This window comes from Coregonus clupeaformis, unplaced genomic scaffold, assembly GCF_020615455.1.
Source record: "Coregonus clupeaformis isolate EN_2021a unplaced genomic scaffold, ASM2061545v1 scaf0312, whole genome shotgun sequence".
Lineage (NCBI taxonomy): Eukaryota > Metazoa > Chordata > Actinopteri > Salmoniformes > Salmonidae > Coregonus > Coregonus clupeaformis.
Window position 1 is genome coordinate 91,290 of NW_025533767.1, and position 72,089 is coordinate 163,378.

The window sequence follows — 72,089 nt, forward strand, 5'->3', positions numbered from 1 at the left end:
CTCAGGGGACGCTTATAAGTTGAGTCAGGGTGAGTATATTCTTTGTTGTGCGTTTTCTATGTTGTATTCTAGTATGTGTGGATCTATGTTGGCCGGTGTGGTTCCCAATCAGAGGCAGCTGTCGCTCTTTGTCTCTGATTGGGGGCATACTTTAGCAGCCCATTGGCACTGTCTAGTTGTAGGATCTTGTTCCATGTAAGGTATGTTGTGTGTTCTACCTTGGACTTCACGTTTCCTTTCGTTTATTGTTTTGCCGTGTGTTTATTTAGTTTAATAAACATGTACGTATATCACGCTGCGCCTTGGTCTGACCCGTCATTAAACGAACGTATCACAACCATTCAAAGTTGGCCTTAGTGGGAGTGACCATAGATTTATATGAGTGTGACCTGAAATAGCTTTTTGTTGACACACTGAGTAAAATATTCCTTTGCTAGCAAAAACATTTCCCCTGGTCGTCACTAGTTAACACAGCCACAAAGTCAGAATTATGGCTAATCCTTGCCCATTTCCACAATTGCTCTTCTTAAAATGTGATTTTAAAACAAACACTAACTAATGAAGCCAAGTTTCATGCGTTGGTCCACCAAAACTTTCAAGCATTTGAGCGGAAGTGTCTGGGAACGAGATTAGATGTAATGTGAAAACACATCACCCTTTATAAAGCACATATTTATATCATATTTGACAGTGGGTTGTGTCACATTTGACTTGGGTGATTATGTCACACAGTTATGCCACGTTTATGAACCCTTTATAAAGCATGACGTATGCTTATAGATGCTTTATAACACTTATGTAGTGCTTATGAAGGTATTATGAAGGCTTTATGAAGCCTTTATAAGCTGAACGTCATTGAAAGCAAGGTCAGGCTATATTATGAAGTTATTATTTAAGAGCGTTGAAGATTAATCACAATCAGTGAAAACAATATTGATTTAGCTGACTAGCATATTTACTTCATCAACATTAATGATCAGCTGATATTCCATCCTCTTTTGCCAATGTCAATCATGTATTATGGAGGCACTGTAACCAGTGGTGTAGTGATATTTGTTTAGGCAAGGGAGCACAACATTTTTCTTTAATGGACGTCATCATTTCTCAATCAAAGTTTGTACCGGCAGATGTCGCCTATTGAATATCATTATAGAATATGCACAAAATGCATCCTCCGATTGCAACGTCTGCCTCTATCCATATTGTCTCAAGAAAATGTTCCATTTTTAATACCTTCCTACACCAAGTTAGGCATACCTAATTTAAAAATAGGCAAACATCAATGTCAATCTTGAATGATAATTATTCACGCTTTACTGGTGAAATGTCCAAACATCATGCCAATCATCTCAATCATTTCATGGGAATATGCATTTAGATATTCTTGAATTACTGTTTCGTGAGCGAATTTACCAGTAGCTATATGTATCAATCCTTTCCAGATAACAGAGGCATGGAATATAACACCAATGTGACTGCAGAGAAAGACCAGCTACAGACCAGTTACAACACCCTGACTAAAGAGAGAGACCAGCTACAGACCAGTTACAACACCCTGACTAAAGAGAGAGACCAGTTACAGACCAGTTACATCACCCTGACTAAAGAGAGAGACCAAGTACAGACCAGTTACAACACCCTGACTGAAGAGAGAGACCAGCTACAGACCAGTTACAACACCCTGACTAAAGAGAAAGACCAGCTACAGACCAGTTACAACACCCTGACTAAAGAGAAAGACCAGCTACAGACCCTTTACAACACCCTGACTAAAGAGAAAGACCAGCTACAGACCAGTTACAACACCCTGACTGAAGAGAGAGACCAGCTACAGACCAGTTACAACACCCTGACTAAAGAGAAAGACCAGCTACAGACCAGTTACAACACCCTGACTGAGCATTACAACATGACTAAAAGAGAGACCAGCACAGACCAGTTACAACAAAACTGACTAAAGAGAGAGACCAGCTACCGACCAGTTACAACACCCTGACTAAAGAGAAAGACCAGCTACAGACCAGTTACAACACCCTGACTGAAGAGAGAGACCAGCTACAGACCAGTTATAACACCCTGACTACAGAGAGAGGCCAGCTACAGAAGGAGAGAGATGATCTCAAGAGAAAGTTCTCTAATCTGAGTGAGTTCACCTAATAAATGACATAACATCACATGCCTAATATGCAGTCAACTTGTGTTTGTATTCTTCAATAATAGGTGCAGAATATTAAGATGGAAATTCATGTTTTTGTCTTGTAGAACAAACCTATCCTGAAGGCTGGCAGAAGTTTGGATCCAGTTGGTACTTCATCTCTACTGAGACTAAAACCTGGAGGGAGAGCAGACAGGACTGTCTGGAAAGAGGAGCAGACCTGGTGATCATAAACAACAGAGAGGAATGGGTGAGAGAGAGAGAGAGAGAGAGAGAGAGAGAGAGAGAGAGAGAGAGAGAGAGAGAGAGAGAGAGAGAGAGAGAGAGAGAGAGAGAGAGAGAGAGAGAGAGAGAGAGACTGTATTAATAATGTTGTTTTCTGTCACAACAGCAGACATTCACCAATAGGCTTCAAACAGTCAGTCATACCTGGATTGGTCTGACTGACTCTGTTACTGAGGGGACCTGGAAATGGGTGGATGGCACACCACTGACCACCCCAAGGTAAGCGACTACTGCTCTAATAACACTGACCACAGTGTAAGTAGTAGGACTGATTCTCTGTGTTGTTCATACTCTAGGTTCTGAGAGAGTGCCCAGTCTAACTCTGTTGTTTCTACTGCAGCTATTGGGGGAGTGGAGAGCCTAATGGTGGTGGAGTGGAGAACTGTGTTGTGGTACCTTACAGGTCATCAAGCCAAGGAACATGGCATATCTATCCGTGTTCATCTAACAGTTTCTGGATCTGTGAGATATAGTTATCTCTCGCTCTCTCGTAGATATCATGTTGATGGTCGTGCTGAACGTCATGATGTCACCTACAGTGCCTTCAGATAGTATTCATACCCCTTGACACTTTCCACATTTTGTTGTTTTACAGCATGAATTTAAAATGGATTAAATTGAGACTTTATTGTCACTGGCCTACACACAATAACCCATAATGTCAAAGTGGAAATATGTTAAAAAAATTAAAAATAAAATAATAATAAAAGATTTCAAGCTGAAATGTTTTGAGTCAGTAAGTATTCAACCCCTTTGTTATGGCAAGCCTAAATAAGTTCAGGAGTAAAAATGTGCTTAACCTTGACACATAATAAGTTGCATAGACTCACTCTGTGTGAAATACTGGTGTTTAATTATCATGAACATTTTCGAATGACTACCTCATCTCTGTATCCCACACATACAATTATCTGTAAGGTCCCTCAGTCGAGCAGTGAATTTCAAACACAGATTCAACCACAAAGACCAGGGAGGTTTTCCAATGCCTCGCAAAGAAGGGCATTGATTGGTAGATGCGTAAAAAAATAAAATAAAGCAGGTATTACATATTCCTTTGAGCATGGTGAAGTTATTAATTACACTGTGGAAGGTGTATCAATACACACAGTCACTACAAAGATATAGGCGTCCTTTCTAACTCAGTTGCCAGAGAGGAAGAAAACCATGAGGCCAATGGTGACATTAAAACAGTTACAGAGTTGAATGGCTGTGAAAGGAGAAAACTGAGGATGGATCAACAACATTGTAGTTACTCCACAATACTAACCTGATTGACAGAGTGAAAAGAAGGAAGCCTGTACATAATTAAAAAAAAAATCCAAAACATGCATCCTGTTTGTAACAAGGCACTAAAGTAAAACTGCAAAAAATGTGGCAAAGCAATTAACTTTTGGCTCTGAATACAAAGTGTTATGTTTGTTATGTTTGGGGCAAATCCAATACAACACATTACAGAGTACCACTCTCCATATTTTCAAGCATAGTGGTGGCTGCATCATGTTATGGGTATGCTTGTAATCGTTAAGAAGTGGGGAGTTTTTCAGGATAAAAAATAAACGGAATAGAGCTAAACACAGGAAAAATCCTAGAGGAAAATCTGGTTCAGTCTGCGTTACACCAGACACTGGGAGATGAATTCACCTATCAGCAAGACAATAATCTAAAACACAAGGCCAAATCTACACTGGAGTTGCTTACCAAGAAGACAGAGAATGTCCCTGAGTGACCGAGTTACAGTTTTGACTTAAATCTACTTGAACATCTATGGCAAGACCTGAAAATGGTTGTCTAGCAATGATCAACCACCGATTTGACAGAGCTTGAAGAATTTTGAAAATAATAATGGACAAATGTTGCACAATCCAGGTGTGGAAAGACTAATAATCGCTGGCAAAGGTCCGTCTACAAAGTATTAACTCAGGGGTGTGAATACTTATGTAAATGAGATATAGGTATATTTAATTTTCAATACATTTGCTCATATTCCTAAAAACATGATTTCACATAGTCACTGTGGGGCACTGTATGTAGATGGGTGAGAAAAATAATCAATTTAATCCATTTTGAATTCAGGCTGTAACACAAAAAAATATATATATAAGTAAATGGGTATGAATACTTTCTGAAGGCACTGTAGTGGTTAAAGTGAGCGATGAACTCACCATAGTGGTTAAATAGGGTTATTAAAAACTTGCCAATGGTCTCTTTCTCAATTAATCTTTCCTCGATTCCTCCTCGCCTCCTTCTCAAAACACATTGGAGAATACAAGCCTTGAATACCCCTTTCCATAGTGGGGTCATAATAGTTTGGCGGTCAAACCGTTCGGACGCTACATACGTTTTCGTGAGAAGACCGATTTTCGGGTAGAGGCAGAACCATACATATAGTAGACCAAAGGCATTACACGTTTCCATATTGATGGTGATTACCACAGATATGCAGATTGATAGTGATTACCACAGATATGCAGATTGATAGTGATTACCACAGATATGCAGATTGATAGTGATTACCACATATATGCAGATTGATAGTGATTACCACAGATATGCAGATTGATAGTGATTACCACAGATATGCAGATTGATGGTGATTACAACAGATATGCAGATTGATGGTGATTACAACAGATATGCAGATTGATGGTGATTACATATATGCAGACTGCAGAATCAAACATGAGGTTATCCTCCATCAGAAACATCAACTTCCTGTTAAGAGGTCACATGGCATGACAGCTAAGAAACTGAGCTTGTAGAAAACAGCCAGTAGGGGGAGACAAACACTACTAAAAGTAGGTATTCATACACATGTAACAGGAAAGACTAAAGCCTTGTTCACATTGGCAGTTTGAAATGACTAAAATCCTATTATTTTGCATATCTGATTAAAATCTGTTCCTTTTACTGCAGTCTGAACAGCCAAAAGCCAAATGGAATTGGATATTTCAAGCCACATTTCAAACCACCTTCCTAGTTTGTTTGTTGTCAGATACAAATCTGGTTCCTTGCCATGCGACTTGTGTCTGAACAGTCAAATCTGATTTGTTTGCCCTCAAGTGGTTTTTAGACTGTTATTTGGCATATCTCGTTGCTTGCTAGCTACTCTGTTAACAGTTTGACAAGAACATGTGGTAGCTAACTAGCTTGTTAAAGATGCACTGTGCAGAATTCACTTCGCCATTTCCTGGTAGCCTAATATCAGTTTATGTAACAAAACAAGGATGAATAGTGTAGAGAATCATTGTACCATCTAAACCGCCGTGAAATATATTTTCCATAACCAGAAATATTGTATTTTCAGCTGTTTGAAGCTGATGTAGAAAACCGATAGTAAAAGAAACAAAACTTAACAGGAAGCATAGAAATAGTGCCCATAGAACAGATCTATTGCTTCTTAGACTTGCTTTTAATAAGAATGACAGGTCTATAACTCACATTTCTATGTGAATTTGGTCGGGTCGCCCAACAACTTACATATTGCAGCTTTAATTGTTTAAAACAAATGAGTGAATGTGCTAGAAAGCTAAACAGCTACCTAGCTAGCTACTTGACTGATGTGGCTAGCCAAAATGGACTTGTTTGGAAAGTTGGATCATCTTATACTTTGAGGCTTTAAAAGTATGCTTACACTATGATTTGGAACATTCAATGCAAATGGGAAACATCCATGGAAGGCATTTTTGTCACCTTATCTTGCTAAATAACTTCTGAGTGATAGCAAACCTAAGCACCACCACCAATCAGACTACACCACTGCGCACACACCCGTCATTACTATGACAACTAGCATAGCCTTGTCAGCAAATGACTACCATCTGAACACACAGAAATCTGATTTGGTCAGTGTGAACAAGACTTAACATAAGGGACTTTTCTGACTAGCATCCCATTGACAGCTAAACCTGACCCTTACCTTAACCAAACCCTTAACCCTAACCTTCATCTATTGTTAACATATTCCGAAATGAAACATGAGAAACCTTGCGTTGTAGATGAAATAACATTATTGTGATAACCTTATATCCATGGATGGAAAGTGGCCTGTGTTTTTAATAGAGGTAGAGTGCATAAGGCCGACATAGAATGTAAACTATTGACATTAAGCGTCCGTCTCAAATGGCACCCTATTCCCTACATAGTGTACACTACCTTTGGCCGATCACTATAGGGTGCCATCTGGGACACAGTAAGTTTAAGGAAGTTATTGCTGGAGCACCTATTGAATTGTAATTTCAGTTGATTTCCGCATGTGTTGCTTCCTGTCTGTCTGTTTGTCTGTCAGTGGTTGCTGGTTATTAGCAGAACTGGGCCACATATTCATTAGGGCACACCAGAGCACAATGTTTTACAACAAAATGAAAACACGTTATTCTTATTGGACAGGTATAGTTAGTCCCTCCCTGTTTCAGTTTGGTTTCTTCCGTTTGGTGCCTAATGAATACGACCAAAATACTTTAGCTATGCTTGATTGAACTTGCCTGGCTTAATGAAACCAATAGAATAGTCCCAAATGCTCAAAGCATGACAGATTTCAAATAGTGTTTAAACCCAGGTCTGGTTATTAGTTATTTTTTTCAAGCATCCAGAGACATTATTAAGATGTATACAGTAAGAGTAGGAGACCATGTAGAGCAGAGTTCTTCAATTCCGGTCCTGGAGGGCCGAAACACTTCTGTTTTTTATTTAATAATAATATAATATGCCATTTAGCAGACGCTTTTATCCAAAGCGACTTACAGTCATGCGTGCATAAATTTTTGTGTATGGGTGGTCCCGGGGATCGAACCCACTACCTTGGCGTTACAAGCGCCGTGCTCTACCAGCTGAGCTACAGAGGACCACACCTCTACCTGGTAGTCTTTCTACCTGGTAGTTAATTGCACTCACCTGGTGTCCCAGGTCTGAATTAGCCCCTAGTTAGAAGGAGAGGATGAAAAACAGAGGTGTTTCGGCCCTCCAGGACCGGAATTGAAGAACCCTGATGTAGAGGGTGTGTACCTGGTGTATGTGGGTGGAACTTCCCCCAGTAGACCAGGAAGTTACTCAGGAATCAGATCAAAAGGTGAAAGAAGAAGAAGAAAGTGTCCCAACTATAACCAGCCAGGACATGTTTCTGTTCTACAAATCCATGTAAATGTTGTTGTCTTCCTCTTTCGATATTTGATACTTCCTGTGTGCTGGGGATAACCCCCACCTACAACAGGGTCAAAAGCAGTTCGACACAGACACAGGGCAGAAATGTTCTGCTGAACCAGTGGATTTGTCTTGCGTGCATTAAAGCACCTTAGCTATAGTCAGAAAACATTGTTGAAGATGTCTGAGGCCATCTATGCCAAGCCAGATATGACCAAGAAGGTCAAGTTTGACAGAGGTGAGATGGAGGACAGGATTGTTGATATCTACGTCCGTGCAAACACCCTGAGAGACGGTGAGACCAGCACCAAGACAGAAGAGACAGCAGACACTGCTCCTAATAATGGACCAGGAGACCAGCACTCAGGTAACACACACACACACACACACAAATTATATATGCACATATTTGAGCCTAATAGCAAAGGGAAGAGATCCTTCCTAGTTGCTGCAGTGTGTCTGGGGCTGATGTGTGTTCTACTGGCTGGGATCATAGGCCTGTCTGTCTACTGGGAGTTTACATTATATTATTCCTACAACTCACAGCAGTGATGTGATCATCTAGTTTAAATTAGAAACCTTTTTGTTGTGGCAGATGATGGGGTCTCTAAGAGCTTCTTAGCCTATAAGACCAACTCATCTGAGGAGAGACACCAGCTACAGACCAGTTACAACACCCTGACTAAAGAGAGAGACCAGCTACAGACAGATATATTTTCTTAGTGGGAGTCTTACAAATCTCAGTGAGCAAAGCTACAGGAATAAATGATAATGTCATTAATCACACACACCTGATCATAAGTTTGTACAGACGTGGTCAAAGGTTTTGAGAATGACACAAGTATTGGTCTCCACAAGGTTTGCTGCTTCGTGTTTTAGATATTTTGTCAGAGTATAGTAATGAAGTATAATTAAACATTCCATAAATGTCAAAGGCTTTCATTGACAATAATTCAGTTAAGCAGAGTAATATTTGCAGTGGACTATTTTTCAAGACCTTGCAATCCTGGCATGCTGTCAATTAACTTCGGGCCACTGCTGACTGATGGCAGCCCATTCTTGATAATAATTTTGGAGTTGTAGAAGTTGGGGGGTCCACCGAGGAGACCACAAGCAATGGGATTAAGGTCTGGGGAGTTTCCTGGCCATGGACCCAAAATGTTGATGTTTTGTTCCCCGAGCCACTTAGTTATCACTTTTGCCTTATGGCAAGGTGCTCCATCATGCTGGAAAGGCATTGGTTGTCACCAAACTGTTCTTGGATGGTTGGGAGAAGTTGCTCTTGGAGGATGTGTTGGTACCATTCTTTATTCATGGCTGTGTTCTTAGGCAAAATTGTGAGTGAGCCCACTCCCTTGGCTGAGAAGCAACCCCACACATGAATGGTCTCAGGATGCTTTACTGTTGGCATGACACAGGACTGATAGTAGTGCTCACCTTGTCTTTTCCGGACAAGGTGTTTTCCGGATGGCCCAAACAATCGGAAAGGGGATTCATCAGAGAAAATGACTCAACCCCAGTCCTCAGCAGTCCAATCCCTGTACCTTTTGCAGAATATCAGTCTGTCCCTGGTGTTTTTCCTGGAGAGAAGTGGCTTCTTTGCTGTCCTTCTTGACACCAGGCCATCTTCCAAAAGTCTTCGCCTCACTGTGCGTGCAGATGCACTCACACCTGCCTGCACCCATTCCTGAGCAAGCTCTGCACTGGTGGTGCCTCGATCCCGCAGCTGAATCAACTTTAGGAGACGGTCCTGGAACTTGCTGGACTTTCTTGGGCGCCCTGACGCCTTCTTCATAACAATTGAACCTCTCTCCTTGAAGTTCTTGATGATCCGATAAATGGTTGATTTAGGTGCAATCTTACTAGCAGCAATATCCTTGCCCGTGAAGCCCTTTTTGTGCAAAGCAATGATGACGGCACAGGTTTCCTTGCAGGTAACCATGGTTGACAGAGGAAGAACAATGATTTCCAGCCTTGTCCTCGTCAACACTCTCACCTGTGTTAACGAGACAATCACTGACATGATGGCAGCTGGTCCTTTTGTGGCAGGGCTGAAATGCAGTGGAAATGTTTTTTGGGGATTAAGTTCATTTTCATGGCAAAGAGGGACTTTGAAATTAATTGCAATTCATCTGATCACTCTTCCTGACTTTCTGGAGTATATGCAAATTGCCATCATCAACACTGAGGCAGCAAACTTTGTGGAGACCAATACTTGTGTCATTCTCAAAACTTTTGACCACGACTGTATTCTTTCATTAAGTGTACAGTGTGATAAGTTGAAGGCAATTCATGTGTTCATCTTGCAGAACAACCTTGTCATAACAGCTGGCAGAACTTTACTGCAGCTGTTACTTCCCCTCTACGGAGACTAAAACCTGGGAGGAGAGCAGATAGACTACTAAGCTATATGGAATTTCTTTAAAGAAGGTCATACCAAAAATCATTTGGATATTTGACTTTGAATTTTCAGACCCCTAGAAGTATAAAAAAAATATGTACAAAATATTTCATAAAAAATGTGTTTTGGCCTTACTGCTATTAGCCCATACATTGAATAACATATTCACTACATGGAACAACAGATAGTCCACAAATCTATAGTTTGTTCTGAAGTGTCTGAGAGATATCAGAAAAATCAGGAGACATAGTTTTGATTTATTTTCTGTACAGTCTAAGACCTGTCTAAGCCGGTGGGAGGAGCTATAGGAGGACAGGATCATTGTAATGGCTGGAATGGTATTAAAGGAACGGAGTCAAACATGTGGTTTCCATATGTTTGATGCATTTGATACTATCCCATTCATTCCATTGCAGCCATTACAATGAGCCCAACCTCCTATCACTCTTCCCACCAGCCTCCACTGGTGATGTTGTACTAAAAGACAGGGTGGAAATATGAACTTGTTGTCATAATACATGTGAAGGGTTTTAATTCTTCTTTCTAGTCTGTTAAATCTGTCAAACTGAAACTATGGAGATATTGTCACAACTTCTGCTTTTGGTGAAATTCCCCTCTAAACCAAGTTGACCGCAAGAGTTTCATTCTGAATAACTCTTCAGAGACAGCATAAATACAAAAAAAAACTGTGGTCATCGGTGGCCGGTCACACTGTGTGGTGACGTTTCCCCTAGGTACAGATCTAGGATCAGCTTTCCCTCCCCAATCTTAACCTTAACTATTTGTGGTGGAAATGCAAAACTGACCCAAGACAAAGAAAAAATTGTGTCACTATAATAATTCACATAGACGCAAGACAAAGGTACAGACGTATATTAGAGTTGAGGTAAGAAGTAGAAATTACTGTATTTGACCACAAGTGTGTTAAGATGTCAGAGGGAGTCTATGAAATCCCAGATGGATTTGAAGACAATGAACCTAATGCAATGAAGAACACGGACATTGATGGCCAATTATGTGGCAACGTAAGAGCCTTCAAGCCCAGTCCAAGAGATGGAGTTGTTGCTCAACATTCAGATAAGATTGCACACTCAAGGGTCCGACCCAACTTTGCTGTTTTGTGATTCTTTATTTTCACTAAATGTATCCACTATAGTTTCTTATGATAGACAATAACTTTTGAACATCAGATCGAGAGTTAGTAACCTCAATTTGGGCTCTTCATGTAATTCCGACCCAATTTTCAGGGAATCCAAGAAGAAACGCCTGTGATACAGAGGCAAGAGAGGGGGTATCCTGGCGAGATTAAGGTGAAGGGAAAACCGGCCACCTCTTGCCTCCATTCAGTCACTTGATAATAAGATGGATGACCTCCAATGGCGGATTTGCTACCAACAGGACACTGCCCACAAAATGAGGTGGAAACTGAGCTGCACTTCCTTTCCTCCTGCCAATGTATGACCATATTAGAGACACATATTTCCCTCAGATTACACAGACCCACAAAGAATTAGAAAACGAATCCAATTTTGATAAACTGCTTTGAGTATTATTATGAAAGATTGTAATATTGTGAGAGATTCATATATCACATTATAAACTGGGAGGTTCGAGCCCTGAATGCTGATTGGCTGACAGCCGTGGTATCTCAGACCATATACCACGTGTATGACAAAACATTTATTTATACTGCTCTAATTACATTAGTAACCAGTTTATAATAGCAATAAGGCACCTCGGGCTTTGTGGTATATGGTGAATATACCATGGCCAAGGGTGGAAGTGTGACATTGGTGAATGCATGGATTGAGACGCATCCAATGCAACAAAAACTGATATATTTAGCTTAAACTGGCTGATTTTTAAATTGGCCGGTGTTATGGCCAGGCTTTATGGGGCCTGGCCCACCCTACCCTATCTCCTTACCACTCCAAATAAAATATTGAAATAATGATCATTTATTTGACAGAGAAGTGTGCCAACACAAAGAAGCATCAATCTCAGTTAAAGCATCCAAGCGAGCAAAACTGCGCCCCTCTGTTTCAGTATGTGTAGACCATGTATCTGATGCTGTCTGGACCAAAAGAGTATGGGATGTCATACAATTTTTGGCCAGACATTATCAGGTACATGGGCTACATACAGAGGGGCGCTGTTTCGCTCGCTCGGTTGCTTACTCCGGTTTCAGAGTTTCAGCAGAGAGGAAGAGGCAAAGCGAGAGGACTCACTCTCACCAAAATATGTCCACTAAAAGCCAAATGTGTTTCTATGGGAATAATGTGCAGACCTAAGCCAATTTCTCAGAGATCCAGTTGTATGAAGAGGAACAGCGACTGGCCCACCATTGGCCTGATAACCTGTGAGGTAACAACACACAGTTGTCAATACATGCAGCGGCCAGTCTCTCCAAACCTAGAATATGAACAACACAGAGAATCAGTCCTACTCCTTCCGCTGTAGTCAGTGTTATTAGAGCAGGAGTCTCTTACCTTGGGGTGGTCAGTAGGGTGCCGTCCACCCATTTCCAGGTCCCCTCAGTAACAGAGTCAATCAGATCAATCCAGACATAACTGACTGATTCAATCCCATTGATAAATGTCTGTTGTGACAGAAAACAACATTGTTAATGCAGTCTCCACTTCTATTATCTCTCTCTATCTCTCTCTCTAACCACTAGGTGGCAACATCACTTAACAACTCAGCAGAGAGAGAGAGATAATAGATCATATTTATTGTTTATTTCACTTGTGTTTATTATCTACTTCACTTGCTTTGGCAATGTTAACATACGTTTCCCATGAGAGATGCAATAGCTCCTCCCACCGGCTTAGACTGTACATAATGCTACATAATGAATTATAAATCAAAAAACTGTCTGGTCTAAAATGTTGCATCCCAAATGGTACCCTATTTCCCTATGTAGTGCCATTTGAGACACATCTTAAGAGTCTCCTTCTTATAGGTGGATGGCGCCTTGAAACATCCAGCTGTTGGACACAGACAGAGAACAGAGAAGTACAGGGTTTAGACACATATGACCAACTACTTCTCAGTCAGTTAGAAAGGTAATCATACAGTAAGTTAATACTATAAGTAAAAGTAAGTTAGAGTCATAGATACAGTGGGGAAAAAATGTGATTTAGTCAGCCACCAATTGTGCAAGTTCTCCCACTTAAAAAGATGAGAGAGGCTTGTAATTTTCATCATAGGTACACATCAACTATGACAGACAAAATGAGAAAAGAAAATCCAGAAAATCACATTGTAGGATTTTTAATGAATTTATTTGCAAATTATGGTGGAAAATAAGTATTTGGTCAATAACAAAAAGTTTCTCAATAGTTTGTTATATACCCTTTTTTGGCAATGACACAGGTCAAACGTTTTCTGTAAGTCTTCACAAGGTTTTCACACACTGTTGCTGGTATTTTGGCCCATTCCTCCATGCAGATCTCCTCTAGAGCAGTGATGTTTTGGGGCTGTCGCTGGGCAACACAGACTTTCAACTCCCTCCAAAGATTTTCTATGGGGTTGAGATCTGGAGACTGGCTAGGCCACTCCAGGACCTTGAAATGCTTCTTACGAAGCCACTCCTTCGTTGCCCGGGCGGTGTGTTTGGGATCATTGTCATGCTGAAAGACCAGTCACGTTTCATCTTCAATGCCCTTGCTGATGGAAGGAGGTTTTCACTCAAAATCTCACGATACATGGCCCCATTCATTCTTTCCTTTACAGTCGTCCTGGTCCCTTTGCAGAAAAACACCCCCAAAGCATGATGTTTCCACCCCCATGCTTCACAGTAGGTATGGTGTTCTTTGGATGCAACTCAGCATTCTTTGTCCTCCAAACACGACGAGTTGATTTTTTACCAAAAAGTTATATTTTGGTTTCATCTGACCATATGACATTATCCCAATCCTCTTCTGGATCATCCAAATGCACTCTAGCAAACTTCAGACGGGCCTGGACATATACTGGCTTAAGCAGGGGGACACGTCTGGCACTGCAGGATTTGAGTCCCTGGCAGCGTAGTGTGTTACTGATGGTAGGCTTTGTTACTTTGGTCCCAGCTCTCTGCAGGTCATTCACTAGGTCCCCCCGTGTGGTTCTGGGATTTTTGCTCATCGTTCTTGTGATCATTTTGACCCCACGGGGTGAGATCTTGCGTGGAGCCCCAGATCGAGGGAGATTATCAGTGGTCTTGTATGTCTTCCATTTCCTAATAATTGCTCCCACAGTTGATTTCTTCAAACCAAGCTGCTTACCTATTGCAGATTCAGTCTTCCCAGCCTGGTGCAGGTCTACAATTTTGTTTCTGGTGTCCTTTGACAGCTCTTTGGTCTTGGCCATAGTGGAGTTTGGAGTGTGACTGTTTGAGGTTGTGGACAGGTGTCTTTTATACTGATAACAAGTTCAAACAGGTGCCATTAATACAGGTAACGAGTGGGGACAGAGGAGCCTCTTAAAGAAGAAGTTACAGGTCTGTGAGAGCCAGAAATCTTGCTTGTTTGTAGGTGACCAAATAGTTATTTTCCACCATAATTTGCAAATAAATTCATTAAAAATCCTACAATGTGATTTTCTGGATTTTCTTTCTCTCAATTTGTCTGTCATAGTTGACGTGTACCTATGATGAAAATTACAGGCCTCTCTCATCTTTTTAAGTAGGAGAACTTGCACAATTGGTGGCTGACTACATACTTTTCCCCCCACTGTATTTCTACAATTTGTCTTCTTAAAAGGTCATTTTAAATCTAACCTTAACCACACTACTAACCTCATACCTAACCTTAAATTAAGAACAAAAAGCTAATTTTTTGTTTTCATGAATTTTTACAACCTCATGAAACACGAAAGCAAAACGTTGTACTGTTTTAAAATGTTTGTAATTTGCATAAGTACAATGTACGTCTTAGAATAGTAAAATAACATTGTTAACGAATTGTTTCATGAGTTTGAGATCAGATTTGGAAAACGTGTTGAAAACAATGAGGTAGGGGCTTAGCTATCTAGCTAGTGGACAATGAAGGGATGCCAGCTAGCTAGATTACCCACCCTTGTTTAGTAGCAACGTTTCACTCACTAAAATAGTTATTGCTATGAGTCTAAAATGGGGAGTTCAATTTGAATCTCTGTTAGCTGTCAATAAAGTAAGGAAAACTGATTTTTTTTTAAATAATAGGATTCTTCAGGATTTTCTTGTTTTCTAGAAAATGGAAATTCAATTTCCATATTTCCTTAAATGTGCTGTGTCTGTATTATTTTACTTTAAGTTAGGAATGTTCATAAATGATTTATGCATGGGAAATAAGAAATGACAGTACATTGACTGCATAGGATTTATCCTTCATGTTTTTGTTATAGAGCGGTATTACCCATTTTATTGTGTGGAGGAGGGCTGTTAATGAGTTACGAAAGAGTTATGATACAACCCACAACTACACCACTGGATCTGTACACTTTACCCTGGGGATACAACCGTGGGGATCTTCATGCACCATTGACCAGTGAGAAGAAGAAGGTAAGTAACAGGCCTATACCTGGGATCGACAGTGGCAGACTTACCATTCGGCAGACGAGGCCTCAGGCCTCACGTCATCAAGGGGCCTCATGAGCTGGGCATATTAACAAAAAATTAAAAATAATACAACAAAATCTCTGCTCGCCCACTGTGCCCAGGTTAATGAGGCCACTTTGTCAACAAAAAAGGCCTACAAAAAAAGTAAATGAATCCATACAGCCGAACAATAATTAATAACAGATAAATAATGTATTTACCTACATATACATTCATTTCATATCAATATTAATAAATCCAAGTTTTTCTCATAATAGTAGAAACAAGTGTCATGAATCACCCACGGACTGGTTCATATAATGGACTACTCCACCCTGACTAGAGTTCCCGTGCTGCTGGGTCATGGCTAGAAGGGATCCAGCTTTTGTTCAATTACCGTCAGATTTGACTTTGCGTAGCAGGTTAGGAGAATCTATGCAGCAGGTTAGGAAAGAAACAGGAGCTCAAGCAGTAGAACATTTGAAGTGCCGGTACTCAGCTCCGGTGAGCTCCTGCCCAAGTCAAGCAGCGGTTACCGGAAGAATATCGGGACCAATTTGAAAGCACATGAGCGTTGTACTGAGCATCTCCTGGTTCGAATCCAGGCTCTGTCGTAGCCGGCCATGACCGGGAGACCCATGGGGCGGCGCACAATTGGCCCAGCGTCGTCCAGGGTACGGGAGGGAATGGCCGGCAGGGATGTAACTCAGTTTGTAGAGCATGGCGTTTGCAATGCCAGGGTTGTGGGTTCGATTCCCACGGGGGGCAGTATATAAAAAAAAATGAATGCACTCACTTACTGTAAGTCGCTCTGGATAAGAGAGTCTGCTAAATGACGTAAATGTAAATGTAAATTTACAAAAAAATGGAGCGTTGGAGCCACCTAGCGGAAAGATTGAAAACAGGCATAACCATTTATACAATCAACCAGACTGACGGCGAGGTGGATCGCATCCTGACAGCCCCTGGGAAGAAGTGCTGGCTTGGTTGCTCTGGGTGTTGCCAACTTCAAAGGTACTAGAGGTCTGGGGTTCAAGTCCTTATTTCATCTCCTGAAGTTGTTTTCACCTTTCACCTATCGCCTCATATTTACGTGTGTGTCTGGATAGATGGATAACTCGGTTCAGTCAAAGTAGAGGGATAGAGGATGTCCAGCTAGATGGGGAGGCGCTCACCCGCATTGCCATGATGACCTAGGAACATTACCCAGTGAAATTGGGCATCAACTCAGACCTGGGCTGTACAGTAAGTACAGTTCATTTGTTCTCACAGCCTGGTATAAAACATTTAAAAGACTTCTTATTGTTCATAAACATGTTTTCCAATTGATCTGATCTCTCCCCTTCTCCATTTTATTTCTCCCTGTTTATTTCTCCTTTCCTCCCTCTCTCTCTGCAGATTGTTCAGATGCAGGAAGAAGTCAGTATGTTTGTGTTCCTCTCTGATGAGATCATTGCAATGAGCATGTGTTTGGTTTCTCTGTCCTCTTAATGTTGACGGAGCGCACGAGCAAGAGCACGCATAGAAGTAGGCTAATTGGCCTGCTGCGCAAATGTAGGAAAGTAACCATTACGGGATGTCTGATTTCTGATCCTCTTAACTCAACACCACTAATAAGCTAAGCTTCTCAGTCATTTTTTCTTCACCTCACACAGTTTGAACATCCATTGTGAATGTTAGTTCCTTACAGTATATGAACAATCTTTCCAACACTCTCCCCCTTGATAATCACCAGTCCTCCTGTGAAAGAGCTAAATGTCATAGATTCCATATATCCAGTGGAAATTTTACAAAATACCTGAACACATCTCCCTTTCTGCAAAAACAGCTCTGTCTGTCCCAAGATGAATGCGATTGAAAGGACCTGCATTTTCATCAGGATATTTTCTGATTGTAATTGGCAGCTTCGGAAAGTATTCAGACCCCTTGACTTTTTCCACATTTTGCTAGGTTACAGCCTTATTCTAAAATTGATTAAATTTTTTCCCCCTCCCCTCATCAATCTATACACAATACCCCATAATGACAAAGGAAAAACAGTTTTTTTGAAATTTTTGCAAATGTATAAACAAAATAAGTATTCAGACCCTTTACTCAGTACTTTGTTGAAGCACCTTTGGCAGCAATTACAGCCTCGAGAATTCTTGTGTATGACACTACAAGCTTGGCACACATGTATTTGGGGAGTTTCTCCCATTCTTCTCTACAGATCCTCTCAAGCTCTGTCAGGTTGGATGGGGAGCGTTGCTGCCAGCTATCAGGTCTCTCCAGAGATGTTCGATCCGGTTCAAGTCCGGGCTCTGGCTGGGCCACTCAAGGACATTGAGACTTGTCCTGAAGCCACTCCTGCTATGTATTGGCTGTGTGCTTAGGGTCGTTGTCCTGTTGGAACGGGAACCTTCGCCCCCAGTCTGATGTCTTGAGCACTCTGGAGCAGGTTTTCATCAAGGATCTCTCTGTACTTGGCTCCGTTCATCTTTCCCTCGATCCTGACTAGTCTCCCAGTCCCTGCCGCTGAAAAACATCCCCACAGCATGATGCTGCCACTACCATGCTTCACCGTAGGGATGGTGCCAAGTTTCCTCCAGACGTGACGCTTGGCATTCAGGCCAAAGAGTTCAATCTTGGTTTCATCAGACCAGAGAATCTTGTTTCTCATGGTCTCAGAGTCTTTAGGTGCCTTTTAGCAAACTCCAAGTGGGCTATCATGTGCCTTTTACTGAGGAGTGTCTTCCGTCTGGCCACTCTGCAGAGATGGTTGTCCTTCTGGAAGGTTCTCCCATCTCCACAGAGGAACTCTAGAGCTCTGTCAGAGCGTCCATCAGGTTCTTTGTCACCTCCCAGTTCAAGGCCCTTTTCCCCCCATTGCTCAGTTTGGCTGGTTGGGCAGCTCTATGAAGAGTCTGGTGGTTCCTAACTTCTTCCATTTAAGAATGATGGAGGCCACCGGGTTCTTGGGGACCTTCAATGCTGCAGAAATGTTTTGGTACCCTTCTCCAGATCTGTGCCTCAACACAATCCTGTCTCTGAGCTCTATGGACAATTCCTTCGACCTCATGTCTTGGTTTTTGCTCTGACATGCACTGTCAACTGTGAGACCTTATATAGACAGGTGTGTGCCTTTCCAAATTATGTCCAATCAATTGCATTTACCACAGGTGGGCTCCAATCAAGTTGTAGAAACATCTTAAAGATGATCAATTGAAACATCAGAGCTCAATTTCAAGTCTCATAGTAAAGGGACTGAATACTTATGTAAATAAGGTATTTCTGTTCTTTATGTGTAATAAATGTGCAAACATAAAAATTAAAAAACTGTTTTGCTTTGTCATTATGGGGTATTGTGTGTAGATTGCTAAGGATTACATTTTATTTAATCAATTTTAGAATAAGGCTGAAATATGGAAATAAATATGGAAAAAGTCAAGGGGTCTGAATACTTTCCGAAGGCAATCTATTTTTACTTACTTGACAATAGTAGTTTTAGGCTTACTGCTACATTGTCTTATAGGCTATCTCTTAGTGCATGCACTCATTTCTTTAGGCGCCAATGTATTACGGTGTATAAATGTGTCCATATGGCAGAGGCTGGTGCTCTTGCATTAGTTGAATTTTAACTTTGAGATGTTTATCATTTTAATTCCGGTTTGAAGCGGCAGGTAGCTTAGCGGTGAAGAGCGTTGGGCCAGTATACGAAAGGTCGCTGGTTTGAATCCCCGAGTCGACTAGGTGAAGAATCTGTCGATGTGCCCTTGAGCAAGGCACTTACTCCTAATTGCTCCTGTAAATCGCTCTGGATAAGGAGCGTCTCCTAAATCATGTAAATGTAATTCCGGTTTGTATTATTAACCACGTGACAATTATTTTGAAAAACTAAAACGTCATTATTGAACTGAAACTGTTCCACTAAAACATGCATATGAAAATCATAACTGGCACGCAGATCGGTAGAAATTGGATAAATTGTAAACTTTCCCAAACTTGAAACTCATGCACAGTCTAGGAATAGACCATTGTAAACAGAGCGCACATTTCTTTGTACTGTATAATTAATAACTTTTTGTGTGTCAACAGTATTGACAAACTACAGGAATTACGATCCTTGCTTTGTGAGAACAGAACTATAGTGTGATAATATAATACATATCTGCCCTATGGGCCCTGGTCAAAAGTAGTGCACTAAACATGGAATAGGGTCCCAAATGGAATAGGGTCCCAAATGGACTAGGGTCCCAAATGGACTAGGGTCCCAAATGGAATAGGGTCCCAAATGGAATAGGGTCCCAACTGGAATAGGGTCCCAAATGGAATAAGGTCCCAAATGGCATAGGGTCCCAAATGGACTAGGGTCTCAAATGGATTAGCTTCCCAAATGGAATAGCGTCCCAAATGGAATAGGGTCCCAAATGGAATAGGATCCCAAATGGACTAGGGTCCCAAATGGCACCCTATTCCCTATATAGTGCACTGTCAAAAGTACTGCACTAATATCAATTTTATTTTATATAGCCCTTCATACATCAGCTGATATCTCGAAGTGCTGTACAGAAACCCAGCCTAAAACCCCAAACAGCTAGTGATGCAGGTGTAGAAGCACGGTGGCTAGGAAAAACTCCTAGAAAGGCCAAAACCTAGGAAGAAACCTAGAGAGGAACCAGGCTATGAGGGGTGGCCAGTCCTCTTCTGGCTGTGCCGGGTGGAGATTATAACAGAACCATGCCAAGATGTTCAAAAATATTCATAAGTGACAAGCATGGTCAAATAATAATCAGGAATAAATCTCAGTTGGCTTTTCATAGCCGATCATTAAGAGTTTAAAAACAGCAGGTCTGGGACAGGTAGGCGTTCCATAACCGCAGGCAGAACAGTTGAAACTGGAATAGCAGCAAGGCCAGGCGGACTGGGGACAGCAAGGAGTCACCACGGCCGGCAGTCCCGACGTATGGTCCTAGGGCTCAGGTCTCTCAGTTGGCAATTCATATCCGATCATTAAGAGTCGAAAACAGCAGGTCTGGGACAGGTAGGGGTTTCGTAACCACAGGCAGAACAGTTGAAACTGGAACAGCAGCAAGGCCAGGCGGACTGGGGACAGCAAGGTGTCAGCATGCCCGATAGTCCCGACGTATGGTCCCAGGGGCTCAGGTTCTCAGAGAGAAAGAGAGAACGAGAGAATTAGAGAGAGCATACTTAAATTCACACAGGACACTGGATAAGACAGGAGAAGTACTCTAGGTATAACCAACTGACCCCAGCCCCCCGACACATAAACTACTGCAGCATAAATACTGGAGGCTGAGACAGGAGCGGTCCGGAGACACTGTGGCCCCATCCGAAGAAACCCCCGGACAGGGCCAAACAGGGAGGATATAACCCCACCCACTCTGCCAAAGCACAGCCCCCGCACCACTAGAGGGATATCCTCAACCACCAACTTACAATCCTGAGACAAGGCCGAGTATAGCCCACAAAGGTCTCCACCACAGCACAAACCAAGGGGGGGCGCCAACCCAGACAGGAAGATCACGTCAGTAACTCAACCCACTCAAGTGACGCACCCCTCCCAGGGACGGCATGAAAGAGCACCAGCAAGCCAGTGACTCAGCCCCTGTAACAGGGTTAGAGGCAGAGAATCCCAGTGGAGAGAGGGGAACCGGCCTGGCAGAGACAGCAAGGGCGGTTCGTTGCTCCAGAGCCTTTCCGTTCACCTTCACACTCCTGGGCCAGACTACACTCAATCATATGACCTACTGAAGAGATAAGTCTTCAGTAAAGACTTAAAGGTTGAGACCGAGTCTGCGTCTCTCACATGGGTAGGCAGACTGTTCCATAAAAATTGAGATCTATAGGAGAAAGCCCTGCCTCCCGCTGTTTGCTTAGAAATTCTAGGGACAATTAGGAGGCCTGCGTCTTGTGACCGTAGCGTACGTATTGGTATGTACGGCAGGACCAACTCGAAAGATAGGTAGGAGCAAGCCCATGTAACGCTTTATAGGTTAACAGTAAAACCTTGAAATCAGCCCTTGCATTAACAGGAAGCCAGTGTAGGGAAGCTAGCACTGGAGTAATATGATCAAATTTCTTGGTTCTAGTCAGGATAGGGTGTCATTTGGGACTCAGACTCACTCACAGAAAGCCAGCCTTAGGGAGATGTTGAGAGTGACTTGTAGAACACACAGCACTCCAAAACACACGGCAGCCAGGCTGTAGAGTCTTGGTTTTCCATCTGCAGAGGAACACACACACACACACACACACACACACACCATCATCACTAATGATTTAGATTAAAACAGAATACACGTCATCCCACAAAACGTAACTAATTCTGAGAACCTAACATTTCCAATGTGTCATTGGTTTTACCCCAAATGTGGGTTGGCAGCAACAGTTTGCTCAAGAGTGTGGTCATCTCATATCTGATAAACAGGAAGCTACTATATGAAGAAATTACCAAAATTACACAATATAGCTGTCTCATGAGATAAAGAGGCTATCAGTGATTGCTGCATACATTTTTAGGACTTTGAAATGTATGATATTTACCCATTCATTCTTGAAGAATGTAACTTATAAATGCCTCATGAGCTTAGTTTAACATTCTAACCCCATCAGGACCCAAAATACACACTGAGTGGAGAAAAGTAATCACTCTCAAATTCATAGACAGAACTATGTATGCAAGGACTGCCCATCCATGTTTTAACCATTTAAAGATGCCCTATGCAGAAATCGCTCCGCCATTTCCTAGTTGCTAAAATTCTAATATGTTTATGTGACAAAACAAGCAGTCGTTGTGTAAAATAAATATTGTACATTCAGCTGTTTGAAGTTGCTGTACAAAACCTAAAGTAAAAGACGCAAAAATGAAACTTCAGAAAGGGAAGCATAGAAATAGCACACATAGAACAGATCTACCACTTCTTAGACTTGCTTTGGATGGGGATGAAAGATCTATAACATTTATGTGAATTTGGTTGGGTCGCCTAAACATTTACTGTAGCTTTAAGGCAATACAAAGTTTGTACAATTCCATTATTTACAATTTCAGAGTAAAACAAGCTTACACTGGAGCTCTGTCTATGAATTTGAGAGTGCTTACACAATAGATAATTATTAGTTCTTACCTGAGAGATGGGTCTCAGTCTTCACGCTCCTTGTTGCTCTGTTACGGTTTTCTTCATTAATCTTGTTTAATTCAATAACTTGTTTGTTGAAATAGTTGGCCATCTTAACTAACTGTACCGAATATATAATATAATAATATATCAATGAGTACCCCAATCAATTAAACAACTAATTCAGTATGTCTGACCTCTTATTGTAATACAGTGGGGAAAAAAAGTATTTAGTCAGCCACCAATTGTGCAAGTTCTCCCACTTAAAAAGAGGAGAGAGGCCTGTAATTTTCATCATAGGTACACGTCAACTATGACAGACAAATTGAGAAGAAAAATCCAGAAAATCACATTGTAGGATTTTTAATGAATTTATTTGCAAATTATGGTGGAATATAAGTATTTGGTCACCTACAAACAAGCAAGATTTCTGGCTCTCACAGACCTGTAACTTCTTCTTTAAGAGGCTCCTCTGTCCTCCACTCGTTACCTGTATTAATGGCACCTGTTTGAACTTGTTATCAGTATAAAAGACACCTGTCCACAACCTCAAACAGTCACACTCCAAACTCCACTATGGCCAAGACCAAAGAGCTGTCAAAGGACACCAGAAACAAAATTGCAGACCTGCACCAGGCTGGGAAGACTGAATCTGCAATAGGTAAGCAGCTTGGTTTGAAGAAATCAACTGTGGGAGCAATTATTAGGAAATGGAAGACATACAAGACCACTGATAATATCCCTCGATCTGGGGCTCCACGCAAGATCTCACCCCGTGGGGTCAAAATGGTCACAAGAACGGTGAGCAAAAATCCCAGAACCACACGGGGGAACCTAGTGAATGACCTGCAGAGAGCTGGGACCAAAGTAACAAAGCCTACAATCAGTAACACACTACGCCGCCAGGGACTCAAATCCTGCAGTGCCAGACGTGTCCCCCTGCTTAAGCCAGTACATGTCCAGGCCCATCTGAAGTTTGCTAGAGTGCATTTGGATGATCCAGAAGAGGATTGGGAGAATGTCATATGGTCAGATGAAACCAAAATATAACTTTTTGGTAAAAACTCAACACGTCGTGTTTGGAGGACAAAGAATGCTGAGTTGCCCCCAAATAACACCATACCTACTGTGAAGCATGGGGTTGGAAACATCATGCATTGGGGGTGTTTTTCTGCAAAGGGACCAGGACGACTGATCCGTGTAAAGGAAAGAATGAATGGGGCCATGTATCGTGAGATTTTGAGTGAAAACCTCCTTCCATCAGCAAGGACATTGAAGATGAAACGTGGCTGGGTCTTTCAGCATGACAATGATCCCAAACACACCGCCCGGGCAACGAAGGAGTGGCTTCGTAAGAAGCATTTCAAGGTCCTGGAGTGGCCTAGCCAGTCTCCAGATCTCAAACTCATAGAAAATCTTTGGAGGGAGTTGAAAGTCCTTGTTGCCCAGCGACAGCCCCAAAACATCACTGCTCTAGAGGAGATCTGCATGGAGGAATGGGCCAAAATACCAGCAACAGTGTGTGAATACCTTGTGAAGACTTACAGAAAACGTTTGACCTGTGTCATTGCCAACAAAGGGTATATAACAAAGTATTGAGAAACTTTTGTTATTGACCAAATACTTATTTTCCACCATAATTTGCAAATAAATTCATAAAAAATCCTACAATGTGATTTTCTGGATTTTTTGTCTGTCATAGTTAACGTGTACCTATGATGAAAATTACAGGCCTCTCTCATCTTTTTAAGTGGGAGAACTTGCACAATTGGTGGCTGACTAAATACTTTTTTTCCCCACTGTATCTAGTAACTAGTGATGACCATTTCATGTGGCTTTCATTTTGGCTGCAGTCAGAGGACATTGCTGTGAGAGGTCAGTGTGACATCACTTCCTGGTGGTGACAGCCCAGCGTTTTTCTGGCTTTTTTATTTTAAAAGTGAAAACCTAGCTATGATGTCAGTCATGAAATAGTGAACAAAAATATTAACTAGCTAAAAGCTTTATTAGTTGTTGTTTTTGTGTGACGATATTGTAGAAGCGAGATGTCAACAGGAAGTCACTGACCTCTAAGTTCACACATATGTGAAGCTAGCCATAAAGGAATATTTTATGTATCATTAAGGAAAATATAGGGAGATGCCAAAGGTAAACTATAATAAACATGACTGACATTTTATAATCCAGATGCATGTCTAAATAAGGAATATAGTCAATACAATGTGTAAACAGGCTTTAATGAATGTATGTATTTTATTTTTAAAAGTTTCTGAGCCACGCCACCAATATAATGAGATAAGGGGAAGAGGCCCCATATGGAAAAGCGCCCATGGCCGTTTGGAGTAAACAACATGTGTTATTGGACTTTGAAAGATAATAGTGGTGTGGCAGTTAAATATGTTAATCAGTTAACTTAAGGGAAGTAGCTTTGTATGCTATATAAACATGACTGTGCATTTGTGTGTGTATAAAAGAGATTTCTGAGCCAGAGAGAGACAGTTGCTCCATGGAGCAAGCTCGGCTTTATTATGCAATAAAGTCAAATTTTTGGATTCACAAGCTCCAGTTTCTTGAGAGATATTTTTGAGTTGACTACATTTGAGTCAAATATTTCTACGACATATTTGGCGAGCTTTGCCAGGAGTTGAAAACAGGGACCAGAGACGGTGTACATCTGCAGTTGTGAAACGGCTTGGACGGACCATACAAACAAAAGCGGCCACTTTTAAAAGGTAAGCCAAGTTCTTACTTATATATTATAACGTTTGTGTGGTTCGATCCGGGGCTCGGCATCAGCTGCAGAAATACCAAGTAGGTCTCTCCAAATTTAAGAACCAGAAAATTAGAGACTGGGAGCTTTTGGATTTAAAATACATGCTAAATGATGAAAAGCCTCGAGGGTTGCAATAAGTAGAAAATAGTATAAGTAGATCTGCTCGGTAGGTGGATGGTCTGCTTGGGTTGGTGTGAGTCAGTCATTGTGGTTGAGTGGGGTGGGTTATCTGTCTCGTTTGAGTTGATCATTTGGTCAGTATGAATGCATCTGTTTGACTAAACCGACGGTTTGACATGTCTTGTACTCGTCGATGTCACTCGGTTGTTTGTCTGAACCGTTTGTTCAAAACATTTGATTCAATTGTTCGTCCTGTTGGTAATTCCGTTTAATCCATTGTGATTTGATTGGTTGTGGTCAAGTTGGATGATTCATCTGTCTCATTCAGGTTGCTAATCTGGACAGTCTGATTGATCTGTTTGATTCGATTGCTCAATTCGTGCGTTCAATTGTCGGGGTCACTCGGCTGCTCATCTTATCGTCTGTTCGATTCGATCGATTCATTTGATTCATTTTGCTGATCACTTTGTCTGGGTCATTTCAGCACGGGTGGCTGTCCATCTGGTAAAGCGATCAGATAATAACATTTTACAAAGTCCTGCGAATACCGCTTTAAATCTGGTCGAGGAAGTGAATCGTTTTTTAGGACTGCTTAGGTAGGCGAAATCCTGTACAAATATCGCTTTTTCTCTGTGTCGAGGAAGTGAATCAGAGAAAGAGGGCAGAATTTACAGGTCGCTTAGGAAAGCGTAGTAGAAGTCCAGGTGTGTCGAGGAAGTGTATCACCTAGGGGGCTAAATAAATAGAAATCCTGTATAAAACTGTTTTCTTGTGTCGAGGAAGTGTATCAAGAAGGGGTTAAGTTTACAGGTAACTTAGACAAGTGCGTGAACGAGTGAGAGTGCAAGTGAGTGTGAAAATCTCTGTCCTTGGTGGGGAAAGGTTGACTCACCTTTTCTGGACCGTTACTTAAGTGTAACCTGGTAGGAAGGACGCACCCGGTCTCACACCAGGAGAGAAAGAGTGAATGGTGTGTGGATGCTCGTAGGGGTAGGAACACACATATAGCTGAGTGATTTAAAGCTAAGATAAAACACTAGCAAGGGAAAGATTTATGAGGTGTCCACACAAAGGAAAAGTGGACATCAGGAGAAATAATTTATTATTACATAAAGAATATAGCTGAGTGATTTAAATCTAAGATAAAACACTAGCAATGGAAATATTTATGAGGTGTCCACACAAAGGAAAAGTGGACATCAGGAGAAATTATTTTATTATTACATAAAGAATATAGCTGTGTGATTTCAAGCTAAGATAAAACACTAGCAAGGGTAAGATTCATGAGGTGTCCACACGAAGGAAAAGTGGACATCAGGAAATATTATTATTATTATATAAAGAGACTGTCAAATGCCCATTAATAATAAATAAGTTCTAACCAAACAATAATCAAAGAAGCACAAATAGTTTAACAATAAAAGCAAATACTAATATAACAAATAAATAAATAGGAGGAATACTAAAATAGATTTAAAAGGAAGTTAAAAATATAGGCCATAAATATGAATAAAACGGCGGTAGGAATACTGAGTGCTAGGTATCCCTTAGGCAAGGAAGAAATAGCGAAAAAATCTGAAAAATGGGAGAAACGCACCAGGACAATGGGCACCAAATGGCCAGAAGGAGGAACATTTGATGTCACGGTGTGTGAGGAAATGGAAACACTGATAAAGAACCATAAAGCAAAAAACACAGGAAAGAAGAGAAGCACCAAAAAAGAAAGAGAAAAATAAGTACTCATCATGTTCAAAATGGAAGGAGAAGGATTGCTAAAGAACATGCGAGAAGCCAGAAACATTTTGAGAAAATATGATGAGAAAACAAACAAAAAGAAAGCAGATTGGTCTGTGGGACCTCCACCATATGTTTGTGGACAATATCCCCAGGTGTCCAGAGTAGTATCAATAAAAGGAGAAATAGAAATGGAAGAAGAAAGACCTTTGTTTACATCCTCCCAAAGGATGGAAAAAGACTCAAAGAAAACAGAAGGAATCAAGCGAAGGGCAGAAATCAAGCCAAACAGATTGGACTGCTATGGAGAGCTGAGGGAAGTATTGGGAAGAATGAAAATGACAAAGAGAGATGATGGAGAACTCTCAGATGAAGAAATGGCAGATATTGAAGCAACAAACAAACTAAAAGAGAGAAAAATTGACAGGATGAGGAGAATGTTGAGAGGAAAGGAAGAAAAAGAGAGGGAGCAAAGTGAGGTAAGACAGCGTACAGGCAGAGATCTAGAGGAGGAAGAAGGAGCAGCAGCTGAAATATGGGGAGATTGCAATCAAGGCGTAAGGGAAGAAAGATTGCGCAATAGGAGAACATTGAGAAGACCTGAAAAATACAAGGGACAATATCCAATTCTAATAAAAGGTACCCAGGCTCACTATGTTCCGTGGGGATCACAGGACCTGGAAGGATTAGTTGCTCGTCTGCCAGATTTGCATGATGGGGCAGGAAAATGGATTAGGATTTTTGAGGAACAAACCATGGGGAACTGCTGGCTGTGGGGGATCTGAAGGCACTGTTGGCAAGGGTGGTTGGAAAGGCACAAATTGAGGATATACTGGGGAACAGTGACCTGAGTAGAGAAGTGAGTGACCCACAAGGAGATGGGATGGACTTTGATTCACACCGCCCCGAAGTCTGGAAAGCACTAAGACTGGAATACCCGGCGAGAATTGACCCAAGTCACTGAAAGGGGGGACACTGGGAGAAACTGAGAATCCAGCTGCCTATCTACATGAACAGAGGAAACGATGGAGACTGGAAACAGAACGAGATCCAGAAGGGGACGCACTGATGACAACTCTATTCCGAAACTCCATAATAGAGGCAATTCCCCAATCAGTGAGAAGCAGGCTGGAGGATGTGGTGGGACTAACCTCAAAGACACACACATAATTCTGTGACCATGTGATACATGCAGTAGAAAAACACAGAAAGGATGAACAGAGACTTATGGAGCAGGGGAGAGACATTCAGAGGAAACTGACTCAACTCCAATTGGAAGAACTGACAAACAGAGGGAAGAAGAAAATCCAGGCCCCAGTAACAGCACCTGCAAATGAAACAGGAATAATGGCTGCAGTCACTCCAGGAGGGCCATATCTGCCTCCTGCGCCACAGCACCAGTAGTGAATGTGTATGCACAACAACCCCAGCAATGGAATAATAACAATAAACAGCAAAAATGTCAGCAAAATAATCAAAAAGGAGGAAATTGGGGCCCACAAGGGCCACCTGGAATTTGCTGGGGATGCCAGCAGCAAGGGCATACCAGACGAAACTGCCCCACAAACCCCTAGCAACAACAGGGGAACAGAAGCCAAAGTAATTGGAAACAAACTGGCGGCTGGCAACAAAATCAGAAACAATTCCAAGGTCCTGTGAATCCATGGGCAGGGCCCAATCAGGGGTACTAGGGGTGCCCAGAGAATCCTACTGGGGAGGGTCAGTTTCCAGTACTAACTACACGAGCTGATCAAGAACCTATGCTGCAGGTTCAAATAGAGAACAGAGGCACACCCATGATGGTTGACACTGGAGCCACTTACACATGTGTAAGTCCAAATTATGCCTCTCACCTCCCCATGTCTGGCAAATATGCCAAAACTATAGGATTCTCGGGACACACGCAGTTAATTCCAATGACAGCTCCAGTTCACCTGACAGCGGATGACAAATCCACAACCCTCCCTATACTTGTATCAGAACACACCCCTGTCAATCTATTGGGAAGATATGCCCTATGCAAAATGGGTATACAAATTTGATGTTCCTCTGAATGGGTAATTATAGACAGGGCAGGGTTAAACTTACAAATGGTAATGAAACAGGATACAGCAAATGTCTATTGGTTAGGGGATATTGAGACAGAAGTAGATAGGGTAGTAAAGAAATGGGGTAGGTTTATTCAGGATCAGATTCCAGAAGCAGAAAGAGGAAAGTCAGAATTTCACTGCACCATGCAATATGATCCCTATCGTGATGATCTTTTAGAGCAACTGTGGTTGTTAAATGCAAAATGGGAAATCAGTACCTATAATGTCTCAGTACATAATTATAGGAAAACAAGGAGCAGCAATGGAGGTGACGGACATGGATGGCTCAGACTTTGTGGCAAAATTGTATAATGTTTCTGAAGCTGCCCCACACATTACCTTACTGGTGAACAAGGGAATGGAGGCCAAGGATTTGTGCCCCATGATGAAGCGAGCAAAAACAATTCAATGGAACAAAACAGAAAATCCACAGATTTATCACTCAAAAGATAAAGCCTTAATCAAGATATACCATACTACAATAATGACTGGGGACCCCAGGGAAGTGGAAGTTACATCCCAACAGCTAACACAGCTAGGGGAAGTAACAGAATTTGAGGACCAGCAAAAACAGGAAATGGAGAAAAACATACCTCGTGAGGTATGGTCACAACATGATACAGATCTTGGATTGGTAAAATCGGCAAGTCCTGTGTTTGTCAAAACAAAGCAAGATGTTAAGCCCCCTTGGAGGGCTCAATACCATATGAAACCTGAAGCAGAAGAGGGCATCAGTGGCACAATTGAGGGACTGATAAAAGCAGGAGTACTGATAGAAACACAAAGTTGTTGTAATACACCTTTGTTGCCGGTCCTTAAAGTAGATGGAAAACGTGGAGGCTGGTACATGACTTAAGGGCCATAAATGACATAGTACAAGATTGGCCTGCTGATGTTCCAAACCCTCATACGCTACTCACCAATGTTCCCCCAGAAGCAAAGTACTTCACAGTGATTGACCTATGTGGAGCATTTTTTAGTGTGCCCCTGGCAGAAGAGTGCAGACAGAAGAGTGCAGACTTGTTTGCATTTACCTACAAAGGTAAACAACATACATATACTCGGACGCCACAGGGATTTAAGCATTCTCCTCATGTGTTCAATCAGGTGTTAAAAACAGATCTAGAAGATCTGATACTTGAAGGAACATTGATCCAGTGTGTGGATGATCTGTTGATCTGCGCTCCCTACTTAGAACAATGCCATGCTGATTCTATGAAGGTTTTAAATCGACTGGCAGTAGGAGGACACAAGGTGTCAAAAACGAAACTTCAGTACTGCCAATCTCAAGTTGAATATCTAGGAAGAACAATTGCACATGGAAAAAAGGTGATAGCACCAGGACAATAGGAAGGAATCAGCAAGGCACCACTCCCTCAAACAGTTGCTCAGATGATGACGTTCTTAGGGATGACTGGATTCAGCTCAGACTGGATAGAGGAGTATGCGGTTAAAACTGCTCCTCTGCGAGAAATCATGAAAGAAGCAGGACAACTAGACCTTAGAGCAAGCCTGGAATGGAACAGTGATGCATTGACTGCGTTTGAAACAATAAAGAAGGAAATGCAGTCAGCTCCGGCTCTAGCAGCCCCAGATTACACACAAAACCATTCTTGTTGTATTTGGCAAACAGATGTGATAGGTATGCAACAGCGGTACTTATGCAAGAGACATGCAGTGGAAGACGAAAACAACCTATTGCGTATTATAGTTCTAAACTAGATTCTGTTGCCCAGGGATATCCACCCTGTTATCAAGGTCTAGCTGCATTACAATATGCATATGACAAAGCAACCACAATTACTATGGGATACCCGGTAATAATATATACACACCATAAAATTGTGGAACTAATAGAACAAGGGAAGTTTGTCCTTTCCAATGCTAGAACTTTAGAATACATGACTCTATTGACCTATCCAGATGTTTCCATTAAACGATGTAGTACAGTAAACTCAGCTGAAAGAATCCCCTTAGAGTTTGAGGGGCAAGCACATGACTGTGTAGCAGATTCATTGACATTTACTCGACTAAGGCCAGACGTAGAGTCAACCCCGTTGTCCAGCCTGGGGGAAGAGTGCATAGAAGAGTATTTTGTTGATGGATCCTGTTATAAAGATCATGTGGGAAATCATGCAGGTTATGCAGTAGTGCAAAAACAAGGAGAAGATTTCAAAGAGGTGATAGCAGAATACTGTCCACAGCCATGCTCAGCCCAGTTGTCTGAACTAAAAGCACTCACTGCAGCTTGCATCCTAGGAAAATGAAAAACTGTTAATATCTATACTGATTCAGCATATGCACATGGGGTGTGTCATTTATTTGGGGCAGTCTGGAAGCAGCAAGGGTTCAAGAAAAGCGATGGTACACCCATACAACACCACGAGCAGATTGTGGAATTAATGATGGCGTTAATGTATCCCACTAAATTGGCGATAGTGAAATATCAGGCGCATAGGAAAGGAAAAGGATTTATAACCAAAGGAAACAATGCAGCTGATGAAGCTGCAGGAAAGGCATCTAGAGGCACCATCCCAGTGTTAACAGCACCGATGGTCATTATTGAATCCATACCACAGTCAGATGATATAATAAGGATGCAGGAAAGAGCAGGACCTTATGAACAGACTATGTGGCACCAAAGAGGGGCCACCAAAGATATGAAGGGATTATGGAGGTCTCATGAAGGAACCATAGTAGCACCCATTGTGTTGCTCAACTTACTGATAACTGATGATGCGCATGGTTTTGGCCATTGCGCAAGGGGGGAGATAGTAAGGAAAATTAAAAAACAAGGATACTGGTCTCCATACCTACAGGCAACAATAGATGAGGCATTAGCAAGATGTGAGGTGTGTGCACAAAACAATGTAAGGAAAGGAATAACAACGCCTATAGGGCATATGTCAGTTCCTGAAGGACCATTTTGACACTTAAGAATGGACTATGTAGATATGATAAAAAAGGTGAATGGCAAAGGGTACATGCTAGTGATCATAGATAGATGGAGGATGTCGAGGCACCAGATGGAGTCCAAGAAGCAGAAGCAAGCACGAGTCCAAGTGCCAACGTCGAAGGACAACAGGCACTCCCTCCTGAAAATCCGGAGAGTACGGAGGTGGGGCCTGATGATGTGGGGAATACTGCTGATAGGATACCTGCCATGGCAGATCCCCCAAACACAAGCAGAGACCCAGGGAATGGAGGGACAACAGGAGAAGGAGGAGGAAGCGATTTTTCTACCATTGAAGGAAGAGACTCCTCTGCTGTTGAGGAAAGGGACTTTCCCACAATTGACTTCTCTGCCCTCACATGGTCTCCGACATTTTAAGAACTGTGGAATTGCTCTAACGGTAATAGCAGTTAACCTAGGAGAGATGGTGGTGAGTCTGCCTACAACTATACAATATTCTAGAGATAGTCTTACGGAGCCAGGAAGAATTGTTGTTGTGAATAAAGAACAAGTATCATATACAGGATGGCCTAGATTGGGGAAATGTCAGATTGAAGGATATGCAATGTTTAGAATAAAATGCCTAAAAAATCATTAGGTAGAAGTTGAGCTAAAAGGGAATGGACATGGAAAAATAATGGATATAAAACAAGCCAAACATCTCATGATTTCATCAGTACTTAAGAAATTGGTTCCTGAAGCTAAAATAAGAAATAGAATAAAAAAGCACGTACCTTTGGAAACAGCTCAAAACAGCATTTCTATTCCAGCCCAAGTACTGACAGCTACGGAAACTCAAAAATCATTTTCAATACGTAGGATGAAACCTCTGCCAGAGAAATCACTTTGTGGGTGGGCTAATCATCAAACAAGAGGAGAAGCAATCTGGGATGAATATGGCTGCCAAATAGAAGTTAACAAAGGAGACACTAGTTGGTAAATTACTTTTAAGGAATTGACTCAAGAAAATAATGCAAAGTACATATTGGGAAATAGATAGCGTTAAAGGGTCAGAAGGGAATAGTATAACAACAATGGACATTGATCCTATTTCCAAACACCAATCTAGACAGGAAGAAGAACCTGAAATAGTTAATGTAACTATGATCACTACCCAAGGACCACTAATTACTATAGCAGTAGAACCAACAAAGACAGGATTAGAAAAAGTAGAAACAACTGGGTTTTTTCCAAATGTATGGGATTCTTTAACTAACTGGGGAAATCAGGAATACAGACAATCTACTTCAGCCCCAACAGTAATACAGAAAGTAATGAAAGCATCAACAAAAATAGAAAGGCTATGGGAGGGAGCCATGCAAAATGATTGGTACAAATGGGCACAATATTCAGCTAAAATAATTAATAGAAAAACTAATTGTTTAGTATGTGCTCCTTATCCGTTAAAATAATTGATAGTAATACCAAGTCCACACAGTTACAAGGACTGTGCTAACTTTAAACGAAGCTACTTGTCACGGTTTCGGCCGAGGCTGCTCCTCCTCCTTGCTCGGGCAGGCTTCGGCGGCGTCGTCCCCGGAGTACTAGCTGCCACCGTTGTATGTTTTCGATGTTTGTTTGGTTTTGTCTTATTTGTACACCTGTTTCCGTTTAGTGTTTATTATGTGTCCTATAAGTTCTCGTTTTGTTAGTCGTGTGTTGTGTGTAATTGTTCCGCCTATCAGCAGGTGCTGTTATTGTTTTGCTCCGTTGTTTGGAGAGTTTTCGCGCTTGTGTGCACTTGTTTTCGTCGTCTTATACTAAAGTCTGTTGGACGAAACTTCTGTGTCCTGCGCCTGATTCCTGCAACACATCCACATTCAGCTATCTGACAGAATTACACACCTACTATGGAATCAGCAGGAGCAGCAGCAGCGCCCGAGTCGTTCAAGGAGCGCGTCCGCGGGCAGGACGACAGGATTAATCAACTCGGGACCGCCCTGCAGGGAGTGATAAATACTCTGCACCGATGGGAGACCAGTGGGGTACCCACACCTCCACCTACCTCACCACCACCATCGGTCAGTCCGCCCGTCCAGGCTCCGGAACCCAGTGGGATTCGGCTCTCGCTCCCGAGGGCGTATGATGGCACCGCTGCCGGGTGTCAGGGTTTCCTCCTGCAGGTGGAGCTCTACCTAGCCACCGTACACCCGGCGCCCTCGGGACACGAGAGCGTTTCCGCCCTCATCTCCTGTCTCACTGGCAAGGCGTTGGAGTGGGCCAACGCCGAATGGAGGGGGATAGACGCCGCTACTATCACCTACGCAGAGGGGAGGCGTCTATTCTACCTCCGGCAGGGGAAGAGGAGCGCCCAGGAGTTCGCCTTGGAGTTCCGGACTCTAGCGGCGAATGCAGGGTGGAATGAGCGGGCCCTCATCGACCACTATCGATGCAGCCTGCGGGAGGACGTCCGCCGAGAGCTGGCTTGCAGGGACACCAACCTCTCGTTCGACCAGTTGGTGGACATGTCCATCCGTCTTGACACCCTGCTGGCCACCCGCGGACGTCCCGAGTGGGGGCCGTCCATTCCACCCTCCAGCACCTCCGAGCCGAGCCCTATGGAGCTTGGGGGGTGCTGCCGCTAGAGAGAGGAGGAGAAGGAGTCCGAGGGGGTGAATTACTACCGGAGGTTTATCCGGGGTTTTGGACAGGTGGCAGCTCCCATAACGTCTCTTCTAAAGGGAGGTCGGTGCGCTTGCAGTGGTCTGCTGAGGCTGATAGGGCTTTTGGGAGACTGAAGGACCTGTTTGCCTTGGCGCCCGGTGCTGGCGCATCCGGATCCCGCGCTACCATTCCAGGTCGAGGTAGACGCGTCTGAAGCCAGTATAGGGGCCGTGCTCTGCAACGGTCTGGCACGCCACCGAAACTCCGTCCCTGTGCTTTCTACTCTAAAAAGCTCAGTCCGGCGGAGCGAAATTATGACGTGGGGGACAGGGAGCTGCTAGCCGTGGTACAGTCCCTAAAGGTGTGGAGGCATTGGCTTGAGGGGCTCAACACCCTTTCCTAATTTTGACTGACCACCAAAACCTGGAGTACATCCGGGCAGCTAGGAGACTAAACCCTCGCCAGGCTAGGTGGAACATGTTTCTGGCCCGGTTCGTTTTTAAGATCACGTACATCCCTGGGTCCCAGAACGGTAAGGCAGATGCCCTGTCCCGGCAGTATGACACGGAGGAGAGGTCCGTTGAGCCCACGCCCATACTACCGCCGTCTTGCCTGGTGGTACCGGTGGTGTGGGAGGTCGATTCCGAAATCGAGCGGGCGTTGCGTGCCGATCCTAGCCCTCCACAGTGTCCTGTGGGTCGGACGTACGTTCCGCTCGAGGTTCGGGATCGAAGCTTATATATTGGGCTCACACGTCACCCTCCTCTGGACATCCAGGTATTGGCCGGACAGTGCACTGCCTTAGCACAAAATACTGGTGGCCAACGTTAGCCAGGGATGTGAGGGTTTATGTTTCCTCCTGCTCGGTGTGTGCCCAGTGTAAGGCACCCAGACACCTGCCCCGGGGTAAGCTACAACCCCTGCCCGTTCCACAACGACCCTGGTCTCACCTCTCGGTGGATTTTGTTACTGACCTTCCCCCCTCCCAGGGAAATACCACCATCCTGGTCGTTGTGGATCGGTTCTCGAAGGCCTGTCGTCTCCTTCCCATGCCGGGTCTCCCCACTGCCCTACAGACCGCTGAGGCACTATTCACCCACGTCTTCCGGCATTACGGGGTACCCGAGGATATAGTGTCTGATCGAGGCCCCCAGTTTACCTCTCGAGTCTGGAGAGCGTTCATGGAGCGCTTGGGGGTCTCGGTGAGCCTTACCTCGGGGTACCACCCAGAGAGCAATGGGCAGGTTGAACGGGTAAACCAGGATGTGGGTAGGTTTCTGAGGTCGTATTGCCAGGGCCGGCCGGAGGAGTGGGCGAGGTATGTTCCCTGGGCCGAGATGGCCCAGAACTCCCTTCGCCACTCCTCCACCAGACTAACTCCTTTCCAATGTGTATTAGGGTACCAACCGGCTCTGGCACCTTGGCATCAGAGCCAGATCGAGGCCCCTGCGGTGGATGAGTGGGTGCGGCGCTCGGAGGAGACGTGGAACGCTGCTCACGTACATCTGCAGCGGGCCATCCGTCGACACAAGGCGAGCGCCGATCTCCACCGCAGTGAGGGACCGGTGTACGCACCGGGAGATCGAGTCTGGCTCTCGACCAGAAACCTGCCCCTCCGCCTGCCCTGCCGGAAGCTGGGTCGGCGGTTTGTGGGGGGCCTTTTAAAGTCCTGAGGAGGTTGAACGAGGTGTGTTACAGATTACAACTACCTATTGATTATAAGAATATTAACCCCTCGTTCCATGTGTCTCTCCTCAGGCCGGTGGTAGCTGGTCCACTCCAGGACTGTGAGATAGCAGAGACTCCTCCGCCCCGCTGGACATCGAGGGGGCTCCGGCGTACACAGTTCGGTCCATCCTGGATTCGAGACGTCGGATGGGGGGTCTCCAATATCTCGTGGAGTGGGAGGAGTACGGTCCGGAGGAGCGGTGCTGGGTGGCGAGGAGAGATATCTTAGACCCGTCCCCTTCTGACTGAGTTCCATCGTGGTCATCCCACGCGCCCTGCTCCGCGTCCTCCTGGTCGTCCCGAGGCCGGGGTCAGCGGACGCTGGAGCCGCGCGTCAAGGGGTGGGTACTGTCACGGTTTCGGCCAAGTTTGCTCCTCCTCCTTGTTCGGGCAGGCTTCGGCGGTCGTCGTCTCCGGAGTACTAGCTGCCACCGTTCGTTGTTTCTGTGTTTGTTTGGTTTGGTCTGTTTTGGTACACCTGTTTCTCATTTTGTCTTGATTATGTGCCCTTTAAGTTCTCGTTGTTTCTGTTTTGTGGTTGTGTGTAGTTGTTCCTTGTCAGCTGGTGCTTCCAGTCAGTTTATGCTCTATTTTGTATGAGATAGATAGTCCGCACTTTCGCAGTGTTTTGCATTTATACGCTGTGTGCGTTATATTTTCTCGTGCCTCCGGCTCTGGTTGTAGCCGTTCATTTTTGTGGACTTTACTAAAGTATTTTTGGACTAGCATCTGTGTCCTGCCTCTGATTCCTACACCACACCTACGCCCGCTCTGACACTGTCCTGCAGAATGTTTATCATTTTTGGGAAATCCCTATCATTACAGATTCTATAATCAAGTAGGATGGGGAGAGTGGTGTAAAAAAATTGATATCAGAATAGAGCCCAGAAAAATGGAAGCACCGGAAAAATACCATATAGACTATAATCTAAATGATGAATGCTACAATAAAACGGATGGGGAGCACGATTTGGGAAAATTGCGTTCATCCACCTCTGGCCTGCTGGCTCCCCTTCCTCTGCGGAAGCATAGTTCCCGCTCAGCCCAGTCAAAATCGTTCGCTGCTCTGGCACCCCAATGGTGGAACAAGCTCCCTCACGACGCCAGGACAGCGGAGTCACTCACCACCTTCCGGAGACATTTAAAACCCCACCTCTTTAAGGAATACCTGGGATAGGATAAAGTAATCCTTCTACCCCCCCTCTTAAAAATAAATAAATAAATAAATAAAAAATAAAATTGTAAAGTGGTTATCCCACTGGTTATAGGGTGAATGCACCAATTTGTAAGTCGCTCTGGATAAGAGCGTCTGCTAAATGACGTACATGTAAATGTAAATGTAAAATGTAAGGGAAAGTGTGAGACCACATGGCACCTAAATAAAGATATATCCTGGAATGCAGACCCCACAGAGCGGTTTATCAGGCAGCACGATCAAGTACTGGGGTAATAGCTACAATTGGAGGGCTGGGTGACCCTGGGGAATGTGAGAAGCAAACACTGGCAATGCCATTGATTTTTCCTTATGAGGATCAATCGGTGGCAGTGGCAGATTTATTTTGGGTATGTGGAGAACAAAAGATTAGAGCTACTTTGCCTAAAGGATGGAAGGGAGTATGTTCTAGAGTACAAATGCTTCAGGAGGTGGTTATATCAGAGTGGGAGGTAGACAAAAGAACAAATAGGGATGCACAGAATAATAATAAAAGGGTAAAAAGATCATATGAACATGACCCCAGTGTATATTTAGATGGAATAGGTAAACCCAGAGGAATTCCAAATGAATATGAGGCAAGAGATTCAATTAAAGCAGGATTTGAATCAACAAAAACCTAGAATGGATCAATTATATTTATTATAATCAACAAAGGTTTATTAATTACACAGACTCTGCATTATCAGCTCTAGGAGAGCAAGTACATGCTACTAGTAGAATGGCATGGCAGAATAGGCAGGCTCTAAACTGGCTATTAGCAGAAAAAGGTGGAGTTTGTGTTATTTTTGGAGATGAATGTTGTACTTTTATCCCCAATAATACTGCCCCGGATGGTTCTTTCACTGAAGCAATGACTAAGCTCAAAGGACTACGAAAAGAGGTTAAGGATAATGCTGGGTATGATACTCATGTTTGGGACTGGATGGAATTAACTTTGGGAAAATGGGGTGCAATGTTTACAAAAATGGCAATAATGATAGGAATGTCACTTGTAGTGATGGGAGTAGTGTTTTGTTGTATACTACCTCTGTTAAAATCACTTTTGATTCAAACCACAGTAAAACAAATTACTGTACAGACCATTGTTACTAGTTCAGCCAAAGAAATACACCCAGTTCAGGGAGCTCCAGGACAGTATGTAAATGAATATGGGAAGTTTTGTAATGTTAAAGGAGGACCAATGGACTGTCCATTTGGGAATCCTGAATGTTTGTATGGAGTTGTTCCTGGGGGTGGGTGGGCTTGCCATGGTTACAAAGCCCAATAGAACAATTTGGAGGTTAATTTAGAGGAAAACCTTCCAGACTTGTAACCAATTCCTGACTGGGCTCTGGGTCCTCATCAGGATGGGTCAAGTAATGAGAAAGATATATTGGTTTAAATATATGCATGTAAAATGTAACCACATATGGCAAGGCTAAGAATAAGTAAATGCACATGCTTACATTCATTTTTAAAATTAATCTTTGTATTATATAGGAATAGGGGGGATTATATAGGAATATTTTATGTATCATTAAGGCAAATGTAGGGAGATGCCAAAGGTAAAATATAATAAACAGGTTTGATATTTTATAATCCAGATACATGCTTAAATAAGGAATATAGCCATGTAGTATATGCTGTGTTTTAAATGAATGTATGTGCTCTTTCACAAAAGCTCTCAACAGTATGCGATACATTAGTTATTTGTTAAGAAGGGGCCTAAGCCACACAGCCAATAGAATGATAGAATGAGAGGCTTCATGTAGAAAAAAGCATTCATGGCCTTTTGGAGTGGACATTGTGTGACAGCTGGATGTTGAAAAAGAAGGATGGTGTAGAACTAAAATAAGTTAGGAATTTGCCATAAGGGGGTAACTGTATATGCCATGTATGCATGTTTGTGCATTTGTGTGTGTGTATAAAAGGGATGTCTTAGCCAGAGAGAGACAGTTGTTCCATGGAACATCTCGGCATTTGTTATTAGATAATAAAGGTCTAATTTTTGGATTCACAAGCTCCAGTTTCTTGAGAGATATTTTTGAGTTGATTACTTTTGAGTTAAATATTTCTACTACACTACTCAACTACTGGTCATTGAAGTTATAATCATACAGTAGATATTACCATTACAAGCCAGTTAGAAAGGTAATCATAAGTAAGTTAACACTATAAGAGGTCAGACTGAATTAGTTGATTAATTGATTGATTGGGGTAATCATTTATAGATTCGGCACGGTTAGTTAAGATGGCCAGCTACATCAACAAACAAGTGATTGATTTAAACGAAGTTACTGAAGAAAACCGGAACAGAGCAACGAGGAGCGTGAAGACTGAGACCCATCTCTCAGGTAAGAACTAAGAATTCTATGCATCTTATTCTCTCAAACACAGGAGCTGAGGCACACAGGCAGGTCTGCCACGTACAAATGGAACATATTCACACACACACTAATACCACATAATGGAAAAACACTTGTATATTTTTGGGGGTTTCTGTCTTCTGTGTGGTTCAGTTGGTATGGAGCGCGGTGTTCAAAACCTGCTGGGGTCACGTACACTAAAATATATGCATTCAATGTATCTTTTCACTTTAGTTATTGGAACTATTTAAATAAGATTAATTTAAAATAACATTTTGAAACAACAACACAGGGGACACCTCACCACTTTTTGGCTAAACAGCTGAGAGACGGGGCTGGAGAAATATAACCACTCTCAAATTCATAGAGAGAGCTACAGTATGTATGCAAGGACTGACCATTATAAGAATATTCTAAGATAAATAAACAACGCATAGGACTAGAGGTCAAGAGGGAACGTACGATCAATGGAAAGAGTTGTTTTTCAGTTCAACATCTGTTTAGAATCTGTGTAGGGGTTCCAACCAGGGACTCACAGCTACATGTGGCAAGTTCTCATTGGTCCAAGTTGTCTATACATTGAGCCTGAAACGGGATTCTTGGTATTTGGCCATTGGCCCAATTTTATTGCAAGGAATTCTAATTGGTCAGCCAGCCACATGCTAGGATTGAGGCTATAAACTCCATCCTGTCTCTTTGTTCAGTGGAGAAACACTGAGGACAGGGAAGAATGAACATCTGCCATCTACTTTCCAGCATAACGACTATGATTTGTTTTCTTTGAATAAATATATTTTTCTCCCCCTGATTTGCTTTGGGGTCAGTGTTATTGAAGAATAACATTACATTTACGTCATTTAGCAGACACTCTAATCCAGAGCGACTTACAGTTAGTGCCTACATTATTATTTATTTTTTCATACTGGCCCCCTCTGGGAATCGAACCCACAACCCTTGCGTTGCAAACATCATGCTCTACCAACTGAGCTACCTCCCTGCCGGCCATTCCCTCCCCTACCCTGGACGACGCTGGGCCAATTGTGCGCCGCCCCATTGGTCTCCCGGTTGCGGCCGGCTACGACAGAGCCTGGATTTGAACCAGGATCTCTAGTGGCACAGCTAGCACTGCGATGCAGTGCCTTAGACCCCTGCGCCACTCGGGAGACATCAACTGCTAACACCATTCATGATCAAACGAGGCCATTGCGTTTCATCCCCTCTGGCCTGCTGGCTCCCTACCTCTGCGGAAGCATAGTTCCCGCTCAGCCCAGTCAAAACTGTTCGCTGCTCAAAACAAATAATAAAAAAAATAAAAAATATAAAAAAACATTGTAAAGTCGTTATCCCACAGGCTATAAGGTGAATGCACCAATTTGTAAGTCGCTCTGGATAAGAGCGTCTGCTAAATGACGTAAAAATGTGAGGCTATACAGTGCTTGTTTACAATTCCATTGTTTATAATTCCATCCGAAAACAAGCTTATATTTTCAGTTCTGATGGGGTTAGATAGTTAAACTTATTTTTTCAAGAATCAATAGGTAAATATCACTAATTTAAATTGATGTAAAAAAAAAATGGATATAGCAATTGCAGATTGCCCCTTTAAATCATGCTACAGCTATATTGTGTATCTTTGGTCCTTTTTTCTTCATTTAGTAGCTTCCTGTTTATAAGACTTGCCATGACTACGCTCTTGAGCAAACTGTTGCTGCCAACCCACAATTGGGGGAAAACCAATGACACATTGGAAATGTTAGGTTCTCAGAATTAGTTAAGGATTTGTGGGATGATGTGTGTTCTGTTTTAATCTAAATCATTAGTGATGATGGTGTGTGTGTGTGTGTGTGTGTGTGTGTGTGTGTGTGTGTGTGTGTGTGTGTGTGTGTGTGTGTGTGTGTGTGTGTGTGTGTGTGTTCCTCTGCAGATGGAAAACCAAGACTCTACAGCCTGGTTGCCGTGTGTTTTGGAGTGCAGTGTGTTCTACAAGTCACTCTCAACATCTCCCTGAGGCTGGCTTTCTGTGAGTGAGATTGGGCCCCTATTTGGCCATCGATGGGCAGTCACGGATTACAAGGCATAACGTCACTTCCTTATGAAAAATGCCACAGACAGGCCTTGCCAAATATTACGTCCTGCTTGAAAGTGATTGGACACTTAAAACATTCTATCAACTGCAGTGCACCACAGACAGACATCAGAGAGGAACCAATAGAGACGCATATCAGAGCAGCTACTCAACTACTGGTCATTGAAGTTAGATTCATACAGTAGATATTACCATTGCGAGTCAGTTAGAAAGGTAATCATAAGTAAGTTAACACTATAAGAGGTCAGACAGACTGAATTAGTTGATTAATTGATTGATTGGGGTAATCATTGATATTCGGGTACAGTTAGTTAAGATGGCCAACTACGTCAACAAACAGGTGATTGAATTAAACAAAGTTACTGAAGAAAACCGAACAGAGCAGCAAGGAGCGTGAAGACTGAGACCCATCGCTCAGGTACAAAGAATGATCTCTATCTTTCACTCTCTCACACGCGGATGCAGGCAGGTATGAATGCACGCACGCACGCACACACACACACACACACACACATTATAGTAAAACACATTTTTTTGGTTCTGTCTTCTGTTTGGTTCAGTTGGTACGGAGCGTGGGGTTCAAAACCTGCTGGGGTCACGTACACTAAAATGTATCAATTCAAATTTATTTTTTTACTTCTATTTTGAAACTATTTGGAACTATTTAAAGATAACCAATTGAAAATAACCTTTTTAAACAACAACACAGTGGACACCCCGCCACTGTTTTTGGTAAACAGCTGAGGGACGGGGCTGGAAAAATGTAAACACTCTCAAATTCATAGAGAGAGATATGTATGCAAGGACTGACCATCCACAAGATCAAAATGATAGTTTTAACCATCTGAGGCTATATGGTGTTTGTTTACAATTCCATCGTGAAACAAGCTGACATTTTGGGTCGTGATGGGGTTAGACGGTTAAACTAAGCTCATGAGTCATTTACAGTATAAGTTATATTCTTAAAAAATCCGTGGGGAAATGTCATTAATTGTAAAGCATTTTTTTATTGATTTTTTATATATAGAAATCGCAGATCGTGCATTTTAAATCATGCTACAGCTATATTGTGTAATTTTGGCAATTTCTTCATACAGTAACTTCCTGTTTTTCATATTTGAGATGACTGCAAGCTTGGGCAAACTGTTGCTGCCAACCCTCAATCTCAATATAGTCCCAAATGCTACCCTATTAGCACAGTTGCCTTTACCAGGGCCCATAGGGCTCTGTTCAAACGTAGTGCACCATATATGGAATAGGGGGCCATTTGGGACTACCCCTTTTCTAATGCACTACTTTTGCCTAGGGCCCATGGAGCAGATATACTGTATATCTTTTATTATTTACATTTTAGTCATTTAGCAGACGCTCTTATCCAGAGCGACTTACAGTTAGTGAGTGCATACATTTTTTTATTTTATTTTTCATACTGGCCCCTCGTGGGAAATGAACCCACAACCCTGGCGTTGCAAACGCCATGCTCTACCAACTGAGCTACACGGGACTATTATTATCACAATGTAGTTAAGTGATGACAAAGCAAGTATCACAATTCCAGAAATGTTTCAATATTTCTCGACACACAAAAACACACCCATTGTAATTATGTAGTACAAAGAAATGTGCACCCTGTTCACAACGGTCTATTCTTTTGTGGCGCGTGAGTTTCAAGTTTGGGGAAGTTCACCCTAGCATTTCTACTGATCTACGTGCCAGTTATGATTTTCATGTGTATTTTCGTGGAACAGTTTAATTTCAGTAACGTTTTTGTTTCTCAATATCAACCAGCCTCTGCCATATGGACACATTGATACACCTTGATTGGCTTAATAAATCAGCGCATGGAACTAAGCAAAATAGCCTATAGGCCAATGTAGCAGTAGGCCTATTGACAACTAAGTAAAAATGCATAAACCCCCACAAATAAAAACAGAAAATATCCTGTTGAAAATGCAGGTTCTTTCAATCTCATTCATCTCTCTACTCAGCCTGCCTGCCTCCCTTTCGGTCTTGACTTGCGCTATCACAAATGAAGTGCAATGTTGTATCAAATCAATCAGTTAGTGAAGGGCCACAATGTATCAAATCAATCAGTTAGTGAAGTGCAACGTTGTATCAAATCAATCAGTTAGTGAAGTGCAACATTGTATCAAATCAATCAGTTAGTGAAGAGCAACGTTATATCAAATCAATCAGTTAGTGAAGGGCAACATTGTATCAAATCAATCAACTGGGTCCGGCCCAATGATTGTAAATATGAAGGTCCGGCCAGAAGCTGACGCTAGAGAACTTGCAACATTTAATCAACTAGCCTATTCCGGGCCCTCAGAGTTTTTGTGCCAGTGAGCTCGGGACAGACACAGCTGTTTTCACGCAAAGGGAGATCAGGTATTTTATGACATTTCCACTGGATATATGCTGACTTCAGAACATGACATTTTGCTGTTTCACACCGTGGACTGGTGTTTATCAAAAGGGAGAGTGTTGTAAAGGTCTCTGACCTACTCGCTGTAAGCCGTCTCATCGTCGTCGGTGATCAGGCCTACCACCGTCGTGTCATCGGCAAACTTAATGATGGTGTTGGAGTTGTTCGCGGCCACACAGTCATGGGTGAACAAAGAGTACAGGAAGGGACTAAGCATGCACCCCTGAGGGACCCCATGTTGAGGGTCAGTGTGGTGGATATGTTGTTGCCTACCCTCACCACCTGGGGGCGGCCCATCAGGAAGTCCAGGATCCAGCTGCAGAGGGAGTTGTTTAATCCCAGGGTCCTTAGTTTAGTGATGAGCTTGGACGGCACTATGGTGTTGAACGCTGAGCTGTAGTCAATGAACAGTATAGAGATTGCATCATCTGTGGATCTGTGGGGAGGTATGCGAATTGGAGTGGGTCCAGGGTGTCTGGGATGATGGTGTTGATATGAGCCATGACCAGCCTTTCAAAGCATTTCATGGCTACAGGTGTGAGTGCTACGGGGCGATAGTAATTTAGACAGGTTAACTTGGCATTCTTGGGCACAGGGACTATGGTGGTCTGCTTGAAACATGTAGGTATTACAGACTGGGTCAGGGAGAGGTTGAAAATGTTGTTGAAGACACTTGCCAGTTGCTCATCGCATGCTCTGAGTACTCGTCCTGGTAATTTGTCTGTGAATGCTAACCTGTTTAAAGGTCTTAGTCACGGAGAGCGTGATCACACAGTCGTTCGGAACAGCTGGTGCTCTCCTGCATGGTTCAGTGTTGCTAGTCTCAAAGCAAGCATAGAAGGTATACTACATGACCAATTGTATGTGGACACCTGCTCGTCGAACATCTCATTCCAAAATCATGGGCATTAATATGGAGTTGGTCCCCCCTTTGCTGCTAGAACAGCCTCCACTCTTCTGGGAAGACTTTCCACTAGATGTTGGAACATTGCTGCGGGGACTTGCTTCCATTCAGCCACAAGAGCATTAGTGAGGTGAGGCACTGATGTTAGGCGATTAGGCCTGGCTCGCAGTCGGCGTTCCAATTCATCCCAAAGGTTTTCAATTGGGTTGAGGTCAAGGCTCTGTGCAGGCCAGTCAAGTTCTTCCACACCGATCTCGACAAACCATTTCTGTATGGACCTCGCTTTGTGCACAGGGGCAATGTTATGCTAAAACAGCAAAAGGCCTTCCCCAAACTTTTGCCACAAAGTTGGAAGCACAGAATCATGAAGATTTCCCTTCACTGGAACTAAGGGGCCTAGCCCGAACCATAAAAAAACGTCCCAGACCATTATTCCTCCTCCACCCAACTTTACAGTTGGCACTATGCATTCGGGCAGGTAGCGTTCTCCTGTTATCCGACAAACCCAGATTCGTCAGTCAGACTGCCAGATGGTGAAGCGTGATTCATCACTCCAGAGAACACGTTTCCACTGCTCCAGAGTCCAATGACGGCGAGCTTTACACCACTCTAGCCGACGCTTGGCATTGCACATGGTGATCTTAGGCTTCTGTGCGGCTGCTCGGCCATGGAAACCCATTTCATGAAGATCCCAACGAACAGTTATTGTACTGATGTTGCTTCCAAATGCAGTTTGGAACTCGGCAGACAATTTTTACTCGCTTCAGCACTTGGCGGACCCGTTCTGTGAGCTTGTGTGGCCTACCACTTCACAGCTGAGCTGTTGTTGCTCCTATACATTTTCACTTCACAATAACAGCTCTCACAGTTGACCGGGTCAGCTCTAGCAGGGCAGAAATTTGACAGAATCCACTCATTTGAAGGGGTGTCCACATACTTTTGTATATATAGTGTAACTAGCTTGTCTGGTATGCTCGCGTCACTGGACAGATCGCTGCTGGGTTTCCCTTTGTAATAGTTTTCAAGCCCTGCCACAACGAGTGTCAGAACCTGTGTAGTAGGATTCGATTTTGGTCCTGTATTGAAGCTTTGCCTGTTTGATGGTTCATCGGAGGAGGTAGCGGGATTTCTTATAAGGGTCTGGATTAGTGTCCCGCTCCTTGAAAGTGGCAGCTCTAGCCTTTAGCTCACTGCCGATGTTCCCTGTAATCCATGGCTTCTGGTTGGGATATGTACGTATGGTCACTGTGGGGAAGATGTTGTCGATGCACTCATTAATGAAGCCGGTGACTGATAAGGTAAATTCTTCAATGCCATTGGATGAATCCCAGAACATATTCCAGTCCGTTGTAGAGAAACAGTCCTGTAGCTTAACATTCACTTCATTGCACCACTTCTGTATTGAGCGCGTCATTGGTACTTCCTGTTTTAGTTTTTGCTTGTAGGCAAGAATCAGGAGGATATAATTATGGTCAGATTTGCCAAATGGAGGGCAAGGGAGAGCTTTGTATGTGTCTCTGTGTGTGGAGTAAAGGTTATTTAGAGTTTTTTTCACTTCCAGTTGCACAGGTGACGTGCTGGTAGAAATGAGGTAAAACAGATTTCAGTTTTTCCGCCGCCACCGTTCTGTCCAACCGGTGTATAGAAAAACTGCTAGATTCATATTTACCTTGTCCTTGTTCAGTCACGACTCGGGGCATACTTGTATTTCACTGTACAGCCTTACCTATGGATTGTGGGGCAATGAAAGGGGGTATCAGTCTACTCAGTTACACACATAGAACACAACTGTGAAGAGTTTACACAAATATTAGGATTGTGGGTTAGTTAGATCACAAACATGTCTAAACTACAGTTGTTGAGTGAAAACAGAAAGAAGACAAAGAGATCTGTCAGAAGATGGGAACAACAAGCAGGATCATGTGGATCAACACTGTTAGGAAATCAAAGCATCTCTGAATCATCCATGCTGTGGGTTTCAGATAAATAGAAGCATGATTTACTTTTTTTATATGTTCACTGTAGGAGGAAATGGACTTGTGGAAGTGACTCAATTCTGTGGAAGAGCCACAACTAATGTTTACTCATAGTGACGCAAGAAAACACACCGATTTCCTTTCCTCACCAAGTTAAAGTGTGCAGAGGGGGTCTTCATAAGGTGATCATGTAAAGGTTGTGATGTTGCAGTTTCTGTGTATGTGTGTATAATTTTATTTCCACTTCAGAACAAGATGCCCCTTGACACTGATCCTAGCTTGAAAATTACAAAGGTTAAGACAACAGCGTCACAATAATGCAGGTTTGCTAAACACAGAAGCACAACATCGCAAGACTTCCTTGAACACTTGCGAAACAGACCAAACAGACAAGGCAGGCGTTTGTGGAAGTCAATGAGAGATGTGAAAAATTCTTCCTTAGTTGTTAATTTTCTCAAAATCTTAAGGCACAACCTAGATTCAAGCCAATGTCTTAAATAGTTCTACATGTTATTACTCCAACCTCATAAATTTGACAAAAACAACTTTATTTGGCCTGTACAAGATGACCGTTAGACCCAATGACCTGTTTTTGCGCATGAGCTTCTCTAGCCAATGTCGCCATGACATCGCCTACAAATGTGATCAGGGATTTCTATTGGAGTAGCAGTTTTAGCATCTCTTCATACTGCACTGTCTTCGCAACCGCTCTGAATCAAGCATTGTAGCAATGCTGCCTAGGCAGAAGGGAAGCGGTCCGAGCAATTTTGACAAAAACAATGTATATATTTTTGTTGTGCAAAATTGGTAGAATCTTAATTCGAATGATTCACAGCTGTAATTGCAGCAAAAGGTGCTTCCACCAAGTATTAACTCAGGGGGGTGGAGACTTATCCAATTATGATATTTCAGTTTTCTTTGTTCTATAACTTTGTTTCACTTTGAAAATGTGGAGTACGTTGTGTAGATCTGTAGAAAATAAATCAAATTAAACCCTTTTAAGATGTCATTTTAAGGCAGCAAAATGTGATAAAAGATCAAGGGGGTGTAGACTTTCTATAAGCACTGTCCTGTAGCATAGTAGGTCTATAAAAACCAGCCACGACATCGGCGTCTCGCTTCCAGACAAGCTACACACCTTCTTCGCCCGCTTTGAGGATAACACAGTGCCACTGACGAGGCCCACTAACAAGGACTGTGGCCTCTCCTTCTCCGTGGCCGACGTGATTAAGACATTTAAGCTGTTAACCCCCACAAGGCTGCCGGCCCAGACGGCATCCCTAGCCGCGTCCTCAGAGCATGTGCAGACCAGCTGCCTGGTGTGTTTACGGACATATTCAATCTCTCCCTTTCCCAGTCTGCTGTTCCCACATGCTTCAAGATGGCCACCATTGTTCCTGTACCCGAGAAAGCAAAGGTAACTGAACTAAATGACTATCGCCCTGTAGCACTCACCTCTGTCATCATGAAGTGCTATGAGAGACTAGTCAAGGATCATATCACCTCTACCTTACCTGTCACCCGAGACCCACTCCAATTTGCTTACCGCCCCAATAGATCCACAGACGATGCAATCGCCATCACACTGCACACTGCCCTATCTCATCTGGACAAGAGGAATACCTATGTAAGAATGCTGTTCATTGACTATAGCTCAGCATTCAACACCATAGCACCCTCCAAGCTCATCATTAAGCTCGAGGCCCTGGGTCTGAACCCTGCCCTGTGCAACTGGGTCCTGGACTTCCTGACGGGCTGCCCCCAGGTGGTGAAGGTAGGAAACAACATCTCCACTTCGCTGATCCTCAACACTGGGGCCCCACAAGGGTGCGTGCTCAGCCCCCTCCTGTACTCCCTGTTCACCCATGACTGCGTGGCCAAGCACGCCTCCAACTCAATCATCAAGTTTGCAGACGACACAACAGTAGTAGGCTTGATTACCAACAATGACGAGACCGCCTACAGTGAGGAGGTGAGGTCTCTGGGAGTGTGGTGCCAGGAAAATAACCTCTCACTCAACATTAACAAAACAAAGGAGATGATCGTGGACTTCAGGAAACAGCAGAGGGTGCACCCCCTATCCTCATCGGACGGGACCGCAGTGGAGAGGGTGGAAAGCTTCAAGTTCCTTGGCGTACACATCACTGACAAACTTAAATGGTCCACCCACGCAGACAGTGTGGTGAAGAAGGAGAAACAGAGCCTCTTCAACCTCAGGAGGCTGAAGAAATTCGGCTTAGCACCTAAAACCCTAACAAACTTTTACAGATGCAAAATTGAGAGCATCCTGTCAGGCTGTATCACCGCCTGGTACGGCAACTGCACCGCCCACAACCGCAGGGCTGTCTAGAGGGTGGTGCGGTCTGCCGAACGCATTACCGGGGGCAAACTACCCGCCCTCCAAGACACATACAGCACCCGATGTCACAGGAAGGCCAAAAAGATCATCAAGGACATCAACCACCCGAGCCACTGCCTGTTCACCCCGCTATCATCCAGAAGGCGAGGTCAGTACAGGTGCATCAAAGCTGGGACCGAGAGAATGAAAAACAGCTTCTATCTCAAGGCCATCAGACTACCTCTTTAAGGAATACCTGGAATAGTATAAAGTAATCCTTCTTCCCCCACCCCTCATTAAAATAAAATATTTTAAAATATATTTTAAAAAAGGAGGTTGTCCCACTGGCTATCATAAGTTGAATGCACCACTTTGTAAGACGCTCTGGATAAGAGCGTCTGCTAAATGATGTAAATGTAAATGTTAAATAGCCATCGCTAGCACATTAGAGGCTGCTGCTGCCTATTGAAATCACTGGCCACTTTAAGAAATGGAACACTAGTCACTTTAATAATGTTTACATATCTTGACTTTCTCATCTCATATGTATATACTGTATTCTATTCTATAATATTCTACAGTATCTTAGTCTGTCATTGCTTGTTCATATATGTATATATTCTTAAATCCCATTCCTTACTAGTTTTGTGTGTTTTAGGTATATGTTGTGAAATTATTAAATATTACTTATTAGATATCACTGCACTGTCGGAGCTAGAAGCACAAGCATTTCACTACACCCGCTTTAACATCTGCTAAACACGTTTATGTGACGAATACAATTTGATTTGATTTGATTTGATTTAATATGTTACACCAAAAACACCTCCTCAGTCATTTCTTATCTGAAGAACTCAACAGCACTGTAGGCAGGATATATGCTTTGATTGAAACAAAATAGGCCTATAAGAAAGGCTAATAGTTATGTTAACACCATCTGGGTTGATTACCTCACAAAACAGTAATTCAAGAAGATCTAAATGCATATTCCCATGAAAATGATTGAGATGATTGGAATGGAGTTTGGACATTTCACCAGTAAAACGTGAAGAATTATCATTCAAGATTGACAGTGATATTTGCCTATTTTGAAATTAGGTATGCCTAACTTGGTGTTTTGAGGTTATTAAAACATACGTTTTTCTTGAGACAAACTTTGAGAAATTATGACATCATTCTTTTTTTTTTGTGCTCCCTCACCTAAAGAAATATCACTACACCACTAGTTACAGTGGCTCCTAAAGACATGATTGACATCAGGAAAAGAGGGTAGACTATCAGCTAATCATTGATTTTGATGATTGATGTTAATCTGCTAGTTAGCTAGCATTTTATTATTTACTGATTGTGATTAGTCTTCAATGCTCTTAAATAATAACTTCATAATATAGCCTAATGTTCATAATCTTCTAACTCATGATATATGGCTGGCTTGTGGCTTGTGTGGATATTTGAGTGGCTATATAGTGGTTAGCTAGAGTCTAGACTACCTGTGTTCTTAATTTGTAAAATCGGGATTTTGCCGCAACAAAAAGTGAGCATGAGAGGGGGGTGACCCGGGGAGAGAGGGGAGCTCCCCCCTCCTGGTCAATACCTTTTAGTTTTAAAGTTAATTTCCTGAAATGTTACACATTTTGCCACAAGGAGTAGAGAAAAGGTTGCCGTGTAAAGCAAGCTTTCTGCTATTCTAACCATTTTGCCATGGACTAGAGAGACATTTTTGCATTTTTAAAGCACATTTCCTGCAATTCAACACATTTTGTCAAGACTTATGACATGTTAATGATATATGAGTGAGAGTGACAAAATAAGTAAATGGGGAACCACGGGAGGCCAGGGCCCCTGGGCACATATCCTATGTGACCGGGTTGGTATTCGGCCAAGATTACAAAGAGTTTAGATAGCTGGCTAGACTATTTGACAATCTAAAAATGGTTAGCTGACAAGGAGTGACTGACAAGGAGGGACTGACATAACAAGAGAAAAACTGCTGATGCACAACCAAATTTCCAAATTGCCCATTGTGTATTCACATTGTGTATTCACATTGTGTATTCTCTACTAAGTTGAGACCCCGACTGAGTGGTTGCTTTCTCAGATCTGTTTTCAAATAGTTTTAAAGAGTTGTCATGTTTTGGGATCTGTATTCAAAAAGTTGTAGTGACCTCCAAAGAAACAATTTCTTCCCCGGAAAAATAGTTACTTTCCACAAAGTATAAGTAAATCTAAAGATACAGTGGGGGAAAAAAGTATTTAGTCAGCCACCAATTGTGCAAGTTCTCCCACTTAAAAAGAAGAGAGAGGCCTGTAATTTTCATCATAGGTACACGTCAACTATGACAGACAAATTGAGAGAAAAAAAATCCAGAAAATCAAATTGTAGGATTTTTAATGAATTAATTTGCAAATTATGGTGGAAAATAAGTATTTGGTCACCTACAAACAAGCAAGATTTCTGGCTCTCACAGACCTGTAACTTCTTCTTTAAGAGGCTCCTCTGTCCTCCACTCGTTACCTGTATTAATGGCACCTGTTAGAAGTTGTTATCAGTATAAAAGACACCTGTCCAGAACCTCAAATAGTCACACTCCAAACTCCACTATGGCCAAGACCAAAGAGCTGTCAAAGGACACCAGAAACAAAATTGTAGACCTGCACCAGGCTGGGAAGACTGAATCTGCAATAGGTAAGCAGCTTGGTTTGAAGAAATCAACTGTGGGAGCAATTATTAGGAAATGGAAGACATACAAGACCGCTGATAATCTCCCTCGATCTGGGGCTCCACGCAAGATCTCACCCCGTGGGGTCAAAATGATCACAAGAACGGTGAGCAAAAATCCCAGAACCACACGGGGGGACCTAGTGAATGACCTGCAGAGAGCTGGGACCAAAGTAACAAAGCCTACCATCAGTAACACACTACGCCGCCAGGGACTCAAATCCTGCAGTGCAAGACGTGTCCCCCTGCTTAAGCCAGTACATGTCCAGGCCCGTCTGAAGTTTGCTAGAGTGCATTTGGATGATCCAGAAGAGGATTGGGAGAATGTCATATGGTCAGATGAAACCAAAATAGAACATTTTGGTAAAAACTCAACTCGTCGTGTTTGGAGGACAAAGAATGCTGAGTTGCATCCAAAGAACACCATACCTACTGTGAAGAATGGGGGTGGAAACATCATGCTTTGGGGCTGTTTTTCTGGAAAGGGACCAGGACGACTGATCCTGTAAAGGAAAGAATGAATGGGGCCATGTATCGTGAGATTTTGAGTGAAAACCTCCTTCAATCAGCAAGGGCATTGAAGATGAAACGTGGCTGGGTCTTTCAGCATGACAATGATCCCAAACACACTGCCCGGGCAACGAAGGAGTGGCTTCGTAAGAAGCATTTCAAGGTCCTGGAGTGGCCTAGCCAGTCTCCAGATCTCAACCCCATAGAAAATCTTTGGAGGGAGTAGAAAGTCCGTGTTGCACAGCGACAGCCCCAAAACATCACTGCTCTAGAGGAGATCTGCATGGAGGAATGGGCCAAAATACCAGCAACAGTGTGTGAAAACCTTGTGAAGACTTACAGAAAACGTTTGACCTGTGTCATTGCCAACAAAGGGTATACAACAAAGTATTGAGAAACTTTTGTTATTGACCAAATACTTATTTTCCACCATAATTTGCAAATAAATTCATTAAAAATCCTACAATGTGATTTTCTGGATTTTTTTTCCTCATTTTGTCTGTCATAGTTGACGTGTACCTATGATGACAAATACAGGCCTCTCTCATCTTTTTAAGTGGGAGAACTTGCACAATTGGTGGCTGACTCAATACTTTTTTTCTCCACTGTATCTCAGGTCTGACACGCACACAGACACACACAAAGACAAATACTTACACATGACACAAAAGCACTGAAAAATGCTAATTAATAGTAAGTCCCAGTGGAAGTTTTTTATAATGATTTTACCTTGAATGTAAATATGCAAATAGGTGTATGTTTTCAGTGTATTTAGATGTATTAATGTAATTGTGTGCTTCTAACATGTTATACTGATATGGTAACCTCCTCTAAAACAGAATGGAGAAACAGTCCTCTTGTATATGGTCATGTACCAACCCCACCCCCTTCTACGTGTGTTTGTGTGTTTTTGTGTGAGTGTGCGTGTGTGGGTATGTGTGCATGGTTACGTTGTGTATGTGTGTTCTCACATCAGAGTGTATCTCCTCAGGACCTGAGGATTCAGGGAGAAGACTCTACAGGATGGTTGCTGTGAGCTTTGGGATGCTGTGTGTTCTACAAGTCACGCTCAACATCTCCCTGAGACCAGTCTGTGAGTGTATTGTTATCTAATCATTACACTATATCAGACTTTCACAAGGTCCCAAATTCAGATGAATGTTGTTATCTCAAATCAAATCAAATTTTAATTGGCCACATGCGCCGAATACAACAGGAGCAGACATCACAGTGAAATGCTTACTTACAGCCCTTAACCAACAGTGAATTTATTTATTTGTTATAAAAAAAGTAAAATAAAACAACAACAAAAAAGTGTTGAGAAAAAAAGAGTAGAAGTAAAATAAAATAACAGTAGGGAGGCTATATATACAGTGGGGTACCGGTGCAGAGTCAATGTGGGGGGCACCACTAGTTGAGGTAGTTGAAGTAATATGTACATGTGGGTAGAGTTAAAGTGACTATGAATAAATAATTAACAGAGTAGCAGCAGCGTAAACAGATGGGGCGGGGTTTGGGGGTGCAAATAGTCCGGGTAGCCATGATTAGCTGTTCAGGAGTCTTATGGCTTGGGGGTAGAAGCTGTTGTGAAGTCTTTTGGACCTAGACTTGGCACTCCGGTACCGCATCCCGTGTGGTAGCAGAGAAAACAGTCTATGACTAGGGTGGCAGGAGTCTTTGACAATTTGAGTGCCTTCCTCTGACACCGCCTGGTATAGAGGTCCTGGATGGCAGGAAGCTTGGCCCAAGTGATGTACTGGGCTGTACGCACTACCCTCTGTAGTGCCTTGCGGTCGGAGGCCAAGCAGTTGCCATACCAGGCGGTGATGCAACCAGTCAGGATGCTCTCGATGGTGCAGCTGTATAATTTTTTGAGGATCCATGCCAAATCTTTTCAGTCTCCTGAGGGGGAATAGGCTTTGTTGTGCCCTCTTCACGACTGTCTTGGTGTGTTTGGACCATGATAGTTCATTGGTGATGTGGACACCAAGGAACTTGAAGCTCTCAACCTGTTCCACTACAGCCCTGTCGATGAGAATGGGGGCGTGCTCAGTCCTCTTTTTATCCCTGTAGTCCACAATCATCTCCTTTGTCTTGGTTACGTTGAGGGAGAGGTTGTTTTTCTGGCACTACACAGCCAGGTCTCTGACCTCCTCCCTATAGGCTGTCTCATCGTTGTCGGTGATCAGGCCTACCACTGTTGTGTCATCGGCAAACTTAATGATGGTGTTGGAGTCGTGCCTGGCCATGCAGTCATGGGTGAACAGGGAGTACAGGAGGGGACTGAGCACGCACCCCTGAGGGCCCCCCGTGTTGAGGATCAGTGTGGCAGATGTGTTGTTACCTCACCCTTACCACCTGGGGGGCGGCCCATCAGGAAGTCCAGGAACCAGATGCTGAGGGAGGTGTTTAGTCCCAGGATCCTTTACTTAGTGATGAGCTTTGAGGGCACTATGGTGTTGAATGCTGAGCTGTAGTCAATGAATAGCATTCTCACGTAGGTGTTCCTTTTGTCCAGGTGGGAAAGGGCAGTGTGGAGTGCAATAGAGATTGCATCATCTGTGGATCTGTTGGGGCGGTATGCAAATTGGAGTGGGTCTAGGGTTTCTGGGATAATGGTGTTGATGTGAGCCATGACCACCCTTTCAAAGCACTTCATGGCTACAGACGTCAGTGCTACGGGTCCTTGGGCACGGGGACTATGGTGGTCTGCTTGAAATATGTTGGTATTACAGACTCAGTCAGGGACATGTTGAAAATGTCAGTGAAGACACGTGCCAGTTGGTCAGCACATGCTCGGAGTACACGTCCTGGTAATCCGCCTTGTGAATGTTGACCTGCTTAAAAGTCTTACTCCAATCAGCTACGGAGAGCGTGATCACATAGTCATCCGGAACAGCTGGTGCTCTCATGCATGCTTCAGTGTTGCTTGCACAGTCCCTGTGTAACTAAATTCCTCCTCTGTTAGACATGTTCAAGGAACTAGCAAACCACATCCAAGATATTCTGTCCACTTTTAGCAGACTGTGTAGACCTTCAGTTTTTAACGCCTGTCACTTACAGTAGCAGTAAGAAATGACCTTTTCAACAGTAGCTATATGTATCAATCCTTTCTAGATAACAGAGGCATGGAAGATAAAACCCATGTGACTGCAGAGAGAGACCAGCTACAGACCAGTTACAGCACACTGACTAAAGAGAGAGACCAGCTACAGACCAGTTACAACACACTGACTAAAGAGAGAGACCAGCTACAGACAGGTTACAACACACTGACTAAAGAGAGAGACCAGCTACAGAAGGAGAGAGATGATCTCATGAGAAAGTTCTCTATTCTGAGAGAATTCAGCTAATCAGTGATCATAACATCACATGCCTAATATGCAGTCAACTTGTGTTTGTATTCTTCAATAATAGGTGCAAATCATGAAGATCATACCTGTCCTGAAGGCTGGCAGAAGTTTGAATCCAGTTGTTACTTCATATCTACTGAGAAGAAAACCTGGAGGGAGAGCAGACAGGACTGTCTGGAGAGAGGAGCAGACCTGTTCATCGTAAACAGTGATAAGGAACAGGTGAGTGAATGAGTGAGTGAGTGAGTGAGTGTGTGAGAGAGAGAGAGAGAGAGAGAGAGAGAGAGAGAGAGAGAGAGAGAGAGAGAGAGAGAGAGAGAGAGAGAGAGAGAGAGAGAGAGAGAGAGAGAGAGAGAGAGAGAGAGAGAGAGAGAGAGAGAGAGAGATACAATGTTGACTTCTGTCACAACAACAGACATTCATCAATGGGTTTAACGAAGTCCCTGAAGCTTGGATTGGTCTGACTGACTGTGTTACTGAGGGGACCTGGAAATGGGTGGACGGCACCACACTGACCACCCCAAGGTAAGACTATACTGCTCTAATTACACTGACCACAGTGTAAGGAGTAGGACTGATTCTCTGTGTTGTTCATACTCTAGGTTCTGAGAGAGTGGCCAGTCTAACTCTGTCGTTTCTACTGCAGGTATTGGATGAGAGGAGATCCTAGTGGTGGTGTACGTGAGAATTGTGTTTTGTTCGGTCACAGGTCATCAGGCCAAGGAACATGGCATGACTATCCGTGTTCATATAACAGTTACTGGATCTGTGAGATATAGTTATCTCTCGCTCTCTCGTAGTTATCATGTTGATGGTCGTGCTGAACGTCATGATGCCAACTACAGTGCTTTCAGAAAGGATTCACACCCTTTGACTTTTTCCACATTTTGTTGTGTTACAGCATGAATTTAAAATTGATTAAATGGAGATTTTATTGTCACTGGCCTACACACAATAACCCATAATGTCAAAGTGGAAATATGTTTTTCTTTTTTTTTATTACAAATTAATAAAAGATTTCAAGCTGAAATGTATTGAGTCAGTAAGTATTCAACCCCTTTGTTATGGCAAGCCTAAATAAGTTCAGGAGAAAAAAATGTGCTTAACCTTGACACATAATAAGTTGCATAGACTAACTCTGTGTTAAAAACTAGTGTTTAATTAACATGAACATTTTTGAATGACTACCTCATCTCTCTACCCCACATGTACGATTATCTGTAAGGTCCCTCTGTCGAGCAGTGAATTTCAAACACATATTCAACCACAAAGACCAGGGGAGGTTTTCCAATGCCTCACAAAGAAGGGCATTGATTGGTAGATGGGTAAAATAAATTAATAAAGCAGGTATTAAATATCCCTTTGAGCATGGTGAAGTTATTAATTACACTTTGGATGGTGTATCAATACCCACAGTCACTACAAAGATATAGGTGTCCTTCCTAACTCAGTTGCCGGAGAGAAAGAAAACCATGAGGCCAATGGTGACATTAAAACAGTTACAGAGTTGAATGTCTGTGAAAGGAGAAAACTGAGGATGAATCAACAACATTGTAGTTACTAAACTGATTGACAGAGTGAAAAGAAGGAAGCCTGTACATAATAACAAATATTTCAAAACATGCATCCTGTTTGTAACACTAAAGTAATACTGCAAAAAATGTGGCAAAGCAATTAACTTTTGGTCCTGAATACAAAGTGTTATGTTTGTTATGTTTGGGGCAAATCCAATACAACACATTACAGAGTACCACTTCCATATTTTCAAGCATAGTGGTGGCTGCATCATGTTATGGGTATGCTTGTAATCGTTAAGGAGTGGGGAGTTTTTCAGGATAAAAAGAAACGGAATAGAGCTAAGCACAGGAAAAATCCTAGAGGAAAACCTGGTTCAGTCTACGTTCCACAAGACACTGGGAGATGAATTCACCTATCAGCAAGACAATAACCTAAAACACAAGGCCAAATCTACACTGGAGTTGCTTACCAAGAAGACAGTCCCTGAGTGGCCGAGTTACAGTTTTGACTTAAATCTACTTGAACATCTATGGGAAGACCTGAAAATGGTTGTCTAGCAATGATCAACCACCCGATTTGACAGAGCTTGAAGAATTTTTTAAAGAATAATGGACAAATGTTGCACAATCCAGGTGTGGAAAGACTAACAGCTGTAATCACTGCCAAAAGTCCTTCTACAAAGTATGAACTCAGGGGTGTGAATACTTATGTAAATTAGATATACGTATATTTCATTTTCAAAAAATGTGCTCAAATTTCAAAAACATGATTTCACTTAGTCACTGTGGGGTACTGTGGGTAGAAGGGTGAGAGAAAAAAAATCATTTTAATCAATTTTAAATTCAGGCTGTAACACAACAGCATTTTTTAGAAGTCCAGGGGTATGAATATTTTCTGAAGGCACTGTAGTGGTTAAAGTGAGCTATGAACTCACCATAGTGGTTAAATAGGGCTATTAAAGACTCGCCAATGGTCTCTTTCTCAATTCTTCTCAATTCATCTTTCCTCAATTCCTCCTCGCATCCTCTCTCTCTTCGCCTCCTCCTCAAAATACATTGGAGAATACAAGCCATGAATACCCCTTTCCATAGTGGGGTCATAATTGTTTGTCGGTCAAACCGTTCGGACCCTACAGATGTTTTCGTGAGAAGAGCGATTTTCGGGATGTCTCATGGTCTGACAAACACCGCTGTAGCTCTGCCACCTTCCACCGCAGATGTGGAAGGCTGACATAGACGGATGTGATGGATTGAGACGCAGCCAATGCAAAACTGATATCCATCTCTAAGTTAAACTGATGGATTTGGATGGGGATTTTTGTATTACGTTACTTAGATTGACGCACGGGTGCATCAGACTCTCAGGCTTTCTCTCTGTCACCCAGCATAAGTTGGAGGTAGCTGGAGTTGGATACATGGAATATCTAGTCCAGCCGAATGGGCCAGACAGCTCTCCCTCAGACACAGCTGGAAGCCACCAGCTCCTTCACACTTCAATAGCTTCTCTTTGTATGTTTGACATGGAGATTGAAGGAAACATTCAAGATTGTACTAAAAGCCAACATTAGAACTGAATATAGCAGGTCTGTTAGTGACCTCTACTGGTCAGGTCCTAACTTCCCAATAATGCTGGGATCAACAGGCTTTCTGTCGGTCACCCACAGTGGTATAAAGTACTTAAGTAAAAATACTTTAAAATACTACTTAAGTAGTTTTTTTTTTGTACTTTACTATTTATATTTTTGACAACTTTTACTTCACTACATTCCTAAAGAAAATCATGTAATTTCTGCTCCATACATTTTCCCTGACTCCCAAAAGTACTTGTTTGGTTCAGGTCCAGTCTTCCCATAATGCTGCCATTAACAGGCTTTCTGTCTGTCACCCAGCATAAATTGGAGGTAGCTGGCGTTGGATACATGGCATTTCTACGGCAGAATCACATCAGTATGCAAATACACCCAAACTCTGGATAGATTGGCTAGACCAATGAGGCCACACCTCTGAACTCACCTTAACACAGCTCACCTTAGCTACCATGTCAACTGTGCAGAGGGACATGTCCTAAAATAATTATAAAATCATCATGAAAATTAATATTTATTTTCCATTATGTGATTGATCACTTCAATACCAGCAATAACTTGAACCAGATTGTTCTGGACCAGCTACCGACCAGTTAAAACACCCTGACTAAAGAGAGAGACCAGCTACAGACAGAGAGATTTTCTTAGTGGGAGTCTTACAAATCTCAGTGAATAAAGCTACAGGAATAACTGATAATGTCATTAATCACACACACCTGATCATAAGTCTGTATTCTTTCTTTAAGTGTACAGTGTGATAAGTTGAAGGCAATTCATGTGTTCATCTTGCAGAACAACCTTGTCCTAACAGCTGGCAGAACTGTACTGCAGCTGTTACTTCCCCTCTACGGAGACTAAAACCTGGGAGGAGAGCAGACAGACTACTAAGCTATATGGAATTTCTTTAAAGAAGGTCATACCAAAAATCTTTTTGCTATTTGATTTTGAATTTTAAGACCCCTTGAAGTATAAAAAAAATATATATAAAAAATATTTTATAAAAAATGTGTTTTGGCCTTACTGCTATTAGCCTATACAGTGGGGGGGGGAAATTACTTAGTCAGCCACCAATTGTGCAAGTTCTCACACTTAAAAAGAAGAGAGAGGCCTGTAATTTTCATCATAGGTACCGTCAACTATGACAGACAAATGGAGAAAAAAAATTCCAGCAAATCACATTGTAGGATTTTTAATGAATTTATTTGCAAATTATGGTGGAAAATAAGTATTTGGTCACCTACAAACAAGCAAGATTTCTGGCTCTCACAGACCTGTAACTTCTTCTTTAAGAGGCTCCTCTGTCCTCCACTCGTTACCTGTTTTAATGACACCTGTTTGAACTTGTTATCAGTATAAAAGACACCTGTCCAGAACCACGAACAGTCACACTCCAAACTCAACTATGGCCAAGACCAAAGAGCTGTCAAAGGACACCAGAAACAAAATTGTAGACCTGCACCAGGCTGGGAAGACTGAATATGCAAAAGGTAAGCAGCTTGGTTTGAAGAAATAAACTGTGGGAGCAATTATTAGGAAATGGAAGACATACAAGACCACTGATAATCTCCCTCGATCTGGGGCTCCACGCAAGATCTCACCCGTGGGGTCAAAATGATCACAAGAACGGTGAGCAAAAATCCCAGAACCACACGGGGGGACCTAGTGAATGACCTGCAGAGAGCTGGGACCAAAGTAACAAAGCCTACCATCAGTAACACACTACGCCGCCAGGGACTCAAATCCTGCAGTGCCAGACGTGTCCCCCTGCTTAAGCCAGTACATGTCCAGGCCCGTCTAAAGTTTGCTAGAGTGCATTTGGATGATCCAGAAGAGGGTTGGGAGAATGTCATATGGTCAGATGAAACCAAAATAGAACATTTTGGTAAAAACTCAACTCGTCGTGTTTGGAGGACAAAGAATGCTGAGTTGCATCCAAAGAACACCATACCTACTGTGAAGCATAGGGGTGGAAACATCATGCTTTGGGGCTGTTTTTCTGCAAAGGGACCAGGACGACTGATCTATGTAAACGAAATAAATAATGGGGCCATGTATCGTGAGATTTTGAGTGAAAACCTCCTTCCATCAGCAAGGGCATTGAAGATGAAAATTGGCTGGGTCTTTCAGCATGACAATGATCCCAAACACACCGCCCGGGCAACGAAGGAGTGGCTTCGTAAGAAGCATTTCAAGGTCCTGGAGTGGCCTAGCCTGTCTCCAGATCTCAACCCCATAGAAAATCTTTGGAGGGAGTTGAAAGTCTGTGTTGCCCAGCGACAGCCCCAAAGCATCACTAATCTAGAGGAGATCTGCATGGAGGAATGGGCCAAAATACCAGCAACAGTGTGTGAAAACCTTGTGAAGACGTACAGAAAACGTTTGACCTGTGTCATTGCCAACAAAGGGTATATAACAAAGAATTGAGAAACTTTTGTTATTGACCAAATACTTATTTTCCACCATAATTTGCAAATAAATTCATAAAAAATCCTACAATGTGATTTTCTGATTTTTTTTCCCTAATTTTGTCTGTCATAGTTGACGTGTACCTATGATGAAAATTACAGGCCTCTCACATCTTTTTAAGTGGGAGAACTTGCACAATTGGTGGCTGACTAAATATTTTTTCCCCCACTGTACATTGAATAACAGATTCACTACATGGAACAACACATAGTCCCCAAATCTAAAGTTTTTTCTGAAGTGTCTGAGAGATATCAGAAAGATCAGGAGATATAGTTTTGATGTATTTTTTGTACAGTCTAAGACCTGTCTAAGCCGGTGGGAGGAGCTATAGGAGGACAGGATCATTGTAATGGCTGGAATGGTATTAAAGGCACGGAGTCAAACATGTGGTTTCCATATGTTTGATGCGTTTGATACTATACCATGAATTCCATTGCAGCCATTACAATCAGCCCAACCTCCTATCGCTCTTCCCACCAGCCCCCACTGGTGATGTTGTACTAAAAGATAGGGTGGAAATATGAACTTGTTGTCATAATACATGTGAAGGGTTTTAATTATTCTTTCTATTCTCTTAAATCTGTCAAACTGAAACTATGGCGATCTTGTCACAACTTCTTCTTTTGGTGAAATTCCCCTGTAAACCAAGTTTAAATACAGCATAAATACAAAAAAAAAAAACTATGTGGTCATCGGTGGCCGGTCACACTGTGTGGTGACGTTTCCCCTAGGTACAGATCTAGGATCAGCTTTCCCTCCCCCAATCTTAACCTTAACTATTTGTGGTGGAAATGCAAAATTGACCCAAGACAAAGAAAAATTGTGTCACTACAGTAAGTCACATAGACGCAAGGCTGGTGGTGCTGTAAACTCAGTAAGGATATATGTAGTTTATATGTCAATTAACAGGATCCCAATTTATGTTAGCAGATCTAAAATTGGGACCCTGTGAATTCAGATATACATCATATAGCATGTTATAGAGACATATCATGTATTATATTATCAAACTAAGGCTGGTGGGAGTCACGTGGTGGCCAGTGTTTCCAATCCACTGTGGTTGACTGATAAATAGTTTCACTACCATAAATCACACAGAGGCAGTACAGTGCAGAAAGAAGACACAGGTACAGAAGTACTTTAGAGCTGAGGTTAGAAGTAGAAGTTAATGTAGTTGACCACAAGTGTGTTAAGATGTCAGAGGGAGTCTATGAAATCCCAGATGGATTTGAAGACGACAAACCTAATGCAATGAAGAACACGGACATTGATGGCCAATTATATGGCAAGGTAAGAGCCTTCAAGCCCAGTGCAAGAGATAGAGTTGTTGCTCAACATTCAGATAAGATTGCACACTCACACACACACACTGTGCGAACGCTGACCCAACTTTGCTGTTTTGTGATTCTTTATTTTCACTAAATGTATCCACTATAGTTTCTTATGATAGACAATAACTTTTGAACATCAGATCGGGAGTTAGTAACCTCAATTTCGGCTTCAACTTTGACTCATCTGCCCTGGGCTCTTTATGTAATTCCGACCCAACTTTCAGGGTATCCAAGAGGAAACGCCGGCGAAACAGAGGCAAGAGAGGGGGGAGTCCTGGAGGGATTAAGGCAAAGGGAAAACCGGCCACCTCTTCCCTCCATTCAGTCACTTGATAATAAGATGGATGACGGGACTCAGGTAACTGCAATATTCTCTTCTTTTTCTGAAACATGGCTTTCAGACAAGATACCCCTCATAAGGAGTTTTCAGCCGTTATCGTAACTGTTGTATACATTCAAGATAGACAGAGGTGAAGCTGAGGAGAGGATTGTGGATATCTACATAAGTGCAGACACCCTGAGAGACGGTGAGACCATCACCAAGACACACACACACAAGCACATAGACTCACGTAAACGTATATTTGATGTGTCCACAGAGCCTGATAGCTCAGGGAAGAGATGTTCTTTAGGGAAGAGATCCTCCAGAGTTGCTGCAGTGTGTCTGGTGCTGCTGTGTGTTCTCCTACTGGCTGGGATCATAGGCCTGTCTGTCTACTGTGAGTTTCTGTCCAGGTTCATGGCTTATCACCTAGTTGTAAGAAGTGCTGGTTACTAGGCCTATTTACCTGGTGTTTTAGCTAGTAACTATGTGTAGAGAATCAGCTATTAAAGACTACCAGAACCCACTCGATTCTCCAATTACATTGAATGAACTACAGGACAAAATACAAACCCTCCAACCCCAAAAAGGCCTGTGGTCTTGATGGTATCCTAAATAAAATGATAAAATATACAGACAACAAATTCCAATTGGCTATACTTAAACTCTTTAACATCATTCTCAGCTCTGGCATCTTTCCCAATATTTGGAGCCAAGGACTGATCACCCCAATCCACAAAAGTGGAGACAAATTTGACCCCAATAACTACCGTGGGATATGTGACAACAGCAACCTTGGGAAAATCCTCTCCATTATCATTAACAACAGACTCGTACATTTCCTCAGTGAAAACAATGTACTGAGTAAATGTCAAATTGGCTTTTTACCAAATTGCCGTACGACAGACCACAACACAGAGAATCCGTCCTACTCCTTACACTGTGGTCAGTGTTATTAGAGCAGTAGTCTCTTACCTTGGGGTGGTCAGTGGGGTGCCGTCCACCCATTTCCAGGTCCCCTCAGTAACAGAGTCAATCAGATCAATCCAGACATAACTGACTGATTCAATCCCATTGATAAATGTCTGTTTTGACAGAAAACAACATTGTTAATATAGTCTCCCCTTCTATTCTCTCTCTCAATATCTCTCTCTCTAACCACTAGGTGACAACATCACTTAACAACTCAGCAGTGAGAGAGAGAGAGATAATATATAATATGTATTGTTCATTTCACTTGTGTTTACTATCTGCTTCACTTGCTTTGGCAATGTTAACATACGTTTCCCATGAGAGATGCAATGCTACATAATGAATTATAAATATTAACATTGAAAAAATAGAAAACATTATAAAGAAGAAAAAAGAAACCACAGAACAGAATGAACAAGGGGGGTGAACAGGGTGTTACAAAAAACTGTCTGGTCTAAAATCTGTGTCCCAAATGGTACCCTATTTCCCTATGTAGTGCACTGTATAGAGATAAGAGTCTCCTTCTTATTGGTGGAAGAGCCTTGAAACATCCTGACACCTACAGCCTTCTTATTGGTGGATAGAGCCTTGAAACATCCAGCTGTTGGACACAGACAGAGAACAGAGAAGTACAGGGTTTAGACACATCAGACTAACTACTGCTCAGTCAGTTAGAAAGGTAATCATACAGTAAGTTAATACTAAGTACTTACTTTTACTAAGTAAAAGTAAGTTAGAATAATAGATATTACAATAAGAGGTCAGACATACTGAATTAGTTGATTAATTGATTGATTGGGGTAATCATTGATATATTCGGTTAGTTAAGATGGCCAACTATGTCAACAAACAAGTTATTGAATTAAACAAGATGAATGAAGAAAACCGGAACAGAGCAACAATCCTTCGCTCAGGTAAGAACTAAGAATAATCTATCGTGTAAGCATTCTCAAATTCATAGACAGAGCTATGTAAGCTCAGTGTCAGCTTGTTTTACTCTGGAATTGTAAATTATGGAATTGTACAAATTTGTATTGCCTTAAAGCTACAGTAAATTTTTTGGGCGACCCGACCAAATTCACAGAAATGTTATAGATCTTTCATCCCCATCGAAAAGCAAGTCTAAGAAGGGGTAGATCTGTTCTATGTGTGCTATTTCTATGCTTCCCTTTCTGAAGTTTCATTTTTGCGTCTTTTACTTTAGGTTTTGTACAGCAACTTCAAACAGCTGAATATACAACATTTATTTTACACAATGACTGCTTGTTTTGTCAAATAAACATATTACAATTTTAGCAACCAGGAAATGGTGGAGCGATTTCTGCATAGGGCATCTTTAAATGGTTAAAACAATCATTTTGAGCTCATGGATGGTCAGTCCTTGCATAAATAGCTCTGTCTATGAATTTGAGAGTGATTACTTTTCTCCACTCAGTGTGTATTTTGGGTCCTGATGGGGTTAGAAAGTTAAACTAAGCTCATGAGGCATTTATAAGTTACATTCTTCAAGAATTAATGGGTAAATATCATACATTTCAAAGTCCTAAAAACGTATGCAGCAATCGCAGATAGCCTCTTTAAATCATACTACAGCTATATTGTGTAATTTAGGTAATTTCTTCATACAGTAGCTTCCTGTTTATCAGATTTGAGATGACCACACTCTTGAGCAAACTGTTGCTGCCAACCCACATTTGGGGGAAAACCAATGACATATTGGAAATGTTAGGTTCTCAGAATTAGTTAAGGTTTTGTGGGATGACGTGTATTCTGTTTTAATCTAAATCATTAGTGATGATGGTGTGTGTGTGTGTGTTCCTCTGCAGATGGAAAACCAAGACTCTACAGCCTGGCTGCCGTGTGTTTTGGAGTGCTGTGTGTTCTACAAGTCACTCTCAACATCTCCCTGAGGCTGGCTTTCTGTGAGTTTGGCTGAGTCCCAAATGACAACCTATTAGTGCAGTACTTTTGACAGTGCACTATGCAGGGAATAGGGTGCCATTTGGAACCCTATTCCATTTGGAACTCTTTTCCATTTGGGACCCTATTCCATTTGGGACCCTATTCCATTTGGAACCCTATTCCATTTGGAACCCTAATCCATTTGGGACCCTATTCCATGTTTAGTGCATTACTTTTGACCAGGGCCCATAGGGCAGATATGTATTATATTATCACACTATAGTTCTGTTCTCACAAAGCAAGGATCATAATTCCTGTAGTTTGTCAATATTGTTGACACACACACAAAAAAAGAAGTTTTAATTATGCAGTACAAAGAAATGTGCGCTCTGTTTACAATGGTCTATTCCTGGACTGTGCATGAGTTTCAAGTTGGGAAAGTTTACAATTTATCCAAGTTCTACTGATCTGCGTGCCAGTTATGATTTTCATATGCATGTTTTAGTGGAACAGTTTCAGTTCAATAATGACGTTTTTGTTTTTCAAAATAATTGTCACGTGGTTAATAATACAAACCGGAATTATATTTACATGATTTAGGAGACGCTCTTATCCAGAGCGACTTACAGGAGCAATTAGTAGTAAGTGCCTTGCTCAACGGCACATCGGCAGATTCTTCACCTAGTCGGCTCGGGGATTCAAACCAGCGAACTTTCGTATACTGGCCCAACGCTCTTCACCGCTAGGCTACCTGCCACTTCAAACCGGAAGTAAAATGATAAACATCTCAAAGTTTAAATTCCACTAATGAGAGAGCACCAGCCTCTGCCATATGGACACATTTATACACCGTGATTCATTAGCGCCTAAAGAAATGAGTGCATGCACTAAGAGTTAGCCTATAAGCCAATGTAGCAGTAAGCCTAAAACGTCTATTGTCAAGTAAGTAAAAATAGAGTGCCTTCGGGAGGTATTCAGACCCCTTGACTTTTTCCATAGTTTTTTCCATGTTACAGCCTTATTCTAAAATGGATTAAATAAAATTCAATCCTCAGCAACTACACACAATACCTCATAATGACAAAGCAAAACAGTTTTTTTTATATGTTTGCACATTTATTACACTTAAAAAACAGAAATACATTATTTACATAAGTATTCAGACCCTTTGCTATCAGACTCGAAATTGAGCTCTGATGCCTCTTGTTTCAACTGATCATCTTTAAGATGTTTCTACAACTTGATTGGAGTCCACCTGTGGTAAATTCAATTGATTGGACATCATTTGGAAAGGCACATAACTGTCTATATAAGGTCCCACAGTTGACAGTGCATGTCAGAGCAAAAACCGAAGGTCGAAGGAATTTTCCATAGAGCTCAGAGACAGGATTGTGTTGAGGCACAGATCTGGGGAAGGGTACCAAAACATTTCTGCAGCATTGAAGGTCCCCAAGAACACGGTGGCCTCCATCAGTCTTAAATGGAAGAAATTTGGAACATTTATATTTACATTTACGTCATTTAGCAGACGCTCTTATCCAGAGTAGTGAGTGCATACATTTTACCACCAAGACTCTTCCTAGAGCTGCCCGCCCAGCCAAACTGAGCAATGGTGGGAGAAGGGTCTTGAACTGGGAGGTGACCAAGAACCCGATTGTCGCTCTGACAGAGCTCTAGAGTTCCTCTGTGGAAATGGGAGAACCTTCCAGAAGGACAACCATCTCTGCAGCACTCCACCAATCAGGCCTTTATGGTAGAGTGGCCAGATGGAAGCCACTCCTCAGTAAAAGGCACATGATAGCCCACTTGGAGTTTTCTAAAAGGCACCTAAAGACACTGAGACCATGAGAAACAAGATTCTCTGGTCTGATGAAACCAAGATTGAACTCTTTGGCCTGAATGCCAAGCGTCACGTCTGGAGGAAACCTGGCACCATCACTACGGGGAAGCATGGTGGTGGCAGCATCATGCTGTGGGGATGTTTTTCAGCGGCAGGGACTGGCAGACTATTCAGGATCAAGGGAAAGACGAATGGAGCAAAGTACAGAGAGATACTTGATGAAAACCTGCTCCAGAGCGCTCAGAACCTCAGGCTGGGGCGAAGGTTCCCGTTCCAACAGGACAATAACCCTAAGCACACAGCCAATACAACGCAGGAGTGGCTTCAGGACAAGTCTCTGAATGTCTTTGAGTGGCCCAGCCAGAGCCCGGACTTGAACCCAATCTAACATCTCTGGAGAGACCTGAAAATAGCTGTGCAGCAACGCTCCACATCCAACCTGACAGAGCTTGAGAGGATCTGTAGGGAGGAATGGGAGAAATTCCTCAAATACAGGTGTGCCAAGCTTGTAATGTCATACCCAAGAATACTTCAGGCTGTAATCGCTGCCAAAGGTGCTTCAACAAAGTACTGAGTAAAGGGTCTGAATACTTATGTAAATGTGATATTTCCGGGATTTTTTTATTTATAAATTTGCAAAAATTTCTACAAACCTGTTTTTTATTTGTCATTACTGGGTATTGTGTGTAGATTGATGGGGGGAAATTCAATAAAAATTTTGTCAGGCTGTAACCTGACAAAATGTGGAAAAAGTCAAGGGGTCTGAATAATAAGGCACTGTACATTCAAGCTGCCAATTACAATCAGAAAATATCCTGATGAAAATGCAGGTCCTTTCAATCGCATTCATATCTCTACTTCGCATGTCTGCCTCGCTTTCTATTTGTTTTTGGCTTGCGCTATCACTAGTGAAGTGCAACATTGTATCAAATCTATTAGCTAGTGAAGTGCAACATTGTATAAAATCAATCAACTGGGTCCTGCCCAATTACTGTATATAAAAGTTCCAGCCCGAAGCTGATGCTACAAACTTGCAATATTTTATCAACTAGCCTATCCCGGATTCTCAGAGTTTTTTAGCGGCAGTGAGCTTGAGACAGACAGCTGTTTTTGCGGAAAGGGAGATGTGTTCAGGTATTTTGTTAAATTTCCACTGGATATATGGAATCTATGATATTTTGCTCTTTCAGAGAAGGACTGGTGATTATAGAGGGGGAGAGTGTTGGAAAGATTTTTTATATACTGTGAGGAACTAACATTCACAATGGATGTTCAAACTGTGTGAGGCGAAGAAAAAATGACTGAGAAGCTCAGCTTATTAGTGGTGTTGAGTTAAGAGGATCAGAAATCAGACATCCCGTAATGGTTACTTTCCTACATTTGCGCAGCAGGCCAATTAGCCTACTTCTATGCTCGCTGTGGCTCGTGCGCTCCGTCAACATTAAGAGGACACAGAAACCAAACACATGCTCATTGCAATGACCTCATCAGGGAGGAACACAAACATACTGACTTCTTCCTGCATCTGAACAATCTGCAGAGAGAGAGGGAGGAAAGGAGAAATAGGCAGGGAGAAATAAAATGGAGAAGGGGAGAGATCAGATCAATTGGAAAACATGTTTATGAACAATAAGAAGTATTTTAAATGTTTTACACCAGGCTGTGAGAACAAATGAACTGTGGACTTACTGTACAGCCCAGGTCTAAGTTGATGCCTAATTTCACTGGGTAATGTTCCTGGGTCATCATGGCAATGCGTGTGAGCGCCTCCCCATCTAGCTGGACATCCTCTATCCCTCTACTTTGACTGAACCGAGTTATCCATCTATCCAGACACACATGTGAAAGGTGAAAACAACTTCAGGAGATGAAATAAGGACTTGAACCCCAGACCTCTAGTACCTTTGAAGTTGGCAACACCCAGAGCAACCAAGCCAGCACTTCTTGGGGCAGTCAGGATGCGATCCACCTCGCCGTCAGTCTGGTTGATTGCATCAATGGTTGTGCCTGTTTTCAATCTTTCCACTAGGTGGCACCAACGCTCCATTTTTTGTAAATGCTCAGTACAACGCTCATACGCTTTCAAATTGGTCCCGATATTCTTCCGGTAACCGCTGCGTGACTTGGGCAGGAGCTCACCGGAGCTGAGTACCGGCACTTCAAATTTTCTACTGCTTGAGCTCCTGTTCCTTTCCTAACCTGCTGCATAAAGTCTCCTAACCTGCTACGCAAAGTCAAATTTGACTGTAATTTAACAAAAGCTGGATCCCTTCTAGCTATGAACTGGCAGCACGGGAACTCTAGTCAGGGTGGAATAGTCCATTATATGAACCAGTCCGTGGGTGATTCTTGACACTTGTTTCTACTATTATTAGAAAAACTTGGGTTATATTAATATTGATATGAAATGTATATGAAGGGAAATAAAGTATTTATCTGTTATTAATTATTATTCGGCTGTATGGATTCATTTACTTTTTTTGGAGGCCTTTTTGTTCGACAACGTGGCCTCATTAACCTGGGTATAGTGGGCGAGCAGAGATTTTATTGTATTATATATATATATTTTAATATGCCCAGCTCATGAGGCCCCTTGATGATGTGAGGCCTGAGGCAGTTGCCTCTTCTGCCGAATGGCAAGTCTGCCACTGCCGATCCCAGGTATAGGCCTGTTACTTACCTACAACTTCTCACTGATCAATGGTGCATGAAGATCCCCACAGGGGTGAATCCCCAGGGTAAAGTTTACAGATCAAATTGTGTAGTTGTGGGTCATATCATAACTCTTACGTAACTCATTAGTTTTTTCCAACTGCTTACACACGTTTTCAAAACTATGTCTCCTTTTTTCAAAACTCTACACACAATTCCCAAAACTGCACACACAAAATGCAAAATGCCTCACATCTCCTTCAAAATGTAACACTGCATTCAAAATGCCATAAACACTTGCATCAAATGGCAAACACTTCTTTCATAATAGTAAATTTTTGGATATACCATGTAAACACTGTTGTTCTAAATCTAAAGCTCGTTGGTCTTTCATAGGCTTATATCTACATTTCAATACAATGTTCTACAGTGAAAGTAATCTGCTGAGAGGGGTAACAAGTACACTGTAAACACCAATGCAATGTAGAAACAGAAAATATTTATTAGGCCAAACATTACTGTTGTATACAGTAGCATACAACAAAACCATAAACATATGTAAACCAAAAGTATATTCTTTAGAATATAGTAAAGAACACAATTGTGTGTGTGGGGTCCCGGGGGGGCAGTCCAGGAATTGGTAGGGGGGGGGCAGTCACCAGTGCTAAGCTACGCTTCATCTCTTCTCTGGGCTGGGTCTGGCCACAATACTTTGTCCACATCACAAGATACGTTTTCTCTTGCCAAACATCGAGGGAAGTATCTCTTAGCATGGCGTATCCAACCTTGGACAGAGGCAACCTCTATGTCCCCACATGCATCCTCCATTGCCTGGAGAAGCGGCATGCGGTCATAGGGTTGGCGATCATACACTTTCCAGCGCCAGGCTGAGAATAATTCCTCTATGGGATTTAGAAATGGTGAATATGGGGGTAGGTACAAAACTACAAATTGTGGATGGGTGGCAAACCAGTTTTT

General features: G+C 42.5%; 1 protein-coding gene across 1 annotated transcript; it reads left to right on the forward strand.

Annotated features, from left to right (window-relative positions):
- Positions 1–7,756: 7,756 nt before the first annotated feature.
- Positions 7,757–57,431, forward strand: LOC121559493 (C-type lectin domain family 6 member A-like). Its single transcript, XM_045214779.1, has 6 exons — positions 7,757–7,943; positions 40,078–40,200; positions 54,162–54,263; positions 56,588–56,745; positions 56,939–57,048; positions 57,170–57,431. The coding sequence occupies exons 1-6, from the start codon at positions 7,757–7,759 to the stop codon at positions 57,300–57,302; spliced, it is 813 nt and encodes a 270-aa protein (XP_045070714.1). The 3' UTR covers positions 57,303–57,431.
- Positions 57,432–72,089: the final 14,658 nt, after the last annotated feature.

What these genes read in the sequence shown, in the direction of transcription:
- LOC121559493 (XM_045214779.1), top strand. Translation starts at nt 7,757, where the DNA reads ATGTCTGAGGCCATCTATGCCAAGCCAGATATGACCAAGAAGGTCAAG. An exon ending in ACCAGGAGACCAGCACTCAG is followed by an intron (nt 7,944 to 40,077) that starts GTAACACACACA and finishes AATCATTTATAG; the next exon opens with ATTCGGCACGGTTAGTTAAG. An exon ending in CATCTCCCTGAGACCAGTCT is followed by an intron (nt 54,264 to 56,587) that starts GTGAGTGTATTG and finishes CTTCAATAATAG; the next exon opens with GTGCAAATCATGAAGATCAT.